Below are 63801 nucleotides of genomic sequence, written 5' to 3'. Positions count from 1 at the left end.
CCTTTTTACTAAACACGATACTTGGCCCATTAACATTCTTTCACAATTTTCCAATAATCCAATTTAATTAATTAATTCCAAATAATTAATTTAAATTCCAATTAAATTAATTTATGAAATTATGGGGTGTTACAGCGAGCCTTTTGAAAATTCTTCCACTGAGCTAATACAATGAGTGAAAACAAAAAAATTCAACGTGGATCTATTTTGAACAATTGAAGACAACCATGTTTTTATGTATGGTATCAAAAGCTTGTTGAAACAACTTAATAATCCAGATTCACCGATTGTTGATTTTATCCTTGAGTTTCAGACATTTTTTTAGGAAACTGCTCAGAACATTAAAATGAAGAAAGAATGTGCCCATAGACTCAAATAATAGACTGACACCCAATAGGCCTTGGTTACTCAATCTCAAGGCAAAGTTAATGCACTAGAAGCACATTCCAAAGGGACAAGGGTTAGGTAGCTATTTTTAATGCCAATATTTTAAATTGGATGAAACATATGAAGGAGATGCAACTAAAGGTTGAAAAAGAACGACAAAAAGAAAGCTGAAATTGAGACTTCAAGGTTGGCCCCTATTGATGAAAAACTGGTTTAGGAAGCCAAAGTTGGTCTTCAATATGCTGATGCTGCTTATGTGTTGGATGAGGAAGTGCAAAAACTGAAGACTGAAGATACCATGAACGACACCAAGATTAGATTGGCCAAGAAACATCTTGAGAGCCTTAAGGCTAAGATTTCATTTTGAACTTTCAACCTCTTTATTTTATGTTATGTAATTGTATTAATGACAATGTGCTATTTTGGCATCTTTAAATATCAACGCCATCATAGCATTTTATTTTTCTATGTATTATTCTCCTACTATTCAAACTTCTTGAACCATAGGCTTGTATTTTTTTAATTACTTACCATTTATCCTCAAAATTTGATCTTCAGTGGTCAATTTTTCAATTTCATAGACATTATTTGAAAACACCTGGCTGATTCAAAATGGGTGTTCCTAATTTGGTGATCATTTATCTAAAGTTCTATCTTTTTAATCCATAGGTAAAATAACTTTCCAAACTTAATCACCAACTATAAAAGTTTTCGACTTAACTTTCTTATTGTAGGCCTTGGTTATTTGCTCTTTTTATCTTATGAGAATGTTTAGGGCAACTAAATTTTCTTCATCTAAATCAACTAATTCGTCCAATATCACATTTTAATAATGGTCAAAAGGAATTTAAACTTGCTTTCGAGTTCTTGTTGATTGTAAATAAATTTTGATAGGCAAAACCGCATAATGACCCAATGTTAGTCAAAATGGAGTAGAGTTAGTTGCCCTTTAGGGGAATTTTGACAAGAACATAATACTTGGTCTAAAGTCTTATGTCAATTTATTGGCTTCTGACTTGCATGTCTTTTAATTAGGCCGATTATAATTCTGTTGCATGCTTCGACTTGGCCATTTGCTTGAGCATAATAAAGGTAGATGTTAAAACTTTAATTCCTGAATATGAAGCAAACTCATCAATCTTTCGACCAATAAAAATTGTACCTTGATCTGTGGTTAAAGTTCTAGGAATTACAAACCTATAAATGATGTGATTTTGAATAAAATTAATCACTTCTTCTTGATCCATATTGATCAAGGGAACAAGTCTGACCCACTTGGTTAAATAATATATACCAACCAAAATGTAACTATGAACTTTGAATGATGTAGGTCGGATTTCACTAATTAAATCCATTGTCAAACCTCTAAATGGCCAAGGCTTGACAATTGAATGCAACTCAGCCTTTGGCAAATTTAATATAGTCTTTCAACATAGCTGGCCAATACAATCCTTTTTAAAACAAAAGCTATTTCATCCTTTGACCTGTTTAATGAGTGTCACATGATCCACTATGGACATCAAAATTTTCCAAATAAGCTTCAGTCTCACTAAGGCATTTAAGCAAGATTCTTTCAAGAGTTTTTCTAAACAACTTGTTTCCAATAATCACATAACTTAAAGCCTTGTATTTAATTTTTTAATTTTTTTCGTTCCTATCGAATTCTATAAGATATCAACAATTAATATTCACCAATCATTATTCGACAGATTATCAATGGCAAAGATTTCAAAAATTTCATAATTTTTTAATTCTTCCAATCCTTCTGTTTTGGCTTTGACAACTCTAAGGGAAAAATTGGTCGAATATGAAGTAAAAATTATTTGTATTATGAAACAGGGTAGAATATATTATACATGTCTTATGTGATTGTTTTTTTTTGTATTTTGGAATTGAATCTAATGTGGTTAAATAGAATATGACAAATCACTATTTCAATAGTAATATTAAGGAGGGGTGGGTACTATTTTGTGTTTGAATTTTGGTATTAGTGGTGACCGTCGTAGTCGAAATTTTGGGCAACCTCTTGTCATGCACTTTGGGCGTAGAAAAATAAGGAACAACATGATGACAAGTTTGTGAGATTTAGAATTTTGTTGTGGCATTTATTAAAGTTGCTTATGAGTATTTTTTGACATCGGAGCTGCATTTTTGTAAGATGAGTTTGGCTTGAGAGACTAAATAAATAGGGCAATCTCCTCCTCCTCCTTCGGGTTAAGTGAGATTGAACAGGGATGGAGCTAGTAAGAATAACTTGATAGTTAGTTGTGGTGGTCTTTTAAGAGGTTCTATGAGTGAGTGGTTTGGGGGCTTTGCAAGATATTTGGGTTTATGTAGTGCATATTATTGAATTTTGCGGGTGCGCTAAATGGATTAAGATTAACAAAAGAGTTTGAATTTCGAGCTACTAAGTTTCATATAGATTCTAAAGTTGTTGTTCAAAATATTTTGGATTTTGGACAGGACAATATAATTGGAATACGATTGGTACAACAAATTTAATAATTGTCCTAACTTGAATGGAAGGTATGTGTTTGTCATATTTATCGTGACTTGAACACTTGTGCAAACGCACTTACCAATATATGGTGTGATCTAGGTTCAAATTTGATGCTTTATGAGCGAGTTCCTACTTAAAATTATTTTTTTTTACTAATTGATTATATTAGGGTGTGTTTGTTTCAAGGTTTACATTTATATTCTTTGGAATGATATTCCTAGGATTATTATTCCTAGGATGACAATTTGGCCCATGAGTACCTGCAAAAAATGTCCACAATAGGTAGGGTAAAAATCCGCAAAATGGGCACGAATACGGGCATGTGTGATTACCCATTAAAATAAGCGTGTATGGGTTCGGGCATGGATATCTTACTACCCACCCTGCCCCATACCTGCACTACATATTTATATAATTTCAGTTATATTATTATATAAAAATGCATGTTTATCAATTTTAAAAATTACATATTGCTATTAAACTATTACACATTTTAATATAAGTGTTTATTTATTTCTGAACTCAACAATAACATCCATAATTTTTTTAATATTGTTAAAAACTTAAAATTATATGATATTTTATAATTAATCGATTTAATTTTACCACAAACGCGGGTAAACAGACACGGGGACAGATATTGAGGTACCCGTAGGGTACAGATACGGGATGAACATTTGTGTCCACGTGGGTATGAGCTCAGGTACAGGAGTTTTGTCAAACCGTGGATATGGGGAAGGATACTGTAGTACCTTGCTCATTGGCATCCCTTATTCCTTGAAAATATTATTCTAGCTTATGTGTTAGGTAGAAATTTAGATTCTTTGAAATAATTATAAATTTGATTTAATTTAAAATTATAAAAAAAAAATAGTAAATGTAAGTGATAATGAGAAGTTATAGTTGGTTGATTTTATTCCCACAGAATGTTATATTCTCATTCTTTAAGTCTTGAAATTAAAAAAAAAATCATGTATAAATAAGATTCCTTAGAATAAAAAGTTTTGAAATAATTTTTTTAAACTTGAATCAAACACGAGAATATAGCATTCCCATAGCCAAATTTCAAAAAAAAAATAATAACTTTGTAACAAAACACACCTTTAGACTATGTTTGGGAGTTTGGAGAGGAATGGAGGGAAGGACTTTGAAAAAATAGAAGGATTGAGTAGAAAGAATTGAATGATTTTGGTTTAGACGGTTTTAGAGGGTTTACTTTTATTCATAACACTAAAAATCACATAATATAAGGGAACTCAAAATTTATATTGACTATCGAAGGATGACTTTGGAGAATTTGGGAAGACTTACATAAATTTTCAAAATATCTTTTATATTGTTATAGTATTCGAGAAATAAAAGATATAATAATAATATACATTTTTTTATCATTTTATACAAAATCATCTTTTAAAAAAAAGTCAAATATTTTCTTATATTTTTTTAAGAATTTGTTTTCGGAAGTCTTTCACTCTCCTCCAAACTCCCAAACATATTTGCCCAAACATATTTGTAGAGTCTCTTCTTTTCAGTTGATTGTTATGTAATTTTTTATTAGACTTCGGTCCTCTTTTGTTAAAAGAAACTTGACTTTAAATTTATTAAAAGCAAAAAATATTGATTTTAATTAAACATAAAAATGGATTAAACAATATATCTAGATATAAAATTCATATTTATTATCAAATAGTACATAACATAATTTCAAATTAAAATCAATTGATTTAACAACAAATTCAATTCTAATCAATTTGTCACAAATATGTTGAACTTATTTTTATGATTTTAGAATCACTTTGACTCTCTTTGCTATATAACTCAGAGAGCAATGTGCTTAAAATATATGAATTCCTTACTACTCGAATCAACAATTATTTAATAAAGAGAATAAAACTTTTAAGAGAAAGTCTACAAAATAATAATTAAATTACGAAGTTTGAACGAGAATTTTATTAAAAAATTGATTATTAAATAAAAAAATGTTGAATGACGTCAGTGCTTAGTTAAGAAATATTTGTGTGATGTATCCATACAACAAAAATAAGCTAATAAATAGAGACATACATTGTCATGCACGTGGAAAAAAGTGTTTTCTACAGACAAGTTTTTTTAAGAAAATAGGTTATGTTGAAGAAAAGTTTGAGGTTTCGACATTTCAATACTCATCCTACAATTTTAGTAATAATATATTATAGGCGTAAAAAAATATCAAATGTGCCTAAAAAAAATCTAAAACTCTAATTTACAGTATATATTTGATTTAATAGGTATTAATTAAATTAATATTAGTATCTATGGTTTTTTAAAATATTTTTTGTATGAAAATGTTTAAGAAATAATGCAACTCGTTTGACAAAATCATCTAAGGGCCCAGCAAATAAATAAATAATAGTACAGACACATTTAGGAAATTTTTTTTAATAACCCTATTGAAAAAAAATATACAAATAACTACGTTTTTGTAAAAATTACACAAATAACCATGTTTTAGAAAATGTTATAAAAGAGATGTCAAATGAGATGACGACACCTCTTAAATTTCTAAGGAGACGTCAAATGAGATGACAACACCTCTTGAATGCCTATGAGTCATCTCATTTGGCGCCTTCATAGAAATTTAAAAGGTGTCGTCATCTCATTTGACACATTCTTTATAACATTTTCTGAAACATTGTTGTCTGCGTAATTTTCACCGAAACGATTATTTGTGTATTTTTTTTCAATAGTTAGTTATTAAACAAAAAAAATCCACAATTTACTCTTACTAAAACCATGCAAAAATGAATTAGGTAAATTTAAAGCAATGCACAAAATGAAACAACGAACGAACAACAAAAAAGGCCATAAACTTTTTGAAAGTCAAAGCATATCATCATACAAATATCTAGAATGATAATAGTTTCATATGTCGTAAACAATGATCTCATCAGGTTACAAGAATCCCTTAAAACTTTCAACCTTAACATTATATATTTTTTAGCTATAAAATTTATATTTAAAAAAACCAAATAAATGAAATCAATTAACATCACTACAAAAACATTTCTCAAACAAAAGATCATATTGTAAAGTGATCTTCCATTCCACTCCTTGTACAGTTTTTGCTAACATGGATTTTTACATATGTTGTATTGTACAATGAGTTAAGGATTTGTGTTTCACACTAAGTTGTGCCTAAAGGTTATGCAGAGTGGCATCATACTCAAAGCCTAGAAACACCCTTTTATAACCAAGAGATTATGTTATTGAGCTTCATCATCTAAGATCTCCACTACAGGAGCAAACTGCAAAATGAACAACAAAATTGAGACATACAAAGTATAAATGATCATAGATTAGTGACGAGGAAGTAACTTGACTGACCTCATCATTCTCATCAAAATACAAACCATCAACGGCACTGCTCTGCTGAAACTCCCATCCTAGATTGCTCTCTAATAGATCCTTAAATTTCCTTGTCTGCAATGAAATGAAGATTTCATTAAAAAATATGAAAATTTAACAAATGTAAAAAAACGAGTAGTTTTGCAATACAGAGTCATGTAATTTGAAAACAAAATAGAATATTTATAAACATTATAGCAAAATAAAGACCTAGAACCATAGCTCATACCCATTTTAATAGATCTCCATCAACAACTGACCCATCTAGCATCAATGAAAAGAAATCCTGCAACTCCAAAACAACAAGCATTAGTTCCAAAACAAAACTTTGAGCAACTAGCCAAAGTACTCAAAATATGAACTGTCCTTTTCATTATCTTGAAATCCATAACTGATCGAGTTAGGTGCCAATCTATTTAATTTAAATCAGGAAGCTAGATAATAGATCAAAATTATGCATTTGAATATCGAATTCATAAATACCTTACAGAGATGGTGCAAAAAGCTATCAGTAGAAAGCCAAGAATCATCCAACAATGGTGGTCCTGTATCATCCTTGCGATCTTTCTGTAGTCCGTATTTTAGTTGATAATAGATGACTTTTATGAACTACAATAATCCACAATATTTACTATGAGTTTTGTGACACAAAAAGGAAATTGATGAATAATTTGGCATTCCACGTAAGATTGTGGCTTATTCTCTTAAATCTGGATTCTGCTACTTTTTGTTCCCAGACTATATTCACAATTATTATTACGATGAAGCATGAATTGAAAGCAAACCATGCCACTGTTAGGAGCTAAAAGAAAGAAACAGTAAAAACATTGTTAAAGTTTACCTTGGTAAATAGCCGAGTTCGTGTGTGGAAAGGCTGCACAAGAATACATAAAGTCATGCAAATATAATAACAAAATATGCATCTATGAAATAGGGTAACTTCAAAGCTGATTTGAACCTAAGTAATCAAATATCATTTGTCTTACCATAATCAATAACTTCCTTGTATCCATATGCAATCATATAACCTAAGCCCTACCAACATAAAATGTCCTAAGAAGTAAAAATTGTTCATATGAAAAATATATTGCAGAACTCCACATAAAAGGAAAGATAATGATGCATCTTATCATCTACAAATCTACCGACTGTCTTGAAACACAAATCTTAAAAATATGACGACTACTCAAGTGATGCAAAGGCAAATGGAAGACCACAATCCGCGGATTCAAATTAAAAGGAAGAACTTAGAAAACTGACTCATCCAAGTTGAAAGACAAAACCATAGTTCTATGAAGCACATACACCCTGAACATGACCCGACATTAACACGTCGACACCGGTAATAATTTGAAAAAATAAATGAATTAAACGTAATTACAAGTGTAGGTGCAGATGTCCGACACAGACACGGACACACTTTTTTTTCAAAGGTGTCGGTGCTACATGGCCATAGTCTAACAAATTACAGATGAAAACGCAAGTAATCATTAATGTAAGCGAATGTCATGAAACCACAAAATGACTGAGAAGGTATACTTACTGCTTCCGTGCAACCAAACAGAAGGCTAACCAATGATTTCCACTGGAAAAATGCTTCTAGTGACTGACCCATCTGCAACATCGCAAAATATTAGAATGGATTTAACAAGACTAACATATATAGAAAGAAACCGTGTTTTCTCTACCATACCAAAAAGGCAATAAATGCAAACTGCAGTTCTCCAAGGAGCAAGTCTTCAGAACCTCCATAACTTGATGCCAGTAGAGTTTCTAGCAAATGTGTCTTAGAAGGCAAACATAAAACATGTGCGCGAAAATCAGCAAAAAGCAACAGTTTCAACAACCACTTATACCATAAGCACTTATTATATAAGTGCTTATATATGAGTTATTTCTTTAACAAAAGATAAAATAAAATAAGTCATATAAACTATAAGGTGTTTTAATAAGCTATCCTAGAGAGCTTATGAAAATAATCTGAAAACAGCTTATGAACATGTCATAAGTTGTTTCTATAAGCTATCTCAAGCAGTCTGACAAGTGCTTATGTCAGTCCATAAGCTCTAATTAGTCAATACAAACAGACACAAACTATAAGGTAAGATTACTGATTTTAGCACGGTGACTTTTTCAAACCAAATATTTGGGTGTATGTGTATGCCTACCTTGTCAAGATTCAGAGAAGTAAGTTCCTGCCCACTAATCCCTTTGCATTTTACAACACGTGGAATCGAAGTATAATAACACCCTTTTCTCTGGAACTTGCCAACAGATGTTCCAGAATTACCAATATTCAGCTTCTTGTCTAGTGCTTCCTCCATTGGAGTTTTATGAGTGTTTCTGAACACATCATTTTCACATTCAACACTGATTTCTCCTCCGTAGGGCTCTGTTCATAAATTAACAAGAATACAATTATACAACGTCAAGAAACAAATTAATACAAAAGACACCTCACTTAAGCAAATAACATACCAAGCCTATTGATGATGCTCTTTGTAATGAAATTAGATAATCGCTTCCAATCTTCACAATGGCTAAGATTGTAAGGGCCAAGTTGTCGGTCGAATTCCATATTTCTAACAGCGTGACTATATCTTTCATCCTGAAGGAAAAAAGGAGAGAATAAAATAAATGTATACCATAAATTGAAGACTAAAGAGCATAAAATTCAACGCATAGTCTCTAAAATGTGAACATTAAGGCAAAATTTCCTATTTAGTTCTAGATGAATTGTGAATTTTCTAATGACTGACGTACATATGAACTATATATGGCAACATTGAAATCCAAAAGACAGAGTGATAGAGAAATTATTATAAAAGAAATAACTCAAAAAAGAGAACTGGATGGAGAAAGAAAGCAGTTCCAAGTAAAAACACGAATGGTAATACAAATGTCAGTATCAGGTATCCTCAACATAGAATGATACTTATCGTATTCCGTTTCAACAATATCAAGCACTACAACAAAAAGAAACAAATCAATAAAGGTAAATTACATTGCATGACAATAAGAACATTTAGATTAAGGAAGGGGGAAAATTGTCTAGTTGAACTGTTGAGGTAGCTCAGGACATTGTTAACATTGTTATTTCGAACTCAAATGCAAATTAGCATCGATTCGATGGAATATCAAGGGCTTCCCTACATTTTGTAAAGGGAAAATCAACTTAAAGCACAGGCTTCCAAAATACTCTTACAAGACCTAACTTGACTAATAGAATGTAAATTATATCAATCAATCATGATTCGTGGTGATTTCACATCTAAGACATGTATTATATATGTTTTAGAAAATATAAACAAATGGGTACCTCTTCCTCCGATACTTTGACTAGCCTTTCCTCTTGTTGGTCCCATTTACGAACAATTACCTGCATGGCCAAGAGACCAAAGTACTCTTTAGTCTACAAATTATCTTATTGTTTTAAATGCAAATACATTCTTAAAAGATGTTTAAACGACAAACATGTTCAAACAAATGAGCATTGGTTAATTTGACCAATCAAGTGAAAAATAAATTTTAAAATAAACCATAAAACATAAACATTTGAGGCTTAAAGATAAACAGGGAGATATTCAGTAACTAATTTTCAAACCTCTGAAGAGCCAACATCAATGAAGAATCCGATAGTCGGCGAAAATTCCTTCCCATCTCTGCAAGAAGCCAAAAAGAAAATGAAAATAATCAACAATGCACCAAAAAATCAAAAATATTCATTTGAAATAAACATCACTCATGCTAGCAACTGATATAAACAATAGTTTGATCCAAAAAAATTCATAAAAACCATACACTGCCCCAGACACAACCCACAGCTCTTATATGTCTGTCTGTCTTTATATAAGTATAGGAATCCACGTAAATCAACAAGATATTGCATAACTATCTAACACACTCTTTCAAAGACAATATCCATTATTAAGTGAAATTTGCCAAGATCCCACCATTTTAAGAATGTGTCGGGGCAAAAAGCAAATAAGAGTCATGTGATTTAGAGGAAGACATTTGAGTTTCTCCAAATACTAGAGAATAATAGGAAGAATATTGTTTGCATTTTCCAGGGTTTTCAATAAAAGTCCACAGCCGCAGTTCGGGCGGTGACAATGGTTTTTGCTGTTACCAAAACAGCAACACAGCCATGGTTTTATAACTTATAGGTTACATATGACCATGATTCTCAAGTATCGTGACCGCAAATATTGCTACCACCATCATTTGAAACCGTGGCATTTTATCATTCTTAAATAAAGAATAACGAGAAACTACAAAGCACAGACACTTGAAACATGACATTGACACGTCAACGCTGCTAATAATTTGAAAAAATTAATTGATTAAACGTAATCACAACTGTTGATGTTGATGTTGGACACCAACACTGACACGCCTTTGTTAGAGGTGTTTGTGCTACAGAGGCTAAAACTAAAGAAAAAATAATAACTCATAGTTAAGCATAATGATCAAACCTGGTGGATGAACTATAGTAGACAAAATGAGTGCCGGGAGGGATCATCTTAATACCCTTAAAAGCAGGTCCGACAGAGAACATCTATACAACCAAAAAAAACAAATTTTCAGTGTCAAACGAAGATGAAACTTGAAATCATCAATAAAGGTTGATATTTTAACAATTACACACCACAAGCTTCGAATTTTCACTCAATTTTTACATTATAACAATTTTTGAAGTGAAAAAATCGAAACAGGAACTTGGTAATAGATGACAGTGGCAAAAGGGCACGCGCATAACCTCTTCAATAAATAAGATTTTATTGTGAAGAAAAAAAAGAGATGAAAACTATTTACCTGAGTATCGATTGCAACAAGGGTGTACTGAGGAACATCGAGGAAGAGAAGAGTGGCGCCATTTTTTACGAGTTCTAATGCTGTTTGAGAATCCATAGAAGAAATTTGAAGAGCTTCAGAATATGCTTGAGAAACTAGTGCCTTCTTCTAGTCGGCTTTTTTGGGTTCATGCGACTCTATTTTATTCAATCCAATTAAGGTAATTTCTTATCGCACCCTTCTTTATTTCTATGAAGTCTTATTAAAAAATTAAAAAAAAAAACAAAAACATGATTTAATCATTTTAACATCATACTAAATAAAAACATTCATTATATAGCTAATCACAAAAATAAATTCAACATTACATAATCATATCGTCGGGACGTTGCAACATAATGATTATATCCTCGACAAATCTTGACAACTCTGCGATTTTTTAGAAAACGCGGTAGAGTATTCTGTTTGGATTCCAGATCTGCGAGGGGTGTTTCCTCGGTGATCCTAAACAGAAGTGGTGGTTTCTCGCCATTGAAATACACAAATGAAATGTGGGGATATGAGCTCATTCTCTAATTTTAGTGTGATGTGTAGAAAATAAAGGCTGAGATGCACTCTATTTATACAAGTCGCTTTGGACCTCAAAAGCCTTATCATGTATCAGGTAAAATTTCGAAATACATATCTGAATAAACCACACCTTCTGTAGAGAGTGAGACATCGTGAATCAATTACTTCAAAACCAATATACTAAAATACAAATTACTTTTAGTCGAAGCATTACCGTGCAAGAATACTCATTCAAAGACAACACCCTCTATTCATAATTGGTTGGGTGCGTCTCTCGGTCGGGATTGAATTTCATCTTTCATGAAGTGGCGTATGCACAACAGACAGGTACGGATAAGGCCAAGTGTGGATGTACAATTAGGAAGACTTACAGTCTACAATGTGCTTATCTCACTGCAAAAAAATAATAATAATAAAGATTAATTCCCCGATACGTATGGATGTAGTGTACAGTCATTGGAAAAGACTTCGGTTTGATTATAATGGTGTGATAAATGATGGTAAAGCAGGTATAACTAATCTAAGATAGATTTTCTAAGGCAGATGACACCATGAAATTGCACATCAAATAGCAGTTGAAGAAGATTGTCTATCCGGAAACCACATATTTGAAATCCACTTTGGAACCGGTTAAAACGGAAGGTGCCTCTAAAAAGGTAAATTCGACTCAAGATGACAACTAAACAAAGTGGTCTCCATCATACTTTGAACATGTTGATTCACATTTCCCAGATTCTCCAATTTCGAAATTTCAAAAAAGTGTGCACAAGGGTGCTCGAATTAGCAACCCACCTCTTTCACCACCAATGTCGAAGATTCAATTCATTTTCTAGAGAGGACAGAAGAGTTCACCAAATTGAGCGAGCTTGAAACAGTATCAAATCAAGAAAAATCGAAGGCAAAACCAATTGTAGATTTATGCGGTATTGGATCTTTTAATGCATTTTAGATTGTAATCTATACACTTTTTTTTAATGTATTATTGTTAACAATGTAATCTTGATACGATTTAATACATAAATAATATAGAACATCATCAATGATGGTGTAGTTCTTAATTAAATTTTCTGGTTTACTTATGATTTACATTGTATGTGCTAGTATACTAAGATTTTTGGATATTCATCTCCGAAGTTATCTTTTTTGTAAAAAAAATTGTGGTTTTTTCGAATATACATATTCAAAAGGTAACTTGATGACATGATAAGGTTTCTAAAGTCCAAAGTAACTTAATACTTGTATGAATAGGGTGTCTCTCAACCCATTTTTTCTACACAACACACACAAACTAGAGAATGAGTTCCTATCCCCACCTTGCATATGTGTATTTCAATGGTGAGAATGCGTAACTTCCGCTTAGAGTCACTGAGGAAACATCTCTCGCATATCTGATATCCAAATTGAATACGCTAGTGCTTTTTCAGAAAATCGCATAGTTGTCAAGCTCGTGAATTTGTCACCCTCATTTGACAATGAAGTGAAGGTCTATTTCACCAACTTTAAACTGAAGACAGATGAAGATTTAAAGGTTATGTGGAGTGTTTTTCTCCGTTCTGAATCAAAGTGTCCGATTGAAGTGGATGTGAAGATTTAAAGATCCGTCAAGGATATAGTCATTAAGTTGCAACGTTCTGATGATAACATTATGTAATGTTGAATTTATTTTAATGACTATCTATGTAATGAATGTTTTAATGTAATGTCATGTTGATGTTAGTTTGTTTTTTAATTTGATTATGTCATGTATCTGTTTTTTGAGTTTTATGGTATCAGGTGATGTTCGGATATATTTCTTCGAACACATCCTTAAAAGACTTTGCATTTACATCTCAGAATTTAATTTAGTGTAAATGAATATTGGTATGTCTAGAGATATATCTCCGAAAATATAAGGCATTTTTTACTTTTTGTCCGGGACTTTAAAAAAGTATAAGGGTGTAAATGTGTAATGAGAAGTTGCCATATATCTTTGATTTTTCAAATGTAAACAATAAAAGTCCTTTCTTTTCTTCAACATTTCACAACTTTCTTTTTCATATGCTTTTTGTAAGAGTAGTGCTATTCATACACCCAATTGTTACACCTATACTTACACCCAATAGTACTTTACAGTAATCAGTAATGAAGTTGGTTAATGCAACATCCAGATATTAAAAATAATTTTTAGCAGTCACCAAACCTGGTTAATGCAGTGTAAAAACTTGGTTAATTCAGTAATAAAGTTGGTTAATGCAACATCCAGGTATTAAAAATATTTTTTAACAGTCATCAAACTTGGTTAATGCAGTAATGAAGTTGGTTAATGCACGTCCATGTATTAAAAATAAGCGTCCGTACATGAATAGTATTCGTCCGTACATGAATAGTATTCGTCCGTACATGAACAGTATCATCCGTACATGAACAGTGTCGTCCGTACATACGGTGTAGGTGTAAAATTTGGTGTAAGAATAACATTTCTGTAAATCACACGAGAAGATATATTCATAATAAAAAATATTCAAAAATTTTGAATTACTAACCAGTTTCGCTAATTTGAAATCAATTTTAAAAATCTGAAGTCGAATTTAGAAAGAAAACATCTAAAACAGAAAAAAAAAAAAAAAAAAAAACAACAATATGGGTCAAAAAACGCGATTAAATTTTTTTTAATAGAAATGAAAAATATTTTAGCAATGAAGATTAAGCCAATGAAAAGTGAAGAGGGAAATTTGAAATTAAACAGAAACATTTGGTTTCAATTTTAACCTTTTGGATAATAATCGGATTGTAACCAAATCCATATGGATCGATAATAAACAATTTTTAATGAATAATAATCGAATTGTAACCGAGCGAATCCATATGAACGGATAACCAACAATTTATAAATAAACCGTTGATACTCAGAGGCGCCTTTACTCAACATGGCTTCAGAGATAGCATATAGCTTAATATGATCCTTCAAATAATTTCAATATCAGGCAGACTTGATTACTATCTGAACATTGTTATAACTTTTCTAACCTACTAAGACAAAAAAAAAAAACAATGGAGTTTGGTCTCCAAACCATTCTGGCTATGGAGATAAATAAATATCACAAAGTACTTTAATATTAAAAATATATATGCACAAAGTCTATATATTTATACCAGTAATGAGCGGAATGAAACTAAAATTAAATTTAGAGACAATATATTTATTTTATTTTATTTCCGACCTAACACGTTTGACTCCTGTAAATTGTAATGCTCGATAGGCCTGTAGTGTTTAATTCAACGGTGTAGCTCCAATTTCTATAATCAATCAATAAACAGGTATTCAGCTTCAAACCATATCACCATTTAGTTGTATATTTCAGCTTTGAATTTGATTTCTGGACTGCGAATATCATCCTGGCTCTGAATTAACCTGATCTCTAAACTGGATGATTTGGGATCATGCCCAGCTAGTTTGTAATCATTCAGTGTCCTTTGCAAAAGTGCCTGCATACATTGTGATTATTCAAATCTCAGTCAATATCCTCACATTAATGATTCCACAACATTGGAGGGAGGACGAAAAGAACAAGATCAATGGCACCCTTAAAAAGCAAATACCTGTAAGCTTGAAACTGCAAGTTCTGCAGCCTTCTCGAGATTGTCCGGGTGTTTCTGGAATGAATAAATTCATGTTTTAGGTAAATATTATGCAATGAGGAGGAAGAATTATAACTCATAAGTAAATTGAAATTACATTGCTCCAACCGAGAAGAAGTGCAGTCATGAGATCGCCTGTTCCCTACCAGCATAAAAACAAAGAACATAATCAAAGCTAAAGTTATTGATTAGTTCTAAACAGGATAAGATTAAGAATGACAAACTTATTGAATATTTTTTAGTTTTGATGAAAATTTGAGGTCAAGGGAAACTTTGTTGCCCTAGTATTTTGTTCCCGATGAAATCAAAGGCACTGTGTTTATTGAAATGTACACACTGATGAGTAGGAGTAAATACAGCTCTACCCGATTTAGGGAAATGATCATATGTGAGTGATAATTCATAGAAATAACAAATGCCACAACATAGGCTCAAGTGGAATTTCATCCCTTTATGGATCCAAATGAATGCTGCCACTCGTTTTTCTTTTGAATAACATTGCAAAAACCAAACTATAAATTTATAGAATATTCATACCGTAAAATAAGCTTCTATTTTGGGAATTGGAATCTTAAATTGTTTGGGAGTTTGTCCCTGCATACAAAAGGTAATAAAAATTACGATATTATGAACAAATAATATAAAAATATAAATTGCCGAGTATAGATATAAATATAAATTGCCGAGTTTAGAGTTATAATTGTCAGTGAAGAGTATGGATAAGTAAAGACTTCGGCACTTCATACTTTACTGTTTCTGCAGTGGTTACCTATTGACATGTGAATTACGCTATTAGTCATATACCTAAATTAGAACAAAAATATTACCATTGATAACAACATTATACTTGACATTTATCCCACCTTTTCCTTTAAATTGCTGCCAATGAGGAGAAGTTTCCCATCTATATTTATACTTGTAATTATAACCTGAGCATGAACATACATTAGTTAAGTGATTGTGAGAAATAGAGCATAAGCAAACGTTAGTGATTATAGACTAGTTCATTGTGAATTGTGACATTAGGTCAAACCCTCTTGATGCTACCATATGTGTAATTCAGACTCAAGCTTTTGTTTTTGTGTGTGCAGATGTGCATAAGATCATCCTATCTATCACTCATATGATTTAAAAAAATTAAAATCCACAATTTTTATGGAGCCCAGAGTCCAACACACGAGATTTAAAGCAAACCTTTGAAGGTCCAACTGCATGAAGTAAGTTACAAGCTCTTCGACCATCTTCTTCCGACTGAATTCTGTCATACGAATCTTATTTCTATCAGATTACATAGTGGGCGTCCAACACACAAATAAATAGAAAAAAAAAGACGAGTCTGACAATCACAGCAGTGATATGAAAATATAATTTTTTTTAAAGAACACAAATATCTTCTAAGCCCAACATGCTATTTATATATAGAAAATAATATTTCAATAATGTATTGCCTTCTAAATATGAGGATGTTCTAAGGCCTATGGGTGTAATGTTAAGCTCCAAACCCAATTAGTTAGATAACAACAAATGATCACATACATTAGCACACATGCAACATCCTACTAAAAACTAACAAGAACTTTTTCTCTCAATGTAGGCGGTATCAAAACTGCCAAAGAACACATTATACAACATGCCAAAAAACAAAGATATCCATGTGTATGAGAAGGGGGCAATAACATTTATAAGCCCACACACCGTTTAAAAAATAATAAGAGATAGAGAGTGCATGAACTTCAAATAATTTCCTCTGTTTTTTTAGCATTACACAATTGTTCAAATTGCAATCTTGGGTTAAATATATTTGTAGTCCTTATAAATTTGGAAATATGTTAGTTTTAGCCCTTAAAAAACTATTATATGTTTATAGCCCTATACATAATAAAATACTATTGAGGGACTAAACGTACTATGTTTCTGTATTTTTTAGGACTAAAAATGTATGAAATTTTTCTAGGGACTACAGAAATATGTAACCCCACAAACTTTTATGTACAAGATAAAAGAAAATCATATGCTGTCATCTATACTGTTATATCTTACGAGACTGAACGCATTTGCATGTCAATATATGAATTTTCTTATAATGTATGCACATCATACAATAGCAATTTCCAAACAGAAAATTTCTTAAGTAATATTAATCAAGGATCAGGGTATAAATAACCTGAGTCCTGTCAGTAATTCTGCTTCAAATTGGTTGGGAGTCAACATTGAAGCCAGTGGAACAACCTGTTGAAATGTGCGATACTGAGATGTCAAAACAAGTAAGGGTAACATTTAAATGGGCCAGACATAAGAATGTACACTTGTGTCATGTCGTCTCATAAATAGGAACCCAATAACACCATGGATGAAAATCTAATTTCAGTTATGGATAAATAAATTTGAATTCCATATGATAACTTAGCCAGAGAGGTTCGTGTATGGTAAACATGTTACATGTATAATATTTACACATATACACTTGCAGAAACATCTTTTTGGATCAGTGACAACAGTCTTACCCTCTCACGGTACACCGTCACCAGCTCTTCTGGAACGTAAAGCTTTCCTTCGTCACCCAATACAGGATCACATACTGGCAAGGAAACAAAACACATATCTGAATAGGCAACTTTCCTTTAAATACAAGATAAAGAAAAAATTCTGTGAAGATTGACACCTAACAAACGAAAAGTATAAAATCATATTCCGCATGCTTTATGTGTCAATGCTTACAAATGATAATAACAATGAAGAATGAGGGTTGAAACTAAACATAATTAGAACATATGGTTCAGTTCAAGCAGCTATATAATTTTCGTGGTTAAATTTGTTCCTAAAATGGACATATTCTGAACTAATAACCTCAAAGTTAGACTTAGACCAAATCTATGTCTCAAATAGAACTTAACCAACCCACTAATCAGAAATCTCACCATATGTAAGCTTAGGGTTTATTGTCCGAAGCTTGGAGACAACATCCAATACGGTATTGAGAAAAGAAACTGAACCAATATAACCTGAAAATACATGAGTTAGACTTAGATCCAAAGTTAGAATAATCAAAATAAGAACAATTTTGAAACACAAAAACTGGAAGTTTAGCAAAAATATCAAAATAGGGGGCATATAAGAATAGCACGTAACATATAATTTCTAATAAGGGTGGCCCAGTGCGTGAAGGCTCCCAACAGGTGGTGTTTGGGTTTGGGGAAGCTAAATGAACACCGCCTTACCCACCAAGTAGAGAGACTACTTCCAAGATTTGAAACATAGTTTCTAATACCAAAGAAGACGTAGTTGCAGGATTGTAACAGTGTCATTAATAGTGGATTATAGAAAATATCGAAAGGCCAAAAATTGGGTATGTGAAATAGTAGAATAGTGCTGTGAGCATATAGCAGAAGCCACATAGCCGTTGAAATAAGTCAATTATATATAGATATAAAGGCACTGTGCATACAAATAAAAACGGAATGGAGGCTGAACATAGCTTATATATAGAAAAGATTATGTATTATGGACAATATAGGAGTAATCCTCACCGACTCTTCCATATTTTTATTATAAAATAACTCATGTCCCGCACACATGCAGATTTTCCAGCTGTATCAATTAAAAAAAAATCTCTTTTTTCCACTATTGGCGTTATATCAGCTAGTAGAAACTGGAATGCCGATATTATTTCCCTAATAGCGAAACTAGGATAGGCCGCTATTTGACAACACTAAACTTCAAAAATTGAAAAACACTAAAATGCTATTTTTTGCGCTATTGCGGCTATATCAGCTGGCATAAATTGGAATGCCTGCTACCATTGCCCTAGTAGTGAAACTAGGATAGCGCTACATTTTTCGTAGAAAATGCTTCAAAAATCCGCTGTGCTATAGAGCCACTATTTGACAACACTAACAGAAACTTCAAAAATTAAAAAATACTAAATTGGAATGTCGGCCACCATTTCCCTAGTAGTGAAACAAGGATAGCGCAGCGGTTTATGTAGAAAATTCTTCAAAAATCCGTTATGCTATAGCGCCGCTATTTTACAACACTAGCGGAAACTACAAAAATTCAAATTAAAAAACACTAAAATTCTCTTTTTTGCACTATTGCAGCTATATCAGCTGGCATAAATAGGAATGCTGGGCACCACCATTGCCCTAGTAGTGAAACTAAGACAGCACCTTGGTTTTCGTAGAAAATTCTTCAAAAATCTGCTATGCTATAGTGCGGCTATTTGACAATAACACTAAGGGAAACTTCAAAAGTTAAAAAAACACTTAAGTCCTCTTTTTTGCGCTATTGCGGCTATATCAGCTAGCATAAAGTGAAATGCCGGCCACCATTGCCCTAGTAGTGAAACTAGGATAGCGCTGCGGTTTTCGAAGAAAATTCTTCAAAAATCCACAATGTTATAGCGTCGCTATTTGGCAACACTAATGGAAACTTCAAAAATTGAAAAACACTAAAGTCCTCGTTTTTGCGCTTTGCGGCTACATCAACTAGCATAAATTGGAAGGCCGGCCACAATTGCCCTAGTAGCGAAACTAGGATAGTGTTGTGATTTCTGTAGCAGTTTCATCTAAGTCCAATATGCTATAGTGCTTCCGCTATTTGACAAAATTCAAAAATTAAAAACCCTAAAATTATCTGTTATTTCGCTATTGCCGCTATATCGACTAGCATAAATTAAATACCGCTATTGCCCTAGTAGCGAAACTGGGATAGCATTGCAGTTTTCGTAGGAGATTCATCAAAAGCCGCTATGATATTGCGCCGCTATTTAACAGCACTAATGGTAACTTCAAAAATTAAAAAACACATCTTTTCTTCCCTGATATTGCGGCTATATCAGCTAGCATAAATTAGAATACTGACCACTATATCCCTATATCAAAACTAGGATAGCGGTGTGGTTTACGTAGTAGATTCATCAAAATCCACTATGCTATTTGACAACACTGTTAACGGTAACTTAAAAAATTTAAAAAATCCTAAAATTCTCTTCTTTTTTTTCCACTATTGCTGCTATGTCGGATAGAAGATATCAGAAAGCTGACCGCTATTGCCATAATAGAGAAACTAGAATAGCATTGCGGTTTCAGTAGCGGATTGGTCAAAATCCGTATGCTATACCGCTGTCACTATTTGACAACACTAATGGTAATTTCAAGATTCAAACTACAATAAATAACAATAACTCTGAAATAAATATACTTATTTTATAGTTGCCAAACACGTATACGATTTTCAGTTCACTTCGTGAGGGAATGTGATATATACAATTTACAACTAAAATATACAGACATGAAACTCTTTGACATCATAAGTACCTGTTAATAAGTGAGTGTAGTACAATAAATCATTAGCTTCAAGACCTTCAATCAGTTCCCAGAGTTGCTGTCCATTTAAAACCTGGCCCTTGAATGATGGATACCCTGCACAATCCTCAAATCTATTACACAAAAATTTCACTCTCACTTAAAAAGACGAAACCTTTCCAGATAACCTTACACAACATGTACCAGGTCCGAGATTCCCAATTTTGAAAGATAAAGAAACAAAAGAGGCTTGCATGTGAAACGCCCGAATGAAATTAAGAATGAGGTAAAGGGTTTAAACTCTAACTACCACCAACATACTACACATCGTTGGCATCTCCACCATCAGAGACGCACACGTGGTTACATTTAATTACGTTTACTTTCTTCAATTATTAGTGGTGCACTATGAAGCACAGACACTAAAAACACGACACTGACACAGAAACGTCAACGCCGATAATAATTGAAGAAAATGAATAAATTAAACATCCTGTGTCGGTTTTGGATATTGCCACATACACACTTAATTTAGAGGTGGTGCATGACATGTGCGTCAGTATCTGTTGTCCATGTTTGTAAAACTTCATATCTAACAACTAGCATTTGTCTATTGAAAAAAAGCTTGCCTGTGTGATTGGAAAACTGCACAGAATGAATTGGATCCACATCAAATCCCAAAAGTTGGAGAGGAAAAACAGCTGATTTATTTCCAACATAACCCTGAGAGAGTAACAGCACATAAAACCAAAATGTCACCACCATACATACACACTAAACCAACGGCCAAACCAGCTTAACCTCAACATTCAGAATTCACTATACAATAATACATAACAAACAATAGCATGCTTTTGAATAATCAATATGAATAGTTTACAGATTCAATAATACACGAAATTGAAATCAAAAAGAAAAACCTGAACAGTATGAGATTGAATGCTGAGCACACGTCCGGTTTCGGAAGGAAGAGCTAGGGAGAGAATCGGCGGCGCCATGTATGAATTCCTCCTCCGTGAATCTGAAACAAACCGAAAAATGGAAAGTAAGGTAAAAGTAGATGAAAATCGCGTATCTAGCTCGGAATACGTGGAGATGATTACCGGAGAATAAGGAGTTTCTGGAGAAAATCTCGAAGGGGTTGGGATTGAGTGAGGAGAAACCGCGGAGTATCGTTGCCGGTTTGAGTAGAGAGAGATGAATCATGAATGGGAAGGAGAATGTAGATATTTAATATTGGAGTTCAATGAATCACAACCATTGACTCACTAAGATTTGATTGCATTAAGTAATGTGGTGTTGTCAATATAACTATTTACATACTATGCATCAAAATTCAAATCATATACCTAATTTCTTTGGAATTATTAATCTATAAAAGAAAACTAACATTATAAAATTTTAACACTAATTCAAAGGGTAAGATTCTTTTCACATATAGGTCCAAGACTTAATCAAGTTCTAACGATCAGAAATTATATAAAATTTAAATATACTTAATATGAGAAAAGAAGTCATGCATTGACGATGTAAAATATAGTTTTACATGTCAATCAATCATAACTATGCATTCAATTATATTTTATTTTTATTTTAAAAAACTTTTAATAATATGATATAATATTAGTGAATATTAAATTTTTAGACGATAGAATATATAAATATGTGAGACAATTTTATCCAATTAAATATTAAGTTAAATTTCTTTTGAGTTAGAAGTAAAAATTAATCTTTAAAAAATATATTGTTATATTATTTATAAATTTTAAAATAGTGTACCAATGATAAAAGATAGATTGGGATCAGTTAGATCAATCCATTATCTTGTGCAGACCAAACTGAAGTTTGTTTCTCACCTCCACCATTTTGCTTGTTCCGCGTGTGTATAGTTATTTAGCGGACATACTTAAAGAGGACAGACAAGTAGATAAGATTTTGTGTCTTTTGTCTTTAGGAGTGGCAGGGCCCTTTCTTTTTTGAAGTGGCAAACCAATATTTTTATTTTATTTTTTATTTTTTTTTGTAAATTTGTCACTCTTTACAAAAATTAAAATGTACTTTCTTCGTCTCAAAATACATGTCGTATTTGAGTATTTCACATATATTAAAAGGTGTAATAAATGAATGAGAGAATATCAATTTGAGTAATGCTAACATGTGTCCTTAAGAAATTAATTACTCCCTCCATTTCATAATAAGTGTCATGAAATTTTCACACTTTAAAAAATGATTAATTATGTTGATTTCAATAATAAAATGAGTCTCATTTACTAAAATAATCTTATTAATAATAGGTAGTGGAGTACTTAAATGAATTAAAATACAATAAATAAGGGTAAGTTAGTGGAAGAAATAATAAATATTACATTAATATTCTAAATTGACAAATAATTTGAGAAAAATAAAAATTAGAAAGATGACACTTATTGTGAGACAGATGGAGTATATATTTGTAATTAATTCAATACAAAAGTTTCAAGATAAAGTTTCTTTATTTAGGTTTTATTTAAGTCTTAACATGTGCCTAAGAGCACATGTAAGTATTATGCTATCAATTTTACCATATTATCCTTATTATTTATTGGTGTATTTTAATGATCATAAATATTAAGGGAGAGAAGAATGATGTAAGAAGTATTAATTGAAAGAAAAAATGAAAATTATATTAAAAACCAAAAATAACATTTATTTTAGGACAAATATTTTATTAAAATGTAAGGGAGAGAGAGTATAGATTACTTAAAAATATATATAAAGATAAAAGTTTTAAATTAATTATGATTAATTCATGATTTACAAAATTGTGAATTTAATTTGTATTATCTTTGGTATAAATTTAAAACCTCTAATTAAATTGAAAGAACTTTTTGTCGTCTCATCAAATATTTTTAAGTGATTGATTTACATTACAAAATTTTATTATATTATATAAATTCTATTTGTTAAAATATAAATTAGAAAAAGGGAGATGTATGGTTGGTATAAAATAGTTTTAAAATTATTTGGATTACATGACAAATTAAGTGATTGATTTACATTACAAAAACTAAGTGATTTTTAAGTGAATGATTTACATTTCAAAGATTCATTATATTATATAAATTCTATTTTGTTAAAATATAATATGAAAAAAATAGGAGATGTATGGTTGGTATAAAGTGGTTGATAAATACAAATATTTTTATAACAACAACGGTACTAAAAATGTTATTAAAACATAATAATTGATATAACATTGCATAGTGCAAACATCACATTGGACATGCAAATATTTATTGGACAATACATAATAAAAAAAAGTTGTTTATACAGTTGCATTTTAATTCTAACTTTATTTTATATTTTATGTATCTATAAATATAGGTTCTGTTTGGGAAGACAACTTTTCGAGCTTATAGCTTATGTCTTATGTCTTATAAGCTCATATGATAATTTAGACCTGTTTGATAACGGTCTTTTCATCACGAGCTTATAGCTTATTTTATTAGCTTATAACTTATTTTCCAGACGCTATTTCAAATAGCGTTTTAGCTTATGTCTTATAGCATATTACTTTTTCTTCCTTTTTTATTCTTATTATTTCAATTAAAATCTATTTTTAACCCTTATAATTTATTTTAATTTAAAATAAAATAATTATATATTAAATATCTTTTATGTCATTTTACATTTATAAGTTAATTGAACCGCTAATTTTACCAAACACTTCAATGAACTTATAAGCTATCAGTCTCAATCATCCGCTATAACCTATAAGTCATCTGTCATCAGCCATCAGTCATAAGCTATAAGCTATCAGCTAACTTATCAGTCAACCGCTATTTTTACCAAACAGACTCATAGTTTTTATTTTTATTTTTGTATAAATTAATTATAAAACATATTTTTAAATACTAAATATTCAATTTAATTGCTTATAATGAAATAATCAATTTAATTATTAATTTAATTTATATTTTACGTTTCTATAAATATATACTTTTTGTATAATTTAATTATAAAAAAATATTTTTAAATACTAAATACTAAAAAAAATATCTTTATCATTAAACAGCTTATTTTATGTCGAAGTAATTGAAAATAAAAAATATTAATAATTTACTCAATTCAACTAAAATTATTTCTGATACAAAATATGGTTACTTTTTCTAATGAAGATTTAAAAAAATGAAGATAAAATATGTAAAATTGAAATATATATTATTTATGTAAAATAATTTTAGTAAAAATAATTTTGTTTTTTAAAAAAAAAAACATTTCTTTCTTTTAAAAATAATAAAAAAATTTGATAAAATATTTTTTTATTTACATTTTTACATTTTATTCTATTTTAAACTATAATATATCATCCAAACTTATAAATACTATAACATATTAAGATAAAATAAATTATATTAAATTTTATTTATGATAAATAAAAATGTACCAAAAATAATTTATTCAATTGAGCGTATTTATGTTAGAATATATATAATATGTTATTAATTGAAATTTATATAATTAAATCAATAATCATAAAATCTTTTTTGGTACAAAATGATCCTACAATACATATGAATCAAATGATTTTCAATATAAATACTAATAGAATGAGTCATATAATAAGACGAATGAAATGAATCAAATGATTTTCAATATAAATACTAATAGAATGAGTAATTTGCGTTAAAAATTAAAGATTACAAAAAAATGTGTTATAATATAAAAATTGGTAAAATTTTAAAGTATAGTATTGCAATATAAAATAAATACATAAGTAATGTATGAATTAAATAGTATCAAAATTGTATGATAATATGAAATATTCTTCATTATTTTAAGATCACAAAAATAAAACTAATATATTATTATTGATTCAAACATGCCAATTATATTAATTTAAAATACCAATAAATTTTATTTTCTCCTAATATGAAAATTTTATGCAATGGGAAAATGAAGTTATGAAAATTCTCCTTTCACTCACGCTTTCTTCTCTCTCATCAAACCTCAGCAGCTCAACTCCTCTTTTCTCCCTATTAACCAATTTCTCAATTGAAATCATGTAACGTAGCTACTGGGTGGTGTGTTGAGGTCTCTCCTCTACACCACCTTTTCACCTTTGGGCTGTCTGTTGTGGTTTCTCCGACTTTTCTTCGATGTTTTCTAGTGGCAATTGGTCCTCTGGTTGTATTCCAGTTAGCCTCCTTTGGATTAACCGATTTTGGTTCTTAACTGCTCTGGTTTGGTCCTGGCATTGTTCTCTACGGGTGGATCTTCAGATCTAGAGTTGTGGTGTCTCCTTCGATTTTGGTGGTTTCCGGTTATGTTCTCTCCGGAGCTTTTGCGGAAGCTTCTTCTCTGATGGATCCTTTGTTGGTTTGTGTTTTGGGTCCTGAGTTTGTTTCCTAATTTTTTGATTCTCTGATTATTCCAGATCTGACAATAAAAACGCCCCCGTCAAATCCCGAATGGAAGAAAATGTGAGAAGATCAACAAGGCAAAGAGGATTTCCTCCGAGACTCCAAGATTATGAGCTGTTCTGAGATTAGAAAGTCACTGATGATGGTGATTTCATCCATTTAGCACTTATGGCCGAATCCAAACCTATTAAAACGGAAGAGACCTTGAGTGATCCAAAATGAATTTGTTCTTTGAAGAAGGATCTGGAGTTAATTAAGAAGAACAAGACTTGGAGTTAGTTGAACTACCGGAAGGAAAGAAGCTAATTGGTGTAAGATGGGTGTACAAAGTAAAGGCAAGTCCCAAGGGTGAAATAATCAAGCATAAGGCTCAATTAGTTGTAAAGAGATTTTTGCAAAGAGAAGACATAAAATTTGAAGATGTATTTGTACCATGATCTAGAATTGAAATCATTATACTAGTTGTTAGTATTGCAAATAACAAAAATTGGTACATCTACCAAATAGATGTCAAATTCACATTTTTATACGGACTACTTGAAGAGTAAGTTTATGTAGAATAACCCCTTGATTTTGTTGTGAAAAACCAATAGTCAAAGTTCTAAAAGTTGAAAAAAGTGTTGTCGGTTTAAAACAAGCTCTAAATGTTTGAAACAAGAAGATAAATGATTTCTTAAAGGATATTGGCTTCAAGAAGTGTGTATCTGAATATGGTGTGTATGTGAAGAAGGATACAGATGAAAGAGTAATAATCCTTTGTCTATACATAGACGATTTATTGACTATAGGCAGCGATGAAAATTGCATTTCTAAGTTCAAGAGTGAGCTTATGAAGGAGTTTGAGATGTCCAACCTTGGCCTTATGACATACTTCCATGGTATTGAGTTTCACAAGTCCAAGAAGAGACTGCTCATGCACCAAAGAAGGGACACACTTGAGATTTTGAAGAAGTTTGAAATGGACCATTGTAATTCTGTCATTACTCGAGCTGAATAGAGGCCACAATTGTCAAAGAATTAGGATGAGTAAGATGTTAATCCAACTCAGTATAAGGGGCATATTGGATCCTTGCATTATTTTTGCAATACACAACCAAATTTGGTGTTTAGTGTCGATATTGTGAGTAAATTCACGGAGAGACTGAAGGTGTATCTCTTGGCCGCAATCAAGAGGATTCTAAGATATGCCAAAAGATCTATTGGCTGAGGATTTCTCTTTCCCGCAGCGGACACAGGTAGAAAATGCAATTTGCTCAATATTATCGACTTCGATTGGTGCAAAGATAAAGATGATAGAAAGTTTACAGCTGGATACATCTTTATATTCGATGAAACACCAATCTCATGGTGTTAAAAGAAGGAATTGGTCGTAGCACTCTCTTCTTGTGAGGTTGAGTACATCGCTACTTTGTTATGTGGGTGCCAAGCCGTGTGGTTAATGAATCTGTTAAAGGATCTGGGCAACAAAGATGGTGACTCTATAATGCTCATGGTTGACAATGTTTCCGCTATAAACTTTGTTAAGAACCCAATTGCACATGGGAGGAGCAAACATATTGAAATGAGGTTTCACTATTTAAGATAGCTTGTTAGTGAACGAAGGTTGAGATTGAGATATTGTATAAGTGAAGACCAATGGATCGATTTTTTGACCAAGTGAGTCACAATTGAAGTGTTCAAGAGATTGAAGAAGAACATGGGCATGGGAGACTTGAAGCACTTGCATTAAGGTGGTGTGTTGTGGAAAAATCAATAATTCAAGTACTGTAATCGATTACTACATTTTGGTAACCAATTACAGGGCGTAGTATTTTTAGTTGTTAGAACAGGTGTAACCAGTTATTGCTCTTTGGTAACCGATTACCTCTATGTTGAGTTTTATTTTTAGAGATAGTTGTAACCGGTTACAAGTAGACAACTTTAAGTTATTTTAAGTTTGTTGTTTGTGTCCCAATCTATTGTAATTAATTTGTATAAATACCCAAAGAATATCTAATCAATATTAATGTGCATTCTCACCATACTCTCCAACTCTCTCCCTTTACACACTCAATTTTACTCTATTTTCCACCAACCTTATAATTCCAAATTTCAACATAAATAAAAAGAGGAGGGATATATTTACTCCAAGAGTAAGTTATCAACACTTACTCCCCATCTTGACCATTTATTCTTTTCAATCTAATGGTTAAAATTAATGAGTATTAGTTTTCTCTCTCCACATTTAATTAGTCATTAATTTTAATCATTAGATTGAGAAAAATCAATGGTTAAGATGTGGAGTAAGTATTGATAACTTACTCCTGGAGTAAGAATATCCCTCCTCAAATAAAAATATCCAATTTCAAAACCACTTAAAATGTTCCTGCACAATCATCATCTAAACTGACTTAAACATACAATATATCATCAACTTAATCACCTTATTAGTGACTCATGTATCAGGGGCGGAGCCAAGGCCCAACTAGCCCGGACAGGCGCTGGGCTCAACCCCTATTTTTCTTGTACTTCCCTCACTTTAATAGTCGAGTTTTAGACAAAATCAGGGACAAAATTAATAAAATTAGGGTGTGAAAATTAAAACAGATGAATAATCAATGGTGTAAAGTTTTCGCCCAGGCTACCTAAAATTTCTAGCTCCGCCAATGTCATGTATAACATCACAAAATGCTCCACCAATATTAAGGTAAAAAGTCAGAACAATGCTATCATTTTAATATCAACTTTCAACAAACAAATGAATCATTAATATTATATCAAGAATAATCAACATACCAGCCATTAGTTTTCTCAATCTACTAACCATTTATTTCATTATATTTATTAGATAAATCAAATCCAAAAAGAAAAACATTTATAAATGTGAGAATCAAAATAATGAATTTAGAACCAGTACTACTACTAGTAGTGTGACTATCATTAAACTAAGACCAAGAGAAACCAATAAAATAGTCAAAATCTTTTTGACTCCTTCCCTCATGAAGCATTTACATTGAGGAAATAAACCAAAAATCACAGTCCAACCAAATTCAGTTAGGTTGAAAGTAACCGTCTCTCCAACAATGAAGCGAAAGAAATGGTCCGAACAAGAAGAACAAACCCTACTCTCAAAATACTCTGAGCTTCTCCGTTCCGGCACACTAACCAAACTCAAAACTCGCGAGAAAAAGTTCAAACCAATCGCCGATCATCTCAACGCCGTTCACCACCTTCACGACTCCACCGCCTTCCCTTTCAAGTGGTCCTGGCGCGACGTTTCCATCAAAGTACAAAACATGCGTCATCAGTACATCGGCGTTAAACACAAGATCCGTATAACGTCTCAGTCTCAGTCTCAATCTCATCAGTTTAATTGGAGTGACGGTGTGAATCATTGGGGGAATTTTTTGAATTATAAACAAGTTTTCGGTGATGTTCAAATTGATCCTAAACCGAATTGTAATCATAATGATAATAATAATGATGATAATTGTGATTCTTGTGATTTAGGGTTTGGAATTGATGAATCTGATGATGGTGATGACGACGACGATGGCGATGACGATGATGTTAGTGAAGAAGAATTGAAGAGATTGGGATTGGGGGTTTTGAAATTGAGGGAGGTTATGGTGAAGAGGGAAGAGAAGAGGAGGGAGAGAGAGTTTTCGAAGGAGAAAGTGGAGTGGAAGAGGGATGAATTTGAGTTTAAGAGAAGGGAATGTTGTTGTGGTGAGAGGGAATTGGAATTCGAGATGGAGATGGAGGAGAGGGAATTGAAAAAAGAGGTTGAGAAGAGGGTGAGGTTGGAGAAGGAGCTTGAGGAGGAAAAGAGGAGGAGAAGGAAAGTGGAGGAGAAGATGGAGGAAGAGGAGATGGAGTGGAGGGAGAGGATGGTGGCGATGCAGATCGAGCATGAGAAACAGATGATGCAGATGCATGCGGAGGCTTGTCATAATCAAATGCAGGTTCTTGGAGTTATGGCGAGAATACTGTGTCAGTTCTTTGGTTCGGGAAATGATGGATTGGGGGGTGCTGGGTTAGGGACATTGCCTCCTCAGGTGTTGCATCATGGTGGGGAGTTAGGGAGTGTGAAACCCGATGCTAGTTCGCCTTCGGAGTTTATGTAGAAGTTTGTTCTTTTGTGAGTACACACACTGTTCTTTTTTATTTCTGTTATTTTTGTGAGTACACATTGTCAAGAGCTGAAATGAATGATTCTTCATTGAAATTCAGTAGTTGTTATTTACTGTATCGAGAAATGTCATTTCTGTTCTTTTTTTGTATTAGTTAGATGATTCTGAAATTCAGTAGTTGTATCATATTTTGTGAACTTTTGAAGAAAATGTCCGAATTTGAGGAAGACAGACAAGGTGAAACTTGACTGCTGGATAGCCCCAACACGAAACAGCTGAGCATGTATAACAATTTTCTAAGCTTTAAGAGTACTATGGAATTTGTAGCTTGTGAAAAGATGTAAAATGTAATCCATTAGTACTTGGTAATATATAGAAGTAAATTGTGTTGAAATTTCAATAATTTATTTAGGTGTTCAGTCTTTCAGCTTTTGATTTCACTGGTTAGTGTCTAAGTTGATTTATATTGTCCTTTTATTATTTAGCTGGTGATTATTATGGCCCTGTAGACATTGCATTAGAGTTATGACTGTGTTCGGTTCGTCATGTGTGTTCAAGCTTCTCAGGATATACTAAGAAAAGAGCAGAGGAGTAACTGAATAAGCAAGTTCGAAAATATGTCTTCTCCGGATATATGTTGTACCTTTTGAAATTTGTAGTTAGCTGGTGAGTAGTCATAATATGCTGAGTGCAAAATCAGTTCCAACTCCCTCATTTTGGTGCATATGAAATCTGTTTCTTTGGCTTTTCTTCTATAGCTCTTTTTCTTGCTGTCATGGTTTTATTTTAGAATTAGAGCTTATGACTACTTCAACCTCAAGAGGTGAATAATGTTCAAACCTTATAAGAATTAATTTAGCCGTATTTCTAGTTGACGTGGGTTCTCAACGATAATGCACACGCTTCAAATGTTGTAATACTTGTGTAAACAACTGTATGCTGTTACCATATAATATAGATAGATGCATGACATATTTTTGATCCTTTCTTTCATCAAAATTGAGCTCAACTTCTAGGCTTCATGGGCAGCATTAGATTGTTTAATTAGTTTGAAGAATATGTTTTTATTTCTTTATTTGTGCTGGACTAAAATACTTACCATTATGAATTTCAAAGAGCTTTTTCCCTGTATATTATTATAGATTATCATTTCTTAAATGACAGTGTCTTCTGCTTCCAAGCATATTTCTTATTTATCTAACTTGTTCATTCTGCTGTGGTGTGGAAGTTTCTTGATTCTTTTCCTACAAGTTTGTTGAAATGCCCTGAAATGAGGGAATTGTTCCCAGAACAAATATGAGATTCACTTGTCCTGACATTTTATTTCCCAACTCCCTATAGTATATTCAATATGTTGAAAGCATATCAAAAGGAGGTAATTTATGATTGACACCTCAACTTGTTGTAGATTGTGAATTACATTGGTCACAGAGGTTGGGCAAGGAAAGTACTATTGTTATGAACATTATGCCGTCAATGTTGTTATTATTATTTTTTAATTTCTTTTTAGAAATGTGTTTCAAGCTTACTATCAGTTATTACCTTAACTTCTAAAATTCGTGTTTGATCAAATGAGAAGGTTCTCAAAACCCAAGCTGGTCTATTTTGAAGTTAACTGGACTGGGTTAGATTTGATTCTGCAAATTAGTGTTTCAGGTTGGGATATATCACATTTTGGGAAGAAAAAGAGTGAGGTTTGGAAAGAAAAATGGAAGTCTGAATCACCCCAGCAAGAATAGTTGAAGCTATCAAAGAACAAATAAAAGGGACCATATTGAGTTATATTTTTCTTGCTTTGTGTGAGCTTGGTTAGTCTGTGCAAGTGCAAGGGGAAGATATTATGATACACAGTGACCTATGTTCTTCCCATTTTTCAGCCAAACTCCAATTATTTTATTTGCAGTTGTTTTTGAAGTTTAGCAGTGGATTAAATTTGATTGATATGAGTAAGAACATTTTGAGAAATTTTAGTTGTAAAATTAGGATTTTGTTCAATCCTACGCTATCTTTGAAGATTTACAATTGTGGTCATACAAAGGATTGTGAGTTTGGTGGGATCATTATGGTATTGTCTGGGAGATTGTACGAGTTGGGAAGTTGACCCATGGCTTAATCCAAAGTGAAAACCTAAATGTCATCGATATCTTTCCACTAATCGTTTCTAATTCTCCGTTCCTCTTTATTGAAAGGAATGGTAAAAAGCTGTTGTATTTTATTCCTCAGCTCTAGGCTGATATATATAATGGTAATACAATAATGATATTAATTCTTTCTTTAATGGAGAATAAAGGGAAATAATACAAATAGAAATAATATATTCCAACACCCCCCCCACATTTTGAGAAATTTTAGTTGTAAAATTAGGATTTTGTTCAATCCTACGCTATCTTTGAAGATTTACAATTGTGGTCATACAAAGGATTGTGAGTTTGGTGGGATCATTATGGTATTGTCTGGGAGATTGTACGAGTTGGGAAGTTGACCCATGGCTTAATCCAAAGTGAAAACCTAAATGTCATCGATATCTTTCCACTAATCGTTTCTAATTCTCCGTTCCTCTTTATTGAAAGGAATGGTAAAAAGCTGTTGTATTTTATTCCTCAGCTCTAGGCTGATATATATAATGGTAATACAATAATGATATTAATTCTTTCTTTAATGGAGAATAAAGGGAAATAATACAAATAGAAATAATATATTCCAACACCCCCCCCCTCTCAAATTGGTGCATAGATATCTATCATGCCCAACTTGTCAATCAAATGCTCAAAGGTTGGTCTTGCCAAACTTTTGGTAAGGATATCCGCAGTTTGCTGATTTGAAGTCACAAAGGGGAGACATATGATTCCAGCATCTAACTTCTCTTTTATGAAGTGTCGATCAATCTCAATATGAATGGCAGCTTTACTGTCAGAGTATAATTTTAATGGAAGCTCAATTTTCATCTTAAGTTCTTCTAGGACTCTAAGGATCCATAATCCTTCACAAATACCTTGAGACATACTAGTAGCTCTAAACTCAGCTTCTGCACTACTTCTTGCTACAACTCCTTGTTTCTTGCTCCTCCATGTCACAAGATTACCCCAAACATAGGTACAATATCTAGAGGTTGATCTTCTATCTATGACTGAGCCTGCCCAATCAGCATCCGTGAAGATAGACACATTTCTTTCACTAGTTTTCTTAAAATCTAAGCCTTTACCAGGCTTTCCCTTCAAATATCTCAGTATCTTATAGACTGCCTCAAGATGTTCCTCGTAAGGAGAATGCATAAATTGACTTACTACACTAACTGAGAAAGCAATATCAGGTCGGGTGTGTGACAAATAAATCAGTTTTCCAACCAATCTCTGATATCTTCCAGTGTCAACAGGAACACTACCTTCTCCACAAAGTTTAGCATTAGGATCCATAGGGGTATCTGCAGGACGATATCCACTCATTCCTGTTTCTTTCAATAAGTTTAGAATGTATTTTTGCTGTGAAATCAAAATACCATTCTTTGACCGAGCAACCTCCATACCAAGAAAATATCACATGGATCCTAAGTCCTTAATTTCAAAGTCTACTGCTAATTTCTCTTTTACTATTGCCATTTCAACTGTATGGTCTCCAGTAAGGACAATATCATCAACATATGCAATCAGGGCAGCCAATTTCCCATCATGGGAGAACTTTGTGAATAAGGTGTGATCAGCCTAATGTACCCTTGTTTCTTCATGGACTGAGTGAATTTTTCAAACCAAGCTCTAGGAGACTGTTTTAATCCATACAAAGACTTATTTAAGTTGCATACATTTGATCCAAATTTGTTTTCAAAGCTAGGAGGAATGTCCATGTATACTTCTTCTTCTAGATCGCCATTAAGAAATACATTCTTAACATCTAACTGATGTAGGGGCCAATCCAGGTTAGCAACAAGAGATAAAAGAATCTTACAGTGTTTAGTTTTGCAACAAGAGCAAATGTCTCTGAGTAGTCTATACCATAGGTCTGAGTAAATCCTTTAGCCACCAAGAGAGCCTTGTACCTTTCGATTGACCCATCTGAATTATACTTCACAGTAAACACCCATTTGCATCCAACTGTCTTCTTGTCATTCGGCAGTGTCATAACACTCCAAGTTTTGTTCTTTTCTAGAGCTTTCATCTCCTCAAGTACAGCTTCCCTCCACTTTGGAATTTCTAGAGCAACCTTTACATTTTTTGGAATTTCTACACTAGACAATTTTGAGGTGAAGGAAGACAGAGATGAAGACAAATTTGAATATGATAGAAAATTGGACATGGAGTGTTTAGTACACGATCTAACAGGTTTTCTAATGGCAACAGGATCATCTATATCAGGATACAAAATACGACTTTCTGAAACAGAGATGGACTTACCTTTCCTATTCTTAGGAGGTTGATCATTCCCCGGTTCAGATTCCTGACAATGTAGAGATGTGGACTCATCCATTCTTTTGTGGTTCTTTTTCACAAAAACCTTCCCTTTCCAAATCCTGTTTCCTAATTCAAATATGTTTTCCTGAAGTGACTCATTATTCTGTGGCATTTCAATTAGATCATCACTATCATCGTTTTCAGGAATTTCATTGTTTTCTACATGAGAAAATGTAGGCTCAGATTCACAAGGATCGTTACTCATAAGAGGAGTAGGATTAGATAAAGAATCATGGCCAGTTTCTGCTGGTGCAGAAGTATAAGTCTCAGAACTTTGTGATACATGCAAAGATAAATTATTTAAAAAACTCATGTTCTCAATTTGAAACAAGTCTTCCTTTATATCCCCCCTTGATGAGTGTCATCAAAAAAGGTTTATTTTCAAAGAATGTAACATCTATAGTGACAAATATTTTTTTGGTTTTTGGATCAACACATTTATATCCTTTTTGGGTTGGGGAGTATCCAACAAAAACACATTTTATAGCACGTGGTTCAAGTTTTCCAACATTCTTATGTTCATGAACAAAAGCTGTGCAACCAAAATTTTTTAATGTTAGATCAGTTAAAACACGAGAACTAGGAAAACATTCTTTGAAAGTATTAATTGGAGTTTGAAAATTAAGAATTTTGGAGGGCATTCTATTAATTAAATATGCAGCTGTTAAAACGGCTTCGCCCCACAAATATTTTGGTATTTTATTTGTGAAAAGTAAAGCTCTAGCAACCTCCAATAAATGTCTATTTTTCCTTTCGGCAACTCCATTTTGTTGAGGAGTATTAGGACATGAACTTTGATGTACAATCCCATTTTTTAGAAAAAAATCATCCATAATAGTGTTAAAATATTCTTTGCCATTATCACTTCTAAAGACTTGGATATTTGTTTGAAATTGATTCTACACCATTGTAAAAAAAATTCTTTACAGCCTGACAAACATATGATTTCCCCTTTAACAAGTACACCCAACATACTCTTGTATAGTAATCTATAAATGTGATAAACCATTTTTTGAGAGAGAGTGTACTTGTACGGTTAGGGCCCCAAACATCACTGTGAATAATAGAAAAAGGTTTTGATGGTTTATAAGGATGTATTGAAAATTGGGAACGATGATGTTTTGCAAACTCACATGCTTCATATTTAAACGAAGAAAAGTTCTTATTATGAAATAACTTAGGAAACAAGTGTTTTAAGTAACGAAAACTAGGATGACTTAATCTTAAATGCCATGTCATAATGTTGTAATCTTTATTATTCAAAACAAAAAAAAGACTCAAAACAGGAACTTATTGTTTTTGAAGGTAGTTAAGATGCAGATCCAATGTCAAGGTAGTAGAGTCCTCCACTCTCCTTAGCACTGCCAATCATCTTCCTCGAGTTCAAATCCTGAAAGACACAGTGAGATCGGAAAAAATTAGTTTGACAATTTATATCTTGGGCTAATTTACTGACGGACATTAAATTACATGATAAATTTGGAACATGAAGGACATTTTTCAGAGTTAACATTTGAGACAAGACAACTGACCCTTTACCTGCAATGGCTGAAAAAGAGCCATCTGCAATTTTTATTTTTTGGTTACCTGCACATGGACTATATGAAGAGAAAAAAATAGATTCACCTGTCATGTGATAAAAGGCACCTGAAACTACTATCCAAGTATGACTGGGACTGACACTAATAAATGCAGAATTACCTTTTGTTGCTATAGAGCAAAAAAGAGTTGGAGACTCGAGGAGTTTGTGCAGTCTGTCTAGTTGTTTTGTAGTGAGTGGAAGCTAAGGTGAAGAGATTTGCTGCCCTTAATCAGAATTACTAGCCTGAAATGCACGACCACCTTTCTTCTTCTAGTTAGGAGGTTTCCCTTTGAGCTTTTAACAGGTTTCACGCGTATGCCATTCACGCTTACAGTGGTCACACCAAGGAACTTTGTCTACCCTTTTTCCCTCGTCAAGGTTCCTAGTAGCCAAAGTTGAGCCTTCAGATTCAGAGCTTCGTGGTGTCTTGCCCATCATAATACCTTGTCGTTCCTCCTCCCTTCTTATTTATGCAAAAGTTTCACGAAGAGTTGGCAATGGTATTTTTCCTAAAACTCTACCTCTTACCTCATCAAGGTCTTTATTGAGCCTAGCGAGAAACATATGAAGACACAATCATTTTCTTGTCTTTTGAGAAACAAAACACTATCTTCTGTACACCTCCAATTGTCATCATAACTTAGATCCAACTCTTGCCACAGGGTCAACAACTCATTGTAATAAGCAGTAACATTCCTGTCCCCTTGTTTCGCTGCCATAACTTTGATTTTAAACCAAAACTTTGTGAAGAGTTTTGAATATCAGAGTATGTTTCCTTAACAGCTTCCCATACATCCTTTGCAGAAGGCAAAAACATATAAGACTTACTTATTCCAGTTTCCATAGAGCTTACCAACCACGCAATAATCAAGGAGTTTTCAGATTCTCATTGTTTGTAAAGAGGGTCTCCTACTGCCGTTTCAGCTATCGCTCCTGTTAAAAAACTAAGCTTCCCTTTGCTATCCAATACCAAGCGAACTGTTTGGGCCCATTCATTATAGTTATTCCCAGTCATCTTAGGAATATTAACCTTGAGGGAGTATGAGGAACCCTCTTGGTCATTGCCGCCTATATTGAAATAACTGCCATTGTTTGTGACACCAGATGTTTCGTCGCCGTTTCCGCCACCATTGCCATTTCTGCGGCCACCGCCGTCACCGCGGCCACCACCGTTACCGCGGCCGCCGCCGTCACCACCATCACCGCGGCCACCGCCACCGCCACCGCCATCATTGGATCCGGTGTAGGCAAAACCTAGGGCGGGCCAATTCGTGCTGTGATTCGCCATAGGAGATTAAACGGGTATGTCAATCGTGTCGGGTAAGAAAGCGGGTCGAACAAATTTTTTTCCAGGACTACGCCCTGAGCTCCGAACTCTTTGTTGTCAATATCGGCCGGTTGTCTCTGTTTTGTTGGTTTACGACTTCAATCTCTTATGGGTGAGTGGTCCGACTTTTTCTCTTTGGCTTTAATCTCTTATGGGTGAGTGGTCCGACTTTTTCTTTTTGGTTTTTTTTTTTTCATTTAAAAATTCTCAATTATTGTATTTGTGGATATAATTTTGTATTTTATATAAAGATCTTATGAGCTGCACTAGTATCCCATATTGGTGCAACAGGATGATAATTTTGACAAGTTTGAATTTGAGATTCAAAATATTAGTTTAAAAAGTTATCAATACTTAAGCTAAGTTTGGAAATTTATTAGAAAGTGAAATGGAATGGGAAGAAAAGGATCACAATGAAGCCTAATGAAGTGGAAAGGAAAAAGAAGGATCACAATAATTCAGGTAAGATGAGTCTTTGTAGTATGCAAACACTGACATTTTCTGCAATGATGCCATATTGAAGGTAGGGAACATATTTATTGAACGAACTACTTTTTATTTAATACAATATAGTTTAGGTGAGTTGATTTAGGATTTTAAAAAATGTGGTCGCAACAAAGTTGAGAGGAAACAAAAATCCTTCAATTTTATTCAATGACATTTCTAATTTTAGAGTAGGAAGTTAGATACTCCCACAACTCATTGTCTCCACACGTTTCATCAATATTCCTCATCCAAAGTTAGATACTCCAAATTTATGTGATTGATCGGTGCACCAGAAATTCAAAACATGGATATGTAAAAAACAAATATACAAGAGGAAAGTGTCCATGAAAGATGAATTAGGCCATGGTATGTACCTCTCATTCTAGAAATAAGGTTAAAAGTATTGTATGCTTCACATGGTATATGAAAAATCATACTGTATATTCTACATATATAAAATATTTGTTTTATTTGAGGTTTGAGACATGCATGTTGGAAATGGAATTCAACCACTTGGTATAAATGTTGAATGGAGAATTTCTCCTAAAAGGCTGTCTTGTTCTATGGTTGACCGGTTGAAGAGACTGTGATTCATGTGAATCTGTCAACAATAGGAGGCTCAATGAGTCTTCACAGCATGCCAAATTTGCTATAATTGGTATTGAAATGTACTTGAGTAGAGTAAATTGCAAGACTGTTAGATATTACTGTACATCTACAACCAACCAGTCCAAATAACATATCAGATCATAGTACTTTTTTTTTTTTGGATTGAGAAAGAAAATTAATGTAGTTTGTACTTTGTGGACATTTAAATATGAACATAGTTTCTGAATAATTTTTTGAGTTAAACAATATTAGTGCATTTTAGTAGTGGTGTGAGATTAAGCTTTCTTGATAATATTATGATTTATTTAGAGGAAAGAGGAGACACTATGCCATATGATATACCCCTATATATTTGACTATGTTAAACATTAAATTACCACAATTAATTGTTGCAATAGAAGTGGTCCAGTACATTTACAGCTAGCTATAGTTAGTCTCTATCATTTTCCCTACACATTTCCTTTTCATCATTTTGTTTGATTCCTCTTTTGCCCTCAATCACAATTGTGAGAATTTCAATTCCATTGTTTGCAGTTGGATTGAAGCTGCATCATCCAATCAAATAGAGAAGATTGTAATAGAGAAGACTTTCCATGTCATAGTTGCCAATACTGCATGCATGGAAACTGCAGCAATCCTAATATGGAACATACCACCTTATACAAATTCCTTTTTCATTCTGTAAATATTTTCTTGAGTCTTATACTACACAGATTAAAATGGTAATTGTTGTTAACAACGGATAGAATAATTCAAAAGTTAAATACACCAAAATTTTGACGTGAGAGAAAAAAAAAATTGACAACCACTTAAATGACTTCAAGTTACAAAATATATAATATATAATATTTTTTTTATCTAAGTCGATCAAACCGGTCTATGTTAATGGAATAATAACTTTTCGATTCACTATGTTTCAAAATTTGTTACAAAAAATTATAATGAGTCATAGCAAAATCTTATTTTCTATCCTAATATTTATCAATTTCTTCAACTCTTAATATAAGAATCACAAAAATCTAATATGTATAAAGTGTTTTTCAAATCCCTTTGATATCCCCAAAAGACTGTTAAATTCTTAATTTTTTAAAATATTTTGTTTCTCATTAGGATTGCTATCTCATGCATTATCGGTAAGCAACAAATGAGAAAGACTCATATTTATAATTGTCAAAATTTTAATGAACTCAATATATGACTCATTAACATACTAATATGCAAACAAATTAAAAAAAGCCCAAGATCTGTCTGGATTTCTGCCTCCGACGTGCTGCTTCGCTTACAGTCGGCCGAACTTTGCCACCGATGCAAACACTTTAGCTATTATGAATGTACCATGGAAATTTTCAACGCCCAACGTTTATAGTGAAGTAGCCTAACATGCTTATGGACAAAAACTTTCGCTTATGTTTGAGAATATACCTCACATTGCGTAAAAGGAACTCACAGTCATTGAACATTTTCATTCTGACTGTACCAATACCATAAATTTTAAAAGCCTTATTGTTTCTGATTTAAACGACTCCACCTTCTTTCAACTCTAAAGTTTCAAAATATTCTTTCCTTTGACACATGTGATATAAACAACCTAAGTCCATAACCTAAGTCTTGTTTCTCTCCAAACTTGTTACCATTAGTGCGCAAGCACATTCATAACCATATTCATCTATATGAACATAATCACCCTTGTCCCCCCTTTCGGGATAATCCTTCTTAAAGTGGCTGGTTTTGTGACAACTGAAACATTTAAGTTTTGACTTATTAAAAATCTTGGACTTGGACTTAGAATTTGACCTGGATCTTTTCCTTTTCTAGTTTCCTTTACTCTCACTCCTTCCTCTTGAGACACTTAAGCCTTCACTTGTACTGTCAATCTTCGAATTGATCACTTTGATATCTCATTTGATCTTACACCTGTTTGAATTTCATCCAAATTGATAATATCTTCCTTACATTAAAGAAGGGCATCCTTGAAGTTCTCTAAGAATCTGAGTAATGAGCTTAACAAGAGTAGAGTCTTGTCCTCATATCTTCAATTTTCACTTGATTATTTTGCAAACTATCAATGGTCTTGTGAAATTCTTCTAACTTCTCCACAATATATTTATTGTCCATCATAGGGAATGAATAATGTTGTTTCAGACACAATCTCTGAGCCAATGACTTGATCATATATAATGATTCAAGCTTTATCCACATCTCAGTCGTGATCTTCTATCTCACAATTTCTCTTAATACCTTTTCTTCGAGGCACAATATAATGACACTTTTGACCTAATCCACATCTCGGTCTTTTGAGCTTATGTTAGACTTGCACATATAAACACTTCTCCCTTAAATGCTTATACATAATTTTGTTGAATTAGTATTACTTCCATCTTCGCTTCCACAATTCAAAGTCGTTATCTTTAGAAAACTTCTTGATGTCCCATTTGGAATCCACATTGATCACTTGTAAACTTAACCCCTCTGTCCCATGATGGTTGCCACGTGTTGTTAACAACTGATATAATAATTCAAAGTTCAAACACATCAAGACTTTAATGTATGATATAAAGAGCAATGAAAAACATACAAATGACTTCAAACAACAAAAAATATAATAAGCGAGAACACAAAGAAAATTGTTTATCGGGCAATTCAATTAAATTGATTGGAAAATTCTTTGGCCACCTCCCTACCTTCTAGTCCACCTCTGGTGAAAACCCCATACTACCCCTGACTTCGGAAATGCATTTCCGAAATGCAAGAAAAAGGTGTTTTCGGAGATGCATCTCCGAAAACGCCTTTTTTCTTGAAAAAATTGTCTTATTTCGGAAGTTCATTTACGAAAACAGTATTTCGGAAGTTCATTTCCGAAATGCTGCGCGTTATGCAGATTTATCAAAACACTCCCCCTCCCCCATTCATTTACCCTAACTCAAATAAAAAACAAGCAAAGGCGAAAATTTGTGCAAACACACTTCCAAGGCTGCATCAAGGCTCCAATCACATTGCTATACAACATTCAAAAGCCCACAAATCACTCAATTTGTAAGTTTTAAATTTGTTAGATTCATTATTCAAATGCATGTTATTTAGGGTTTCAATTGCATAAATGATATATGGACTGGTTGTTAGTAGTATTTAGGTTGTTTAGAAGCTTTTTGAATTTGTTTTATGTTTGATTTTGGGGTCTGCCATGGAAGTTGCAGAAAACTCCATCGCAGGGATGTTTCGGAAGTTCATTTCCGAAAACACCTCCATCCCAGTTTTCGGAAATGAACTTCCGAATTGTATCAGAAGTTCAAATTTTTTAGTTTTTTATTTTGTCTCGCATATTAATCGATTTCAATTGTTTACAGGAACATGTCAGACAACCAACCAGCACGCATCAGACAGGGTAGGGAGACCCAGACTGCGTCGGCTAGAGATGGTAGGGAGTGTCCGTTTTAATTTGCAAGTACTTTATTTTTAACGCCTTTGTTTATTGTGCCTGTTTCTTTGAAGTTTGTGTGCATGCGTTCTGACTTCTTTGACGGCGTGTCGCTGGTTTCCAACGTCTTTGTTCTTTAATGACTTGTCTGTTTCCCAAGCGTTTTTGTCCCCTTTCTTCTTTTATAAAAGGAGGTCTCATGGACCTTTCTTTCTTCATTTTTACGCAGGAATGAGTGGCGCTAAGGGAAGAAAGGGTTCTTCAACCTCGTGCTCTCGCGGAGTGAAGAAGGTGAACGAGAAGAAGAAGGTTTTGACTGGTTCTGCTTCTCGTTCCCTGGGGTTCCATGGCTCGGACGTGCAGGCTCAGTCTTCAGGCGTGAGAGTCATGATCAACGCTGATGGTTCTGAGACTGAGTGGGATGAGGATTGGTATAATTATCTTCATTCGGAGGAGTTCGCTCGTCGGGCAGAATAACGTGTTTTTGTTTTGTTTGATGTGTATTTTGTAACGCTCGTCGGGCAGAATAACGTGTTTTTGTTTTGTTTGATGTGTTTTGTTTTGTTTTGTTTTGATTTCGGATTGTATCTTTCGTACAGTGTTTTTGGATTGGATTTATCATCTTAGTATTTTCAGTTTATCTGTTGCTTATTTTTATTTGGCGTTTGCGTTTAATTAAAATGCGAGACAGTTTAAGAAAAAACATAAAAAAAAACACAGTTTCTGCATAATTCGGAAGTTCATTTCACCCCCCATGAGGTGTTTTCGGAAGTTTATCTCCGAAGACACCCCCCATGAGGTGTTTTCGGAGATGCACTTCCGAATTGTGGAAACTTTTTAAAAAAAAAGCGCTTCGGAAGTTCATTTCCGAAGCAGGGGTATTTTGGGATTTTCGCTGGGGGTGACCCCTATAGGGAGGTGGCTAAAGAAATTTTCAATTAATTCACATCTAGGAGAGACATGAGCTAAAACAGATTACAAAATGAGCTAAAAAAATAACATTTGAAATTCTCAAACTAAATGAGCTAAAAATGAGCTAAAAAAAAGAAAATTTCTTTAGCCACCTCCCTATGGGGGTCACCCCCAGCGAAAATCCCAAAATACCCCTGCTTCGGAAATGAACTTCCGAAGCGCATGTTTTTTTTAAAAATTTCCACAATTCGGAAGTGCATCTCCGAAAACACCTCATGGGGGGTGTCTTCGGAGATGAACTTCCGAATTATGCAGCTGTGTTTTTTTTTTATGTTTTATCTAAAACAGTCTCGCATTTTCAACGGCTCTCGCTCCTGTTGAAAAAAAAACAAATAAACGACATATATTAAATAAGCGACATGATTATGATTCTCGCGTAAAACGCCTTCAGATAATGCTTCAGAGAAATTTGAAGCATGTTTCATTTCATCGCCGCGAACACTATCCATCTTCTGGATTATAAACATAGAACTTTGACTTTCCCAGCGCACCCCTTTGTCTCGCGGAAACTCAAGTTGACAAGACTTTGAACAGCTTCATGTCTCTTACTTTGTTCCATTTTCAGGCTACAACATGCAAGAAAACCAAGAATAAGCTTAACCAACCCCCTTAAGTTGAGAATATTATTTGGATCAACATGCTCGAGTTCAACATCATCATTCACAACAGATGATTCTTCTTTGGATAGTGACTCAGAGATATTTCTAGCACCAACTTTTCTGTAAATATCAGATAGTTTACTCTTGAACAATGGTGTCATGTTATGCTTAGGATACCATACAAAAACTTTCTCGCTCTCAAAAAGCTTTTTTTTTTATGTTTTTTCTTAAACAGTCTCGCATTTTAATTAAACGCAAACGGCAAATAAAATAAGCGACATATAAACAGAAAATACTAATATGATAAATAAAATCCAAAAACACTGTGCGAAAGATACAATCCGAAATCAAAACAAAACAAAACAAAACAAAACACGTCAAACAAAACAAAAACACGTTATTCTGCCCGACGAGCGTTACAAAATACACATCAAACAAAACAAAAACACATTATTCTGCTCGACGAGCGAACTCCTCCGAATGAAGATACTGATACCAATCCTCATCCCACTCAGTCTCAGAACCATCAGCATCAACCACGACTCTCACGCCAGATAGTTGAGCTTGAGCATCCGGGCCCCGGCCCCCCTGGGAACGAGAAGTAGAGCCGGTCGAAACCTTCTTCTTCTCCTTCACCTCCTTCACTCCGCGAGAGCACGAAGTAGAGCCGGTCGAAACCTTCTTCTTCTCCTTCACCTCCTTTTTTCCCTTAGCGCCACCCATTCCTGACATGTTCCTGTAAACAATTGAAATCGATTAATATGCGAGACAAAATAAAAAACTAAAAAATTTGAACTTCTGATACAATTCGGAAGTTCATTTCCGAAAACTGGGATGGAGGTGTTTTCGGAAATGAACTTCCGAAACACCCCTGCGATAGAGTTTTCTGAAACTTCCATGGCAGACCCCAAAATCAAACATAAAACCAATTCAAAAAGTTTCTAAACAACCTAAATACTACTAACAACCAGTCCATATATCATTTATACAATTGAAACCCTAAATAACATGCATTTGAATAATGAATCTAACAAATTTAAAACTTACAAATTGAGTGATTTGTGGGCTTTTGAATGTTGTATAGCAATGTGATTGGAGCCTTGATGCAGCCTTGGAAGTGTGTTTGCACAAATTTTCGCCTTTGGTTGTTTTTGATTTGAGTTAGGGTAAATGAATTGGGGGAGGGGGAGTGTTTTGATAAATCTGCAGAACGCGCAGTATTTCGGAAGTGAACTTCCGAAATGCAAGAAAAAGGCGTTTTCGGAAATGAACTTCCGAAATAAGACAATTTTTTCAAAAAAAAAGGCGCTTTCGGAGATGCATCTCCGAAAACGTCTTTTTCTTGCATTTCGGAAATGAACTTCCGAAGTCAGGGGTAGTTTGGGTTTTTCACCAGAGGTGGACTAGAAGGTAGGGAGGTTGGCAAAGAAATTCTCAAAAAAATAACATTTGAAGTTCTATGATTAACAATAATTCAAAAGCTGTTATAACGGATTACAAAATAAGCTATAAAAATAACATTTGAAATTCTCAAACTAAATCTTATTTTCTACCTAAGTGTTTTCTATAAGAATCACACAAACTTAAGGTGTATAAAGTGTTTCTCAAATTATTTAATAACTCTAAAGAGTTGTCAAACCTCAAATATAAACTCTCAAGAGTTTTTACCCATTCCCTCTCACTAATATATATATATATATATATATATATATATATATATATATATATATATATATATATATATATATATATATATATATATATATATATATATATATATATATATAGTTTGCAACTAAAGACTTAAAAAAATGTAATAAGAGATAAAAATTGCATATAGTTTTAATTTGTTGTACCAAGCTAGCCAAGGCTGTCTCTCTCATTTATCACCTACCGTGCGGGTCCAACATATCTGTATGAAGAGCAGATACAATTTTTTTGAGTATAGATATAAATCTAACAAAAAATTACATTTATTTGCATGTAATTTAATTGTCATTCAACATGAAGACTTCAAACATTGCACTACAAACTTCCTTCCAACTTTGAAGCTTCATACATATCTAGTGACTCTAGTGGTACATGCACTCTAGACCAATTTCATTGTATCAACCCAAATAGAATTCATCTCAATAACTGTAAATCTATAATTATAACACACGCTTGAAAAAGACCTATACTTAACGGTAAGCAAATGAAAAACTAGTAAAACAAAAAAGTCAAACACTCTTAACCCTATTCTAAAAATTACAAACAAATTATTCACCAACTACACAAACCAAAACCACCAGTCCAAGTCAACTCATACATCGACCTCCCTTCTTCACCAATATATATCTAACTATTATCTTTGTGACATTTGTCATGGTAACCACTCTCACAATTGTACTCTCTTTCTCTCTTCCCATATACAATTTTTAGCATTTTCTATGCTTTAAGCTAAAAAATAACTAACAATGAGAAAGCCTTGTTGTGACAAAGAGAACATCAATAAAGGTGCTTGGTCTAAGCAAGAAGATCAAAAGCTTATTGATTATATACAAGTTCATGGTGAAGGATGTTGGGGTTCCATTCCTAAAGCTGCTGGTTAGTTCATTAATTATCTCATTCACTCATATCAATACTATACAATAATATCACTCTTCTACGATGTAAAATAAAACCACGTTGATTCTCTTTAATGAAATCTCTGTACGATGCAAACTATAGTAGAACGTTTAGATTAATTAAAGAAAATTTGAATAAATTTTTTTAAGTTAATTTAACGATTTTATAGTAAGATATATCATGTAGCCACTTCATATGAATATTCATACACATTAAAAAAATTTATAGCTAAAAATATATAATATATGTATTATTACTATGGTTAGGGTTGCATCGTTGTGGCAAAAGTTGTAGACTACGATGGTTAAACTACTTACGACCAGATATCAAACGTGGAGTCTTTGCACAAGATGAAGAAGACCTCGTCATTAAACTCCATGCCCTCCTTGGCAATCGGTATACTACTCTCGAATACATGCTTTTATTTATTTATTAAAATGTTAACGAGTGCCTAAAAGCACTGGTCGATGAATCAAAATAAATAGTTAATTATCATTTTATAGTTACAAAATTATAGATTTGCATGATACTAAGTTAGTGATTCACATAAATGAAAATTGTATATTTTTGTAAAAGAACTGTTGTGTCAAAAATGTTAATTAGGTATTCCTTGATAAGAACATGTTTTGTATATATATGTTATTAAATATTTCATCTTTTGATAATGAATTTAACTTATATAGTTGTACATGTATATGTATGTATCTATCTATTAGGTGGGCACTCATAGCTGGAAGATTGCCTGGACGTACAGATAATGAGGTGAAGAACTATTGGAACTCTCATATTCGTAGGAAGCTAATAAAAATGGGAATTGATCCAAATAATCACAAGTTACACAAAGGTTTTCCTAGTATTAGTCCTCATGTTTCAACTGCTGGCACATCATCATGTGATGAGTCCATGAACAAAGATATCGATAATAATGCTAAACTCATCTCCTTCGACAAATTGTGCGATGCACTCGCTAATAAGAGTGTTGTTTCTGTCACAAGGAAAGAAGCTTCTTCAACAATTGATTCTTCGTCCTCTTTGAATCTTGACTTAACCATTGCTTTACCTTCAAATGATTGTGAGTCTCAGAAGACTATTGATCTTAATTGTTAATATATATACACTCACTTCATGGTGTTTTGTATGACAATATATAATAATATAGTAGTATCATAGGAGTATTATGCAAAAAGATAAATAAAGAATTACATGGCAGGATTAATTTGATTCTAGAAAAATTGATTAATTGTGCTTGTGTAATGAAATTGGAGAGATTTTTCTTTTCTCCAAATTAAGATCTCAATGCATGGGAGATATATGTATAATTAAGATCTCAGGATGTGATTGGAAATATTTCAAAGTATAGTTCATTTCAAGAGGAGTTAATTATATACATGCATGTGCTTATTTGTCTTTATAGATATGTAAATATATGCAACGCATGCATTCGTGCATGGTATAAGATGGTCCATTAATTATAATAAGAGAAATGCTAGTTTGACACCCAAACTTACACTTACACCATATATTATACCATAAATTAATATTTTTTATTTTTTAATAATTTTTTCTCTTACATTAAAATTTGTGCAAAGCTGAATCTATTGTATTTCTACGGTGTAAATTGGATAGGTGTAGAAATCTGGTGTAAGTATAGCACAACTCTTATAATAAGGCCCTTACTACAATGTTATCATCAAAGTGCGAAATATCGGTAGACCATAAAATGTATATTTTTAACTATACATATATAACTTCTCAATTAATAGATGATACACGTATTTTTTATTCCGAACTAAAAAAATATATGTCAAGTCTCCTTTTTTGGTTCTGTGGCATATTCGGAACCGTTGGGTTAATTGTATAAATTTAGTTTCCTCTTGGAATTTTATAGTTTCTCATATATATAGGGAAGGCAAACTGTGCTGATGCTTTTGCTAACCTAGGTCTTAGCTTATCCGATCCTACTTACTATTCTTCCATCCCTTCAAATATTCGTGTAAATTTTGTAAAGAATCAGCTTGGTTTGCCATTCTTTAGGTTCGTATCATCTTGATAGGGTTTCAGTTTATGTCCCCTATTGTTTTTGTAACAATCTTCTTTCTTTCAATATAAGCTTCATTTAAAAAAATGATGATCACTTCGAGTCTGTGATTAGGCTTTTGATTGGGAGGTTATGATTCTCTAATGATTAGAGAAGAACATTATAACTGTTTATAGCTGTTTAACATGGAGCTTGGAGAAATGTTGAATACATATCTATGGTCTGGATGGAAGGAGGGGTTTCATTGTGTACAAAGCCGGTAGATGATGATCCACCCGGTCATTAGTGATTGACAAGCTTTTTTATTTTATAGATTGAGCCGATCTTCACGGACCATTATTCAATACCACACACACACACACACACACACACACACACTGTGCAAGAACTAGAATTGATCGGTGAACGATGGATGTAGATCACCACGATGGACTTAAGCTTCTAGTACGGTGGAAGAGAGACTGACCTACAAGGTTAACACTGCAACGCCTAAGTCACTGTGGGAGTAAGATGAAGGGAATGAGATTTGAATTTGAATTACTTAAGAAATGACGCGTTCTCTTTCTTATATTGTATGAAAGTTATAACAAATTGTTGATATATTGGCGTGAGGTGCAGATATACGTCTGATTGGTCTTGGAATGAGATCACCTACATTTTTGCCTAGGCTAGTGCACTTGCTTTACATACGGTGCGGTGAGTCATTCTGCTCTATGGACCGTAACTATTGGCCCTCAAGGCGGCCCAAAACAATTTCCCCACAAGCCATTGCCTCTTTTTTTAAGAGTGAGGGCTTTTCCACGGTTTACCTCTTTTTTTGGTTATCACCCAACTTAAGTGAGAAATTGTGATGTAACATCATCCTCCTAGAGAACTCAAGCCTTAAATGCGTCTGATACTCTAGATATATTTTCACCCGTTTTATCATGATGACCTTTGGGGACTAGAGTACTTAAGTGTCTTTTAGAGAAAATATGGATTGTTGATGATGCTTATTTTCTTTCTTTTAGTTAGACATTGAATGATTTTTTTTGGAACAATTATAAAGTTTCTTTGATCATTACCTTTTATTCTTTGGTCGTCTGTATTCTTTGAGACACAATATTCTCTTGACTAATGGAAGTGGTACCCACCATGCGTCGAAAAGCTAAGGGAGATACTTCAGTTTCCCAAATAAATCCTGAAATTTTGGAGACCGTTTCTATTTTTGCTCGCAAAGGTAACCTCTAAGGAGCTTTTATTGATGTGGTTCCCTCCTCTGATTAGGATGTGCTGATCCCAGAGGAAGACAAAAAATATGCAGCAAATATAGTGGATGCAAATAATTTTTCAAGAGTATACGTTTTCAATTTTGAGTCTTTGATTTCCTGTCAACAAAAAGGCTCATACAAAAGTTTGTGCCAGACTGAGCAGGAATACCGATGTACGATTTTATTTTGTAAGTTATAGAGCCAAAGCCACTTTTTAACGGGGAACAAGTCATACGTCTACAAGGAGAATGAATTTTCCCATATGGAACTTTACATGAAGAAATAGTTAATCATTTTCCTTAAAGAGTTAGGTTAGGTCGGAGGCGTTGTTCCGCAAGATGAAACCTCGAGAAGACATTCTTAGTGGCTCATTGAAACTTTCCTGTTGATTGATGCTAATACTAAGGAGGAGAGTAAGACCACTATTGGTAAGCTTCCCAGTATTTACGACTTTCTTTGTTTGTTGTCTTTGTCTATAATTTTTTCAGATGGTTTGTCAGTTTCCATATGCAGACTCATTGAGGTGTGAGAAAGTAATTAAGAAAATGAAGATGGTTTGTCAACATACATTCTCATCCTCCTTTGAGGACCCATCTTAACGCGTTGTAGTAGAGAAATTGGGACATACACCGCACATCTAAAAATTCTTAGATGAGAAATATTAGGTTCTTTACGAAAAACTTATTGTAAAGGGGGAAGAAGTGTGTAACACGTTGGACTGATGCGAATAAATATTGCCACATGCAAAATTGCATGTCCCCAAGCAGAAAATGAGAGTTTTCATCTCATAATAAGTCGTCTTGAAATTAATTTTGTATGTTTAATAAATAATTCTGCAAGCCCATTTTGTGTATGAACATGTGCTACTGGATGTTCAATGTCAATTCCAATAGTCATACAATACTCATTGAATGCTTGAGATGAAAATTCTGCAACATTATCAAAACGTATTTTATGGACAGTATAATCAAGAAAATGATCTCTTATGTGAATTATTTGAGCTAACAATCTTGCAAATGTCTGGTTGTGAGTTGACAATAGACAAACATGTGACAATCTAGTGGATGCATTAACTAAGATCATAAATTATTTAAATGGTCCACATTATGGGTGTATTGGCCCACAAATATCATCATGTATACATTTTAAAATATTGATAGACTTATTTCCATTTATTGTTGGTGATTGCCGAATTACCAACTTATCTTGTGAGCAAGAGCTGCATGATAACTTATTTGATTGAATAATTTTTTGGCTCCTTAATTGATAACCACCTGAATTTTCAATTATTTTTTGCATCATTATATATCGAGATGACCCAAAATCGGTCATGTCGAATTACAAATTTATTATCATTTGTAAACTTCTGGTTTACAATGACATGTGCGTCAATTGTACTAATATAAGTGCAGTACATGTCCGAGAAAAAGTCCAAATTCTATTATGTACTACAAAGATATTAGATACCTCCTCCATCTTTTGTTTCAATATAGTATTCATTTAGGCGTATATATTTGAAACTTAATAAATTTCAATTAAATTTAGAGGAATATAATGCATTCTCAATGTGTAATATTGTTCCTCGACATAACAATACAATGGCTCTTCCGGAGCCTTCAATTATTTTTTAGGTGCCAAATATAGTACTGACATCAGTTCTTCGCTTCATTAAATTAGAGAAATATTTTTTATCTTTGAAAATTGTGTGAGAAATTGCACTATCAGTGAGACAAACATCTTTATTACTGGCGCAAGTGCCGTCTGTAACACCCTTCTAATCCCTCCGCATATACAAACTAATTTTAGAGTAAAACATGCAAAAATGATACTACAACTCCTTAATAAAATTTTAAAAGCATTTGTCTTGTTTTTTCGAGGAACATAATTCAACATTATTCACCAAAAACATGTTTAATGCAACGGAATAGAATTTCAACAAAATTGAATAATGTTAACATTGGTTACCAACACCAAAGAGTCATCGACTCGTAATTCAACCAAATTTATTCAAACAACCAAAAATAAGAGTTTATCCAACAAAAAGAATTAGCTTTACGAGTTATCCTCACCAAGCTCAAAAGCTGCTACTCTCTAATCTGAAAATGATCAACAGTAAGGGTGAGACATATTCACAATTAATATACATTATGAGTTCATAAACAACAAAACATCATAAATAATTGTTCGCCCTATTGCAACATATTCTAGATTTTAGAATGTTCATCCAATAATTCACAAATATAACCAAACACAAGTCACATCACCACATTATAACACTGGAATTCTTCCACCCATGTTATAATGAACATACATACTAATGCATTGAGATACTATGCATATGGTACCAAATTATGGGATTAACCCATCTCACCGATCCAAATACCACCGGGATACGGACATCGCCAAATCACTAATTCCATACAATGAGAATTAGCTTCCACTGGTCCAAACACCACCGAGATACAGCCACAAGTATGATTATGAATGCATGCATCACAACTAGCATACTATTCATCAACACCAATCAAGATGAACAATATCATCACAACAAACTCACCGAAAGCCACACCGAGTATAACGTAGTCATGTTTCAACACAAATAAAACAATCATATCATACACAATTTCACACCGAACGCAACATTAATATTACGATTATGTTGCCACATCATCACCACATTGTCACATTCATCAAATTATGCACATAATGTACAAACACACCATAAACGGATTAAATTGAGGTTTTCAAAATAAAATCGGGCCATTGCCCGTTAAACCATTTTACTAGAAAGAATACTCAATTACCTTTCCAACTCTCAAAACGGCGGCTAAAATAGACTTACGGATCAAAAGTTATGACATTTTGAAGTTTCAGAAAATTCAGTCCAACTCAGTGGGAACCGGTTCCCCAATTTGGGAACCCGTGTTCCCTATCTAAAATCTCAATTTTTACGCTCCAGCGAGTCTGGGAAACCGGTTCCCCCATTTGGGAACCCGGTTCGCGCTGAACCAGAACCCAAAAATTTCCTTTTTGACAGCATTTCGTCTTCCCAACTCAATCCAAAACGTACCAAAATGTTTGCAACATCAAAACAATGCCAAATTCAACATTCTAATGGGTTTATCTAACATCAAGTATAATCCATAATCACTAATTTCATCAAAATCCACCAAATTACCCCATAGGTTTCAAAACCCAAAATCTCTAATGCATTCAATTGGGACAAACAATACTCCTAATCAATTCTATCATTCATAAACTGATAATATAGGCTAAAAGGAATTAGTCACCCCTTACCTTAGCCAAGATCTTGAGAGCTTCCTCTTCCTCTGCTTTCACGTATGCTTGATTCTTCTCCTTTCTCCTCTTTGCTTTCATTCTTCTTTTCTTTCCAACTTCCTTTATTATATGAAAAATAAAAATTACTTTAGTAAGGCCCTTGCTTACATCTCCCCTTTCCTAACTATCACACTAGGCCCAATTATTTTATTTTTCCTAACTTTCCAATAAATCACCAAAACTCCAAATATTCCAATTAATAATTTAAATTCCAATTAAATTAAATAATAGAAATTATGGGGTGTTACACCGTCATTCATTCTGACAGCTCCGTGCTGATAATGTATTATGAAATAAGGAGATAGAAGATAAAAGAGAAGAGAGAAAGATGAAGATAATTTGTCTATATTGTTTCATCGGTGTAATCTTCTATAATGAGATTTGTCCTATTTATAGAACATCATATTAGACAATGTAATAAATACAATTCATTATAAATAGGAAATTAATATATTGAGAGACAATCATCCAATTATTCATAACGATATGTATTATATTGTATTTGAGTTTTTTCAAAGTGATTTTAATGTCAAATGTTAAAACTAACAAATATTATTTGTTGTAAATAGTATGATGAAAGAGTGGTATAATATTTTGTTTATAAAAAAGCAAAGAAGCTAATATTATTTTAGATATATTAAATGAAAAAATATGTAATATTTTTTATTTTATTAATTAAAAAATATTTGCAAGAAAAATAGAAATATTGTTTCATAAGTTTTATGAAAATATGTAAGTAGTTATTAAATTAAGGGTTAAATATACAAACCCCCGCAGTGTTAGCGAATTCAGGTTTTAGCCCTTCGTAAAATTTTTTTTTTTTAAATAACCCTCGTAATATCTAGATTCCGTCAATTAGGCTCCCAAATTCACTATTCCACTCAAGATTCTTTATTCTTTTTAACGTGGCAATCTACATGATATTTATTTTTATTTTTTATTAATTTTAAATCCACGTGGATTATTTTTTATTTATTTTTTTAATTTTTTTAATTAAATTAAATTGAAACTTTTTTATTTTATTAATTTTATATATTTATTCATTTTTAATTTAATTCAATTTTAAATTTTAATTTATTTAAATTAAAATATAATGTTAAACATATTGGGCTTATGACCCATCTAGTATCAGTCTGTTTTTAATTCTATAGTGCATATTGATGTTGGCCTTATATACACTAATTTTTTCTCTTTAGAAATCAATGTGAGACTTTAATTATTGGTGAATTCTTATTTACCCACGTAAAAAAATTGGGTAACCTTACCCATCTGAGTTGTCAAGTGTAGAAGTTATTAGGTGTTCTTATGATGTGTCATATTTTTATTCCTAAATAGTTATATACTTTTGAATAATTATACATTTACCCCAAATATATTAATGGTAATTTTTTATTTTATTCTATAATAAAACAATATCTTTTCGAATTCTTTTTTCTTTTTTCCACGATTCATTCTATTGTTTTTCTTTCTTCTTCTCCACTTTGATTTACTACTCTCTCAAATCTTCCATTAAACCAATCTTTTCTTTCTAAACTTTGTCAATTTCTTCTTCATCTTTTCTACTCTTTCAATCAATCTCTTCTCTCTCACTCATATATTTCATTGCTACATCTATATTTTGCTAGATTTCTACTCATTTTTACAAGGTAATTTCTCTTTTTTTCTCTTTAATTTTGTATTTGTTTTATGTTATTATTATTCATATATGGATAATTTCGTATTTGCTTTCTGTTATTAATATTCATAGATGAATAATTTTGTATTTATTTTCTTTATTAATATTTATAAATGGGTTTTGTCTTTAAACATTGGTAGTTTGTGGATTATGTTTGTTCTGCTATTGTTGCTGCTATGAAATGATGATAATGGGTTTGTCAAAACAGTTTGAAAAAGAATTATTTTTCTTATAAAGAATAAAATGGTAGCAACTGTTATGAAATGATGATGATAATTGGCTTATGCATCACAACTAAATATCATTAAAATAAAAATTAAAAAAGAAAAAGAATAACTCTTATCTCTGTTTAATTTTCAATTGGGTTAATTGTGTGTGAAAACTCTTAGAATTTCTTTCAGATCTTAACACTCCTTGTTCAAACTTTTGTTGTCTTTGATTCATAGGACTCAATGACACTTTAGTGATTTAGATGTATCCTTTCAATTTGAAGCCATTTTACATGGTCTGTTTTATAGATTTTGAAGAAAACAAAGAAGGTCAAAACTCTTATAGTTCTCTCGTTCCAAATTTACCTTTGATCTATCCAGGTCAATAAATAAAATGAAAGGAAGATCTACTGGAATTTATGTGTGTCTGTTTGCTTAGTCTCTAAATTATAGGTGTTTTTTTAAAAAAAATAGTCAAAAATATTCAAACAATAATAAAAAATAATCATGGTTCATTGCCTTCTTGCATCATATTGAATATTTGACATTAAATCTTACCGTTATGCTTATAATGTAAAGTTGTGAGAAAAAGCATCTGTTTGTTGAGTTTTTAATTCTCATAAAGCTTACTATTATGTAGATGGAGAATCTAAAATATTTATATTTGTTTGTGTATTTTTATTAGGTTCAAATGGACGTAGACTATGAAGATATAGATTGTGAAGAATTGGTTAGTTGTAATAATGTCGGTGATGAAGAAGGAAAAGAGGACATGGATATTTACAAAAAGATTAATGACCTGACAGATGATGAGATAAGAGGTTTCGAATTTGTTTATGAGGAAAAAGCAATAGATTTCTATGAAATATATGCAAAATATCACGGTTTGCAATAAGAAAAGATGATGTAAAACGTGATTATGAAGGGAATATAATTGTTCGTCAATTAGTTTGTAACAGAGAGGGTAAAAGTGATAAAAAGCAGGGACGGTGTAGAGATCTGAGGCCAACGATGCGAATGAAATGTCGTGCGAGGTTTCGAGTAGCTCTAAATCTTGCGACTGAAAAGTGGAGAGTTTCTGTATTTGAGCCCTCTCATAACCATGAGTTAACTCCAACACATTATGTTCATCTGATTCCTAAGTATCGTCGATTGAGTGAATCAGATAAAGCTCTTGTTGATGGCCTGCATACACAAGGTGTTAGAACATGTCATATTTTAGGTTTTATGATGGCTCAAAAAGGTGGTCATAAAGGTCTGGGATTTTGTAAAAAGGACTTATATAACTACTTAAATAATGAAGCAATGGCAAGAATAGAAGGAGGGGATGCTTTTGCTGTTTTGAGTTATTTACAGGCTAAAGCTGATAATGATCCAATGTTCTTTTCGAAGTTTACCACAACAGATGAAGGACGTTTAGAAAACTTATTTTGGTCAGATTCAGTTAGTCGGAATGACTATGAATGTTTTGGTGATGTGATTGCTTTTGACGCAACTTATAAGAAGAATAGGTATAACAAGCCTGTTGTTGTTTTTTCTGGATTCAAGCATCATGGAGAAACTACAATATTTGGTTGTTCTTTGGTTTCTGATGAAAAAGCTGAGACATACAAATGGGTTTTAAATACCTTTTTGGAAGCAATGTATCATAAACATCCTAAAGGAGTGGTTACAGATGGAGATCTTGCAATGAGAGAAGCTATCCGAGATGTATTTCCAAACTCGTTGCATCGTCTTTGTTCATGGCATTTACATAGAAATGCTGTTGAGAATGTGAAAAATCCAAAATTCTTGGAAGATTTTAAGTCATTGATTTATGCTACTTATACTGTAGACGAGTTTGAAAATGAGTGGAAGAGGGTAGTTGATGATTGTGGTTTATCAAACAACAAATGGGTTAAGAAAACATATGAGATGAAGAGAATATGGGCTAGTGCATACATGCGAGATAAATTTTTTTGTGGTATAAGAACTACATCAATCTCTGAAGCCTTCAACTCTTTTATCAAGATGTATGTTCAGAATAAAAGCAGTCTTGTTGATTTCATGCACGGTTTCGAAAGAGCTGTAAAAGTGTTAAGTGTCAAAATGTAGTTATTTTGTGTTTGTAAATAGTGGCACTTATCGATACTTTTTGTTAATACCGTTCGAATAATACCCCGTTTTGTGTATAAATACGTATACTTTATGAATAGATGTATCTTCATATACTTTTATACTTTTTGATAGTTTTCTATTCATTTTGTAGGTATTGAGGCGTATTTGGAGCATGAGCAATAACGTGGCGAAGACACGGCTTCAAACGCGCGATTTTGAGCGGCGGAATCAATTCATTCGGCGAATAAAGCTCAAAACCAAATAATAATAAATAACCAATTTGGTTGATATGTTGTCATTGTTAGATAGAGCATGAAATAAGCTTTCCAACGCCTCGAACCGGGCGCAAATCGGAGTTACGGTTCTCAAGTTATGACCAAAACAAGATTTCATTTTTCTATTGAGCGGGCTAAGCGGGCTTGACCGCGCTAAGCGCGGTCTGGGAGCATTTTTGACACATTTGGCAGAAATTTTGGCGCTTAGCGCGGGTTTTTGGCGCTTAGCACGGTCTGGCGGTTTAAGACCAATAAAAAACAGCCCGCTTAGCACGGTAGGCGTGCTTAGCGCGGTTTGCGACTTCAGTTTTTGTATATATGTTGTAAAATCAGATTTTTTAGGTTTTTCATCATCTCTTCTTGACAAGTTGAGCTCTGATCCATTTTTGGTAGTTTAGAGCTTGAGGAAACACCATTGGATGCTACACCATGTGGATTGATCATGGATCTGTCTCGATTCCATTGTACCGATGAGATCTTTCCGGTTCATCTTCTCTCTTCCCTTTGTTTCATTCCAATGGTGGGTGTTGTATGTATATTTCTACTCTTATTGTATGCATATTTGTGGATCTTGGGATCGTTTATATATTTGCTTTACAAATTATCATTGTTGTTGTTCTTGATCTTTTTGCTTAAATGCTCTGGATTTGTGGTGTTGCAGACATGGGCATCATAGATCTTGATTAGGAATGATAAGTGTTAGTTTCTGGATTGCACACATGGATTTAGGGCTAACAATCGTAATGGGTATCGAGTTTAATGCCTCCGTGTTGTTTGTGTCGGTGGAGAAATCGCTGATGTGAATAGTGTGGTTGAGCTTTCGTCGGTGTTGCAGACATGGGCACCGATGTGGCGTCTCGATTGATGCCCAGTGATGTTGATGCGTATTGTGAGTGTCGAGCGATAGATCTTCGGATTTAAGTATTAGACGGGTAGAACGAAATACAATTCCATAACTCTTTCTCTTAGACTATTGAGAATGTTTATCTGCTTTTATTTACTTCTCCCGCATTTACCTTACCGCACCCCAAATCATGAAACATAGAACGCGAGATAGTCGAACGGCAGTTTTTCTCAACCAATCTCTGTGGACACGATAATTCCCGGATAAATATTTCCAAATCTTTTGTTGCTTGCCCTCTACTGCTTCAACAAAATGGCGCCGTTTCCGGGGATTGGTTTTGAGATTAATCGCATTGCGATGGTTTTGTGTTTTAAGTTTCCGTAAATATGTCCATAGCGTATATTTTGTGCATATTCCCATACTTGTGTGTTTTTGTATATTTATACATGTTTATGTTTTCATACTTGTACATGTTTGTGTGTTTGATTTTGTTCCTCTTTACTTTTGCTATTTAGCAAGGTGAAGTTGGCTAAATAAATTGAACTCGGATAGTTCGTAAGTTATAAATCTTCACTTTTCAATTTGTTTAGCCAATTAAGGATTTTGTAAATTTTGCATTTTATGTATATTATGTTTTTACACATACTTATATATACTTTTGCTTTTGATTCGTTTGTTAAGTGTTTGGGCATGACGTTTTCTTTAGGTGGCGTTTGAGGCGAAAGCATTGGCGTATCGCGAGGAAGTTTCTTACCATTCGAGAAAAAATAAGAGGCGTCGAGCTAACGACGTAAAACGAGCGCTTGTTGGGAGGCACCCCAACGATTTTATTTTTCTATTTTTCTGTAAATGAGATGTAAATGTGTTAAGTGGAGGTACACTGGAATTTCTGTTTTGTTGCACTGGTTTTTGTCTTTCTGGTGTAGCGCGCTTAGCGTGCTAGACCGCGCTTAGCACGGTCTGTAGCTTTTGGCTAATGAATTCTTTTTAATGATTCATTTGACTCGCCTTTTTCCCACTTACACCAAGGCTTTATAGTTTTGTATTTTATAGTTATAATTTTAATTCTTTTGTTGTTGTTTAGACTCAAATTTTGGCTCGATTACTTGAAGTCGCATTTGGTAATTCTTCAATTTTGATTGATTCAACATGCCAATTGTGCGGTAATGATTGTTCGAATTTGTACACAGCAAGGTACTCGTTTATCGCTTTCTATAGCATAACATGTTTAGGAGACTTTTCATTTGTACAATTTTCATATTATTCATTCTTTTTACATAACTTGCACATGACTTGAATCACATTAGTTTCCCCTTTTTACCATAAATGTGAGGTGGCTTTCCATTGTGTACATATGCGAGTGACCGACATTTCTTGTTTTAACTGGATATTATTATGTTTAATCTTTCATTGTATTGATTTATGAATGCGCGAAAGTGATCAAGGCACTTGTTTGATTTTGAGCACAACTACCATCGCCAAATGTCAATTCACCTTGTGAGAGTGTGACCATTTGTAACCCCTTTGAGCCTTTTTGTCAATATCCATATTGTTTTTGCTTAATGCATGTCTATGTGCGTTAGTTTTCAATTTTGTATGGATGTTGATTCTTTGTTTTCTTGAACCCTCATCTATGATGTTTAGTTGGATTTTTACCTTGCCTTAGAAAGTAGGGAGTATTCACTTTATGTTATGGTTGGATTCAAGTTGGGGAGAGGATGTTTGCCTCTTTATGATGTGGGTGGTATGAGGTTATGAAAAGAAAAAGAAAAGAAAAAGAAAAAAAATGTGAAAAAGAAAGAAAAGAAAAAGAAAGACAAAAGAGAAAAAGTTTGAAAAAGAAAATAACAAAAAGAGTTTGGAATAAGATTTGTGTTAATAAGTATTGTGTTTGGTGTGAAACATGTGAGGAAGAAGAAGTTTGATTGAAATTATATAGTTTGAAACTTTGTGGAAGTAATTACTCCCTTAGGTTTAGGCAAGTTTTTGTTTCGATTAGCTTTAGGACTTATCACTTGTTTGTTAACCAAGCCACATTACAACCTTTAAAGCCCTTGTGATTCGTGCCGTTGCGTTTTCGATACTATTTTTGGATGAACGCATAATTTTTTCTTTTGTTTGCAAGTTTGTCGGGTGTGTGTCAATGTCCTCATCTTTCGGTGTTTTTCATCTACCGATGAATTTTTGTTAGGCGTGATTCGTGATTCAGCTTGTTTTGTTTTAGAATGTTTTGTATGATTTTTGTACTTAGGATTCGTTTCTTTTTCATGTTGTCGTTGTAGGATTGTGGTAAGTATTTACTTTGTTGGTACGTTTTTGTTTGAACCGTACAATTGTTTCGTTTTTCCTAATCTTGTTGATTCTTGATTCTTTGATTTTAACTTTTGAGATTTGAGTGTTTGGCCTTGTTTGAGGACAAACAAATTCAAGTTGGGGAGAGTTGTTAAGTGTCAAAATGTAGTTATTTTGTGTTTGTAAATAGTGGCACTTATCGATACTTTTTGTTAATACCGTTCGAATAATACCCCGTTTTGTGTATAAATACGTATACTTTGTGAATAGATGTATCTTCATATACTTTAATTTTATACTTTTTGATAGTTTTCTATTCATTTTGTAGGTATTGAGGCGTGTTTGGAGCATGAGCAATAACATGGCGAAGACACGGCTTCAAACGCGCGATTTTGAGCGGCGGAATCAATTCATTCGGCGAATAAAGCTCAAAAACAAAAAATAATAAATCACCAATTTGGTTGATATGTTGTCATTGTTAGATAGAGCATGAAATAAGCTTTCCAACGCTTCAAATCGGGCGCAAATCGGAGTTACGGTTCTCAAGTTATGACCAAAACAAGATTTCATTTTTCTGTTGAGCGGGCTAAGCGGGCTTGACCGCGCTAAGCGCGGTCTGGGAGCATTTTTGACACGTTTGGCAGAAAGTTTGGCGCTTAGCGCGGGTTTTTGGCGCTTAGCGCGGTCTGGCGTTTTAAGACCAATAAAAAACAGCCCGCTTAGCGCGGTCTGCGACTTCAGTTTTTGTATATATGTTGTAAAATCAGATTTTTTAGGTTTTTCATCATCTCTTCTTGACAAGTTGAGCTCTGATCCATTTTTGGTAGTTTAGAGCTTGAGGAAACACCATTGGATGCTACACCATGTGGATTGATCATGGATTTGTCTCGATTCCATTGTACCGATGAGATCTTTCGGTTCATCTTCTCTCTTCCCTTTGTTTCATTCCAATGGTGGGTGTTGTATGTATATTTCTACTCTTATTGTATGTATATTTGTGGATCTTGGGATCGTTTATATATTTGCTTTACAAATTATCATTGTTGTTGTTCTTGATCTTTTTGCTTAAATGCTCTGGATTTGTGGTGTTGCAGACATGGGCATCATAGATCTTGATTAGGAATGATAACTGTTAGTTTCTGGATTGCAGACATGGATTTAGGGCTAACAATCGTAGTGGGTATCGAGTTTAATGCCTCTGTGTTGTTTGTGTCGGTGGAGAAATCGCTGATGTGAATAGTGTGGTTGAGCTTTCGTCGGTGTTGCAGACATGGGCACCGATGTGGCGTCTCGATTGATGCCCAGTGATGTTGATGCGTATTGTGAGTGTCGAGCGATAGATCTTCGGATTTAAGTATTAGACGGGTAGAACGAAATACAATTCCATAACTCTTTCTCTTAGACTATTGAGAATGTTTATCTGCTTTTATTTACTTTTCCCGCATTTACCTTTCAGCACCCCAAATCATGAAACATAGAACGCGAGATAGTCGAACAGAAGTTTTTCTCAACCAATCTCTGTGGACACGATAATTCCCGGATAAATATTTCCAAATCTTTTGTTGCTTGCCCTCTACTGCTTCAACAAAAAGAATACAGGAATAATGAGTTAATATCTAATTTTAAAACGTTCTATTATGATCCCGTGTTAACAACTAAATTGGAAGGGTTGGAGCTTGAAGCTGGAAAGATTTTTACTAGGAAAAAATTTAAGGAAGTTCAAGATGAAATAGAAGATGCGATCAAGGTAAATGTTATCGAACGGTCTGAGCTCGAAAATGTTGTGAATTTTAAGATGAATATGTTTTGCAACAAAAATTATACATATCTAGTTCATCTTGATAGGGCACAGAGTAAATTTTTATGTGACTGTAATTTGTTTGAACGGGTAGGAATTCCATGTTCTCACATCATTTGTGCCATGAGGCACGAGCACATGAACATATTTCCAAATAGTTTGATTTGTAAAAGGTGGACCAAATCAGCAAAAGATGATTACATATCGTCAATGTCTTCTGAAGAATGTGATGATGAGAAAATGGTCATGCTCCGTCGAGGGACTATGTCTTCTGCGTTCAATAGTTTGTATGATATTTCTTGTAAACAACTAGATGATTTTAAAGAGGCTGTGAAGGGGATTTATGGTTTGTGTAAGAAAATAAAGAGACGTCGTGATGAAAATGGAAATCATAAGACTAATACAAATGTTATTAATGATCCCATTATGACCAAGACTAAAGGTGCTCCTCGTAAGAGCAAAGGCATTCCTCGTAAGACTAAAGGTGCTTCTCGTAAGACAAAGGGTGTTCCTCGTAATACCAGTCACAAAGCATAAGTATCAAGATATAGGTGAACATGATGCTCTACATGAAGTTGACAAAGGCTCTGTTGCAATATCAAATGTAGGGGGTGAGGTATGTTTTAATCACTATACTATATGTGTTTTTATTTGTAAATATTTAGGTTCTTAATTCAACATTATTATAATTTTTTATGCAGGGTGTTGATAAGAATTATGGTAGTCAGCAGAAGAAAAAGGATGTTGATGTTGCTTGTTCAATGAAAGAATTTATCAATAAAAGAACATCAAAACATGTAAGTTAAGAAACTTTATAGTTATTTTTGTTGAAATTTGACAAGAGATTGACAATTTTATAATTTTCTAATAGATTGAAAATGAAGACATTGGCCGATCAAACAAGAACATGTCAAACATACCTACAACTTTGGAAAATGTAAGTTGTTTTTCATATAGTTATAGTTGGAAGAAAATTCAATGATATGAGATTTTAATCTTGGTTTTATTTGTTTCAGAATGTTCACGGTGCGGTCTTATATGGTATACCCTCTGTTAAAATAGAAGGTCAAAATGTAACATGGAACCATAGTTTAGGATATGCTCCTAATTATACTCTTGGTTCTAACGGTATTCCAGTTCAAAGTATTCCAGTACCTACTCAATTTCCACCAACAGTTAACTTCTCATCATCACACTTGAATGCTCTTATGTATCCTAGACCACACATTTTTCCTCATAATACATCGGTGAGTAAATACAAAACTCATGAATGTCTTGTATTGGATTGTGTTGTTGATTTCTTGTAATAGACATTACAAAAAAATATTTTATTGAGATTTCTTTCTTACTATGTTTCTTGTCTAGCAGTTATGTTTCTTCCATCACATTCCCATACCATAGTTCACTGGTCTTCCATTGGAAATGGTCCTTCTTAGGAGGCTATTTCTTTCAACAAAAGGACTCCGACTATAATATTCAATATCGGACCGTCCATATTGTGTAAAATGGAGTGAAAAATGATCAAGTTTAAAAAATTTATCAATCGGAGTCCCTGAGATCTTCCATCACATTCCCAAACCACAGTTAACTGGTCTTCCATTGGAAAGGGTCCTTCTCAGGAGGTTATTTCCTTCAACGGAAGGACCCCGACTATAATATTAAATATCATATCGTCCACATCGTGTAAAATGGAGTGAGAATCGATCAAGTTTTAAAAGTATATCAATCGGACTGCCGGAGGTCTTCCAACACATTCCCAGAGGACCTCTGATAATCTAAAATACATATATTTTAATTTCTTATTTTAATTTGTCAAAAAGAAATTAAAAATGAAAAAAACTTTTCCTTTCAATTAAGTTATTTGATTTCCAACAT

General features: G+C 33.1%; 6 protein-coding genes across 8 annotated transcripts; 3 read left to right on the top strand and 3 right to left on the bottom strand.

Moving 5' to 3' along the window:
• Window positions 1-5948: 5948 nt before the first annotated feature.
• Window positions 5949-11281, bottom strand: LOC131620930 (uncharacterized). 2 transcript variants are annotated; one of them, XM_058892118.1, is made up of 13 exons: window positions 11087-11279; window positions 10747-10829; window positions 9876-9933; window positions 9591-9650; window positions 8750-8879; window positions 8440-8663; window positions 7965-8057; window positions 7815-7886; window positions 7113-7145; window positions 6755-6880; window positions 6501-6557; window positions 6251-6346; window positions 5949-6171 (listed from the first exon to the last, which is right to left on the bottom strand). In XM_058892118.1, the coding sequence occupies exons 1-13, from the start codon at window positions 11180-11182 to the stop codon at window positions 6130-6132; spliced, it is 1170 nt and encodes a 389-aa protein (XP_058748101.1). In that variant the 5' UTR covers window positions 11183-11279; the 3' UTR covers window positions 5949-6129. The 2 variants fall into 2 exon arrangements, 1 of the variants encoding a protein (XP_058748101.1); XR_009289350.1 differs by lacking the exon at window positions 5949-6171 and adding an exon at window positions 7258-7306 and having other exon boundaries at window positions 6266-6346; window positions 11087-11281.
• Window positions 11282-14666: 3385 nt separating this feature from the next.
• On the bottom strand, window positions 14667-21850 carry LOC131620929 (pyridoxal kinase). Its single transcript, XM_058892117.1, has 13 exons — window positions 21660-21850; window positions 21477-21577; window positions 21186-21279; window positions 20569-20673; window positions 18172-18255; window positions 17758-17831; window positions 17418-17482; window positions 16448-16511; window positions 16117-16182; window positions 15791-15847; window positions 15351-15395; window positions 15215-15268; window positions 14667-15100 (listed from the first exon to the last, which is right to left on the bottom strand). The coding sequence occupies exons 1-13, from the start codon at window positions 21760-21762 to the stop codon at window positions 14960-14962; spliced, it is 1053 nt and encodes a 350-aa protein (XP_058748100.1). The 5' UTR covers window positions 21763-21850; the 3' UTR covers window positions 14667-14959.
• A 7020-nt stretch (window positions 21851-28870) lies between these two features.
• On the top strand, window positions 28871-32035 carry LOC131620928 (stress response protein NST1-like). Of its 2 annotated transcripts, none has more exons than XM_058892115.1 (2): window positions 28871-30078; window positions 30556-32035. In XM_058892115.1, exon 1 carries the CDS (start codon window positions 29021-29023, stop codon window positions 30062-30064), a length of 1044 nt encoding a protein of 347 aa, XP_058748098.1. In that variant the 5' UTR covers window positions 28871-29020; the 3' UTR covers window positions 30065-30078; window positions 30556-32035. The 2 variants fall into 2 exon arrangements, with proteins under 2 accessions (XP_058748098.1, XP_058748099.1); XM_058892116.1 differs by lacking the exon at window positions 30556-32035 and having other exon boundaries at window positions 28871-29366; window positions 29448-30473.
• A 4945-nt stretch (window positions 32036-36980) lies between these two features.
• LOC131619437 (glycine-rich protein DOT1-like) lies at window positions 36981-37382 on the bottom strand. Its single transcript, XM_058890531.1, has one exon. It carries the CDS (start codon window positions 37380-37382, stop codon window positions 36981-36983), a length of 402 nt encoding a protein of 133 aa, XP_058746514.1.
• Window positions 37383-45856: 8474 nt separating this feature from the next.
• LOC131617557 (myb-related protein 330-like) lies at window positions 45857-47465 on the top strand. Its single transcript, XM_058888829.1, has 3 exons — window positions 45857-46088; window positions 46376-46505; window positions 46826-47465. The coding sequence occupies exons 1-3, from the start codon at window positions 45959-45961 to the stop codon at window positions 47214-47216; spliced, it is 651 nt and encodes a 216-aa protein (XP_058744812.1). The 5' UTR covers window positions 45857-45958; the 3' UTR covers window positions 47217-47465.
• A 7846-nt stretch (window positions 47466-55311) lies between these two features.
• LOC131619436 (protein FAR1-RELATED SEQUENCE 5-like) lies at window positions 55312-56714 on the top strand. Its single transcript, XM_058890530.1, has 2 exons — window positions 55312-55504; window positions 55546-56714. Exons 1-2 carry the CDS (start codon window positions 55312-55314, stop codon window positions 56712-56714), a joined length of 1362 nt encoding a protein of 453 aa, XP_058746513.1.
• The last annotated feature ends 7087 nt before the right edge of the window (window positions 56715-63801 follow it).

This window comes from Vicia villosa, linkage group LG7, assembly GCF_029867415.1.
Source record: "Vicia villosa cultivar HV-30 ecotype Madison, WI linkage group LG7, Vvil1.0, whole genome shotgun sequence".
NCBI classification, from domain to species: domain Eukaryota; kingdom Viridiplantae; phylum Streptophyta; class Magnoliopsida; order Fabales; family Fabaceae; genus Vicia; species Vicia villosa.
The sequence above is the reverse complement of the archived record's forward strand: the minus strand, read 5'-3'. Positions and strand labels throughout refer to the sequence as shown.

Bases quoted from the DNA above. Each gene is read 5' to 3' on its own strand.
- LOC131620930 (XM_058892118.1), bottom strand. From the start codon at position 11,182: ATGGATTCTCAAACAGCATTAGAACTCGTAAAAAATGGCGCCACTCTT. The intron at 8,880-9,590 runs GTACCCATTTGT...TTTTTCCTTCAG, and splicing joins TCAAAGTATCGGAGGAAGAG to GATGAAAGATATAGTCACGC. The intron at 6,172-6,250 runs GTCAGTCAAGTT...TTCATTTTGCAG, and splicing joins ATTTTGATGAGAATGATGAG to TTTGCTCCTGTAGTGGAGAT.
- LOC131620929 (XM_058892117.1), bottom strand. From the start codon at position 21,762: ATGATTCATCTCTCTCTACTCAAACCGGCAACGATACTCCGCGGTTTC. The intron at 16,512-17,417 runs GTTATTTATACC...TTCGTATGACAG, and splicing joins GAATTACTGACAGGACTCAG to AATTCAGTCGGAAGAAGATG. The intron at 16,183-16,447 runs GTTTGCTTTAAA...GTTCATGCTCAG, and splicing joins ATGCAGTTGGACCTTCAAAG to GTTATAATTACAAGTATAAA.
- LOC131620928 (XM_058892115.1), top strand. From the start codon at position 29,021: ATGAAGCGAAAGAAATGGTCCGAACAAGAAGAACAAACCCTACTCTCA.
- LOC131619437 (XM_058890531.1), bottom strand. From the start codon at position 37,382: ATGGCGAATCACAGCACGAATTGGCCCGCCCTAGGTTTTGCCTACACC.
- LOC131617557 (XM_058888829.1), top strand. From the start codon at position 45,959: ATGAGAAAGCCTTGTTGTGACAAAGAGAACATCAATAAAGGTGCTTGG. The intron at 46,089-46,375 runs GTTAGTTCATTA...TACTATGGTTAG, and splicing joins TTCCATTCCTAAAGCTGCTG to GGTTGCATCGTTGTGGCAAA. The intron at 46,506-46,825 runs GTATACTACTCT...TCTATCTATTAG, and splicing joins CATGCCCTCCTTGGCAATCG to GTGGGCACTCATAGCTGGAA.
- LOC131619436 (XM_058890530.1), top strand. From the start codon at position 55,312: ATGGACGTAGACTATGAAGATATAGATTGTGAAGAATTGGTTAGTTGT. The intron at 55,505-55,545 runs GTTTGCAATAAG...GTGATTATGAAG, and splicing joins AATATATGCAAAATATCACG to GGAATATAATTGTTCGTCAA.